General features: G+C 42.6%; 2 protein-coding genes and 2 pseudogenes across 3 annotated transcripts in view; 1 reads left to right on the top strand and 3 right to left on the bottom strand.

Moving 5' to 3' along the window:
* LOC102171786 (GTPase IMAP family member 7-like) overlaps positions 1-8,244 on the bottom strand; it is an 80,567-nt gene extending 72,323 nt beyond the window's left edge. For both annotated transcript variants that reach the window (XM_018046728.1, XM_018046730.1), the window contains exon 1: positions 8,180-8,244. The gene's annotated coding sequence lies outside the window, so the exon portion shown is untranslated. The remainder of the gene's footprint in view (positions 1-8,179) is intronic.
* LOC102185821 lies at positions 20,760-24,092 on the bottom strand (annotated as a pseudogene).
* On the top strand, positions 27,347-35,154 carry LOC108635820 (annotated as a pseudogene).
* On the bottom strand, positions 61,016-68,071 carry LOC102170866 (GTPase IMAP family member 4). Its single transcript, XM_005701507.3, has 3 exons — positions 67,996-68,071; positions 65,242-65,295; positions 61,016-62,737 (listed from the first exon to the last, which is right to left on the bottom strand). Exons 2-3 carry the CDS (start codon positions 65,291-65,293, stop codon positions 61,818-61,820), a joined length of 972 nt encoding a protein of 323 aa, XP_005701564.2. The 5' UTR covers positions 65,294-65,295; positions 67,996-68,071; the 3' UTR covers positions 61,016-61,817.

Here is a 72,089-nt window from a genome sequence, read left to right as displayed (position 1 = left end):
TGTTTGTTTCCAAAGCAAACCATTCAATATCACAGTAATCCAAGTCTATGCCCCAACCAATAATGCTGAAGAAGGTGAAGTTGAATGGTTCTATGAAGACCTACAAGACCCTCTAGAACTAACACCAAAAAAAGATGTCCTTTTCATTATAGAGGACTGGAATGCAAAAGTAGGAAGTCAAGAAACACCTGGAGTAACAGGAAAATTTGGCCTTGGAGTACAGTATGAAGCAGGGCAAAAGCTAGTAAAGTTTTGCCAAAAGAACACACTGGTCATAGCAAACATCCTCTTCCAATAACACAAGAGAAAACTCTACACATGGACATCACCAGATGATCAATACCAAAATCAGATTGCTTATATTCTTTGCAGCCAAAGATGGAGAAGCTCTATACAGTCAACAAAAACAAGACCAGGAGCTGACTGTGGCTCAGATCATGAACTCCTTATTGCCAAATTCAGACTTAAATTGAAGAAAGTAGAGAAAAGCATTAGACCATTCAGGTATGACCTAAATCAAATCCCTTGTGATTATACAGTCGAAGTGACAAATAGATTCAAGGAATTAGATCTGATAAACAGAGTGCCTGAAGAACTATGGATGGAGGTTCATGACATTTTATAGGAGACAGGTATCAAGACTATCGCCAAGAAAAAGAAATTCAAAAAAACAAAATGGTTGTCTGAGGGGGCCTTACAAATAGCTGTGAAAAAGAAGAGAAGTGAAAAGCAAAGGAGGAAAGGAAAGATATCCCATTTGAATGCAGAGTTCCTAAGAATAGCAAGAAGAGATTTAAAAAAAAAAAAAAAAGCCTTCTTCAGTGATCAGCGCAAAGAAATAGAGGAAAACAACAGAATGGGAAAGACTAGAGATCTCTTCAAGAAAATTGGGGATACCAAGGGAACATTTCATGCAAAGATGGGCTCAATAAAGGACAGAAATGGTATGGACCTAACAGAAGCAGAAGATATTAAGAAGAGGTGGCAAGAATACACAGAAGAACTGTACAAAAAAGATCTTCATGACCCAGATAATCACAATGGTGTAATCAGTCACCTAGAGCCAGACATCCTGGAATGTGAAGTCAAGTGGGCCTTAGAAAGCATCACTATGAACAAAGCTAGTGGAGGTGATGGAATTTCAGTTGAGTTCTTTCAAATCCTGAAGGATGATGCTGTGAAAGTGCTGCACTCGATATGCCAGCAAATTTGGAAAACTCAGCAGTGGCCACAGGACTGGAAAAGGTCAGTTTTCATTCCAGTTCCAAAGAAAGGCAATGCCAAAGAATGCTCAAACTACCACACAATTGCACTCATCTCACATGCTAGCAAAGTTATGCTCAAAATTCTTCAAGCCATGCTTCAATAGTACATGAACCATGAACTTCTAGATGTTCAAGCTGGATTTAGAAAAGGCAGAGGAACCAGAGATCAAATTACAAACATCTGCTGGATCACAGATAAAGCAAGAGAGTTCCAGAAAAATATCTATTTCTGCTTTATTGACTATGCCAAAGCCTTTGACTGTGTGGATCACAACATACTGTGGACAATTCTTCAAGAGATGGGAATGCCAGACCACCTGACCTGCCTCTTGAGAAATCTGTATGCAGGTCAGGAAGCAGCAATTAGAACTGGACTTGAAACAACAAACTCTTTCCAGATTGGGAAAGGAATATGTGAGGGCTATATATTGTCACCCTGCTCACTTAACTTTTATGCAGAATACATCATGAGAAACACTGTCTGGATGGAACACAGGCTGGAATCAAGGTTGCTGGGAGAAATATCGATAACCTCAGGTATGGAGATGGCACCACCCTATGGCAGAAAGTGAAGAACTAAAAAGCCTCTTGATGAAAGTGAAAGAAGAGAGTGAAAAAGTTGACTTAAAACTCATCATTCAGAAGACTAAGATCATGGCATCTGGTCCCATCGCTTCATGGCAAATAGATTGGGAAACAGTGGAAACAGTGAGAGACTGTATTTTGGGGGGCTCTGAAATTATTGCAGATGGTGATTGCAGTCATGAAATTAAAAGACAGTAACTCCTTGGAAGAAAAGTTATGACCAACCTAGATGGCATATTGAAAAGCAGAAACATTACTTTGCCAAAAATGTTCCGTCTAGTCAAGGCTATGGTTTTTCCAGTAGTTATGTATGGATGTGAGAGCTGAACCATAATGAAGGCTTAGCACCGAAGAATTGATGCTTTTGAACTGTAGTGTTGGAGAAGACTCTTCAGAGTCCCTTGGACAGCAAGGAGATCCAACCAGTCCATCCTGAAAGAAATCAGTCCTGAATATTCATTGGAAAGCCTGATGTTGAAGCTGAAACTCCAATACGTTGGCCACCTGATTCAAAGAGCTGACTCATTTGTAAAGACCCTGATTCTGGGAAAGATTGAAGGTGGGAGAAGAAGTGGGTGACAGAGGATGAGATGGTTGGATGGCATCACCGACTCAATGGACATGAGTTTTCATAATCTCTGGGAGTTGGTGATGGACAGGGAAGCCTGGCATGCTGCAATCCATGGGGTCGCAAAGAGATGGACACCACTGAGCGACTGAACTGAACAAAACTGAACTCACTTGGAGGAAGAAAAATATACGACTACAGTCAGCTCTAAGCCATTCACATAGGAAAAGGGAAATGCCCACTTCCAGTCCACTCGAACTTTCCTGTCCCACCTGGGGTGGGGGAGAAAAACACTTGTGAAGCTCACAGTCCAGAGGCAAAGTCTCACTAGAACAGAGATGTGCTCGTAGTACAAAAGACTATGTCCCCTCCCCAACCCTGTCACCACATTACTAAAGTCTTCTTACAGCAGTAGTTCTGTTTATCCAGTACATCATGTCCAGCTAATGAGAAAAACGAACAGACATACTAAAGAGCAAAAAAATAACAATAATAATTTGAGAAGACAAAGCAAGCATTAGAACCAGACATGGTAGGCATCGACTCAACAAAAACGTACAACCTAAAAGTTGAGAAAATATGTTGTATTTGAGGAATTACTGAGAACTAGTCGCTTGGGAGACACTCTCTCAGATGACTCTGAGGAACTGTTCCAAAGGGGTGCTGGAGGAGACAGGATATACAGGAGTCTTTTTGAAAACAAAACAAGAAAATAAAATGCATGGTCAAACATCAAAATATCACCTCTCATCACAGAAAAAAAAAAACAAAAAAACAGACACTCAAGTTAATGATTGTAGTGCTTTTGTACATATGGGAAGATGCAAGAGTCTGGGCTCATTGCAACTACTCCTTTGATATGCATGTTAGCTACCTTTTTTCCATTAGTATCCTTTTTTCCATTCTGAATTCCCCTCAGGGCACACTATCAGAGGCTGCAATGCTGATGACCTGATGGTGGGCAACATTCATTGCTTATTGAAATGGCAGGCAAGATTTCTTTGTCCACAAAGGGATCTTCGAATGATTAGATCAGGAATTTAAAACAACTAAGATGAATATTGTCCCACATGGCTGAGTGACTTCACTTTCACTTTTTGGAGAAGGAAATGGCAACCAACTCCAGTACCCTTGCCTGGAAAATCTCATGGACAGAACGGCCTGGTAGGCTACAGTCCGTGCGGTCACGAAGAGCCCGATACGACTGAGTGACTTCACTTTCAAGATGAATATTCTAGGGCTCAAATGTAAGAACAGATGGGCCATATAGGCAGAGACAAGAAATCCTAAGAAAAACACAAAAATAAATGCTTGCAATTAAAAGTAATATAACAGGAAAGAAGAATACCTTTGATGTTCTAGTTAGACCAGTCCAGATTATAGTCTTCAGGACCAGTTACTGCTGAAAAAAACAAGCCAAAATGACTGGTTGAAGAAATGACTGATTCAAAGTCTGAGGCAGGAAATACATAAAGTGACCTAGGGTCATCTTATTCAACTTTTATTTGCATCTTGATGCAAACAAGCTAAACTGTAAATAAATCATGAGATAACCCATGAAATTTAATGAAAGGATAGTTGACAAAATAAAATATTTATACTACCTTTGAATTTGTAGTTATATTTTTAAATCTTTTTGTTTTAAATATGCATCCTAAAATATTTACAGGTAAAATGATACAATATCTATTATTTACCTCAAAATAACCCAGGGTTGGAATGGGAAGTATGTTGAAATAAACATGAAACATGAATGGTCAGGAGTTGATAACTGTCAAAGCTTGATGATGGATATATGGGGGGTTTTATACTATGCTTTTGTAAATGTCTGAAATGTTCTTCAGTAAAAGATTTAACATGTATGTATGCCTTTGTAACTACTATTAATATATATTATATTCCAGATACTCTGTTATGCATTTTTCACAGGAATATTTATTCCTTATAAATACTCTATAATGAAGGTACTATTATTCTGATGTTATAAGCAAGGAAACTGTGGTTCAAATACTGAGAAACATGCCCAAGGTCATTGTATTGGGCCAAACAGTGATGCAGTTCAAAGTACGTCTGACTACCATGCTCATTCTTAACCACTCCAACACTAAAGCCTCTCCTAGGTTCCTTCTCAGCCCTACCCATTCTGTAGTTTATACCAGGTCAAAGGTAGATGAGGGGAAAATAGTTTACTCTCTTTCCCAAATGGTGGATGAGTAGCAGGCCTGCAATTAGGGAAGGCAAGGAGGATGGTTTCAGATTTCACAGATCTTTTTTAGTCTCTGTCCAATATCGGGAAGCCAAACATGGGAGACATAGTTGGGGAAAAAAATCATTAAAAAAAGTTTCTCCAGTAGTTTTAAGATGTCAAGCACTCCCAGCTGAAAGAAAAGCTGTAAAGTGAAAAAACCCAGTGCTTCAGAAAAGAAGTGACTTACGCCATGAACCCAGATCCACCACTTCTAGAAAATTCCTTCAGCTCCCCAAGGTTCAGTTCCCTTTTCAATGAAAAGGAACAATAATACCAACCTTGCAGGCTTGTCATGAGGCTTTTGTAGAATGATTTCTACAAAGATCTCTAGGGAATGGCAGCCACTCAATAAGCAGGCAGTGCTGCTAAATGCATTGAAATATTGATACAAGAAAACTGTGGACTGAAACCTAACAGTGACAGATTAGAAAACATTGTAGTTTAATGATCCAGCTGCAGTTACAGGTTATACTCTTTCTTCAGAGTAGCTCATCTGCTCCCTTTAGCCACACCTCCTTCATCCCATACCATGCGCCTTGAGGGATACAGCATTTCTTGTGAAGTGTTGGGTGAATCGAAACACGAAGTCAGTAGGGAAGGTTCTAATCCTTTCTTGTCAACCTCTATGAGCCTTGGAGAGTCAGTTGTTCTCTGGAATTTGGTTATTTTTCAGTGTAAAGGGAGTTAGAATAGGTTTAATGGAATGTTGTTTAAATTGTCTTCCAGTTCTGGGGGTCTGCTGTGGGGTCACTAACATGTCTTAAAGGAAAACAACAGGTTTTTAGGTAACGTTATCACAACAGACACTGGCTAGAAAGTTCACTGTTAAGACAAGGTCAGCCCCTCCTAACAAAAAAAGTAAGGGTTCAGTACATTACCCATCCCCCAGCCTCTGCCAACCACCATTCCACTCACTGATTCTGTGACTTTGCCTATTTTGTATATAAGTGGAATCATACAGTATTTGTATTTCTGTGACTGGTTTATTCAACTAAAGAATAATGGTCTCACATTTCATCCATATTGTCTCATAATGGCATGATTTTCTTCTTTTTTTAAGGCTGAATAATACTCCACAGCCTGTCAATACCACACTTTAATCCACTCATCTGTCAATGGACATTCAGGTTGTTTCCACCTATTGGCTAGTATTGGCTAGTTCTTGGCTAGTATTCCAAGCCACCACTTGAAATAGTGCTGCAATGAACATGTAAGTGCTAATATTTCTTTAAGATCCTGGCTTCAATTTTTTTGATAAATGCCCAGGAGTGGAACTGTTTTATCATATAGTACTTCTAATTTTAAGTTTTTGAGGCACCTCCAGACTATTTTGTGGTTAGATCTCATCTTGAGTATTGTTACCATAATAAAATAAAATTTAAAAAAATTTAAAACCTTGATGGTTTATATAGTAGTTATAGGAATGACTATAAAACCATAGGTCTATGAGACAAACAGATCACAATACTATGTAATATTGGGTTGGCAAAGAAGTTTGTTTGGGTTTTTCTGTAAGTATGGAAACCCTCCAATGAACTCTTTGGCTAATAGAAAACAGAAAGTTATCATGATGAAAAAAAAAAATCCCAATGCATCAACTGGGCAAACGCCACTCAAAAAATGAAAAAGGAAGAAAGAAGTTAAGCAAAATGTATGTGTACACCTACACACGTGTACACATGCATCTCTCTACACATACATGTATATGATACATAAAATGGAACCAAATCACAGAGGCCATAACCAAAAGTAGAGAACACTTCCATAGTGTTTTAGACTTTGAAACATTATAATAAGAACACAAACTCAAAAACACAAAGTTCCAAGAGGAGATGGTAGAACAAAGAATGAGAAGAAACTACAAACCTGAAGAAACAAAGTGAAGGCAAAAGGTATTATCATTACAGGATCCATCAAAGAGTTAGAAAAAAAGGGGTCAGAAAACATATAAGTCAAAAATAGATGCCTTATTAATAGGAAAAGCTTAATAAGAAACACAAGAGATACAAATCTGAAAGACTAGAAGATACAACAGTTAGAGGAAAACTAAAACATGAGTAGAACCGACCATAAATTCTACTTAAAAAGGACTGGAGTTGCCGGAATAAAAAAATCAATAAATACAACCAGGAAGCATAATCTAATAACTTCTCTGAAACGGGAAAAATATCCCAAACTAAAGTCTAACTCTTGAAAAAAAGAGCACATTTCATTCCTGGGAAACTTGATACAGAATATTCAATACTGAATTCTCTTTCTCATTGGAACATATCACATTCCAAGCACAAAGAAGAATTTCTTAAGTTATCCAAGAAAATTGCAAATGAGGAACTGTGGAAGGGGGTCAAGCTAGCTTCACAATTTTCTATAATCAACATAGAAACAGTAGCACTGGTGGTTTCACAATAGAATGTTAATATTCCACACCTGGAAAAAGTAAAAATAATACTTAGCAAAAAGTGGGAGGTTGGAGAGAGGAGATGGAAAAATATCTGCAGCTTTTTATTTGTCTAACTCCTAAACAGAAACCACTTAGTGTTTTGCATAAATTCTTAATCTTTGAAACTTCTTTCTGGAATAAATAAATCATCAACTTACCAAGGACCAAGGTCTGGCTCTGAATATAAACGTGTGTGTGGTACAAACTAAGGATGAGCTGTAGCTTGCCCTGTTGCTTTTGAGTTACATTTGCTTCCAGAATATGCATGTGAAACTGAACATATTTTCAAGAAAAAGTTGATTATCACTTAGTATAAATCATTTATTAGAGTTGCATTTATTACTCTTAAACAGGAGTTGGCAAATTTGAAAAGGGCCAGCAGTTAGACTTTTGCAGTCACAGCCTCTCAGCCCCGGTTGGAACACAAAAGCAACTTCAGATCACAGTAAACTAGTAAATGGATTAGATAACTGTGTTACACTGAAACAGGTGGCAGGCTGTATAGGACCCATGGAAGGTAGGTAGTTTGTGCACTCTTGCTCCAGAGGAGAATTTTGTGTGTATTGTGCCATCAAAAAAAAAGAAAAAAAATTTAAGTGTTAAATGTTCTAAAAACACAACCTTTTGTCTACATTTTGTGATAAATGTTCATCGCGAAAACAGGGGCATATTGTTGAAAGTAACATAGAGACCAGTTTGTGACGAGAATAAAAATTATATATAGGTCCACCCGCAAATTAGAGGCTATTTTACATGAAAATCTTTCCTTCTTTTTGTGTGTCTTGTTTTTCCAGTGGTAACATATTAATAATTTTATTTCTTGACTCTTATACCTAATATCATATCATAGAGAATACTGAGAACAACTAAAACTTTTATAAGCATGAAAAAAGCCTGTCCTGTTAAATATGAGATGTATGAGATGTATGGGCATCACAAGAATAAATCCCTCCTACAACCTTTCCACTCTCATGCGGGCCACCCCGTCTATTCCTCTTCCCTCTGCCCCCTCCTGTAGCCCCCTCCCATAGCCCTCTCACAAGCTCCATTGCCCTCGTCTTGGCCAGTCTCACCTTCTCTTGCAGAACTGGTGAGATCTCAGCTCCTCTCCAGGAAAGCTACCGGATCTGGTATTTGCTTTATTTGAAGAAAACTGTGTTTTCTACTCCTGTAGTCTCTGACCACAGGAAGCTGAGGCTGGGTGGAGTGAAGACTACATTTTGTGGTTAAATAGAAACAGAAAGCATTTCCCAGTAATTTGCTTGGTTGCTGGGGGCCAGCATGAGGAGCTCTGCCCATGGCAAAGGTCATGAGGAAGGAGGCTTTGGCATACGCAAAGGCGGGATCAAGCCTCAGGAAACCCCTTGTTCCCAAGCATCTACCCCTAAAACCAGAGTCTGTTTTATGCTCTCACCTATACCTCTGACTTTACGGGGGCTCTCCCCCATAACCATTTCTCTCGGAGAAGGAGTTAACTTGCAGCTCCAGTTAATAAAAATTCCTGGGTGTGACAAGAGTGTTTCAGCTTACAAACTCCTCTGAAGGTCCTCTAGCCTGCCTGATCAGGTTCATCTGGCCACATGTGATTGTTTACAGCCTCCCAGCTGTGAAAGGCACGAGATGCTTTAAAACTTTCTAAATACAGACTCTTTTGAGAAGTTAGAAGATTATTAGTATAGTATAGTGTGTTGATTGGAAATTATATTGGTGAAGGGTTTTTTCATTTGTTGTGCCAATAATTACTGCTAATTCCCTGCCCTGGGTGTGACAAGGGTGTCTCAGGTCAAACCTCTCTGCTGACAGACTAGCTTGTGTGACAACTTCTCAGCCATAAATAGCACAGAGAATTTGGAGTATTTGGAAAGTCTTAATTAGCATAGGGCTTTTCTCATTGTTGAGTCAATGATTGCCACCAGGCCTCCATATCCTTAGGCACCTGGGAATATATTAATCAATGTATTTGGAATATAGAAAAGGAAATATAGTAGTTTTTAAGGTTAGCAATACTAGACTTTTTGAGTTAATGAATTTTCTCTTTTGTTATAGATCACTGTACTTTGTTATAAATCACTGTGTCCTTACTATGTAAAAATGTAACTTTATCACTATCTTAAGACTAAATAGATCTTAAGGGGAATACTGGTGAAGGGTTTTCATTTGTTGAGCCAATATTTGCTGCTAAATCTCCATATTCCCTGCCCTTATAATGAATATAACTAGCATATAGGAAAAATAAGTATTAACCTTTAAGATTAATCATGTTAAACCTTAGGTTAAATGAATTCCTTTCTTGATTGTAACTCACTACACCCTCACCCTATAGCAATGCAACTTTATTTGGAGGGTGGCACTTGGTTTAAGAAAAAATCACCCCTGGAAAAAATAAGTTTTCTGGTTGAGTGACTGTTATCAGAAAGGGCCATAAAATGTCAGCAGGCCTCATGGCCAGAAGATGATGTAAAACCCATAAGACCTTTGTATAATTTTATATGAAGCACCTGATTGTGACAAGGGTCAGGTCTGCTGTCTGCTGACCACCGCGTGACTCTGTATTCATCCCTATGTATAACAAAAAGTATATAAGCAAACCTGAAAAATAAAGAAATGGATCCGTTTCTGGAAAGACTGATTCCCCCGTGTCGTTCTTTCTTGTTCTCCGTTTTTCTGGCTGAATTCCCATCTGGAGCGTGGGTACTCACCAAGCCTGCTAATTTTACCTGGGCTTCTGAGATAGGACTGCGGAGGCCTCAGTGCCTCCTCTCCTTCGGGAAAACGGAAAGACGCCTGTGGCCTAAATAGGTGGTGATTGGTATTCCACGTAAACCAAGTTATTCAGCCTCTTTTTCTCCACTATATTTCCTACTACACTATCCTTTTCTAATCTCTATATCTGTAATTAAATAAGTTTTTTCCTAGGACGCCTACTCCGTCTCCCCTTCGAATTACCCTGGATCCACCGGGGCTGGACCCAGGCACTTGGTGCTTCAATGTTGCTCTCTGAAACCTTTACCCCCATGCACCTGCTGAACCACTAAGATTCCAAAATCTTAGCCATTGCTTTGGATTATAGCACTGGCTCCAGAAAGCCCTGGGAAACGGTCCCAATTTTTTTTTTATCACAATTAGCATTGATTTATAATTTTTGTTACTTTCAGGTGTACAACAAATTTATATATATATATATATATGTATTATATATGTATATATATATATGGCTTCCAAGATGGTTGGATGGCATCACTGGCTCAATGGCCATGAGTTTCAGCAAGCTCTAGGAGTTGGTGATGGACAAGAAAGCCATGGCGTGCTGCACGCATGGAGTCGCAAAGAGTCGGACATGATTGAGCAACTGAACTGAACTGGTGACTCAGGGATAAAGAATCTACCTGCCAATGCAGGAGACATGGACTCAATCCCTGGGTTGGGAAGATCCTCTGGAGAAGAAATTAAAACCCACTCCAGTGGTAAAGAAACTGCCTGCCAGTGCAGGAGACGTAAGGGATGTGGGTTTGATCCCTGCGTTGGGAAGATACACTGGAGGAGGGCACTGCAACCCACTGCAGTATTCTTGCCTGGAGAATCCCATGGACAGAAGAGTCTGGAGGGCTACAGTCCATAGGGTTGCACAGAGTTAAATATGACTTAGCAGATAAACAACAGAATATATATATATATATATTCAGATTCTTTTCCATTATAGGTTATTATAAAATATTGAATGTAGTTTATTGTACTATAGAGTAGGTCCTTGCTGTTTATCTATTTCATATACAATAGCTTGTATCTGCTAATCCCAAAGTCATTTTATCCCTCCTCACTTCCTCTCCCCTTTAGTAACCATAAGTTTGTTTTCTATGTTTGTGAGTCTATTTATGTTTTGTAAGTTCATTTGTATTTTAGATTTCACATATAAGTGATACTGGTTAACATTCATTTTTCTCTGACTTACTTCACTTCATATGATAATTTCTAGCTCCATCCATGTTTCTGCAAATGGCATTATTCTTTTCTACTGCTGAGTAATATTCCATTGTGTGTGTGTGCATATATATATATATATATATATATATATATACCACATTTTCTTTAACCATTCATCTGTTGATGAACATTTAGGTTGCTTCCATGTCTTGTCTATTGTAAATAATGCTGCTATGACCATAGGGATGCATGTGTCTTTTTGATTTAACATTTTTATCTTTTCCAGATGTATGCCCAGGAGTGGGATTGCTGGATCACATGACACATCTATTTTTAGTTTTCTGAGGAACCTCCATACTATTTTCCATTGCGGCTGTACCAATTTACATTCCCAACAACAGTGTAGGGTTCCCTTTGCTCCACACTCTCTCCAGCATTTGTCATTTGTAGACTTTTTGAAGATAGTGAAATGGCCCAAATTTTGCTCAGTATAGTATCTGCTGTGGTCTGCCACTGAGCTCCACCTCCACCACAGTTTCAGGACTGAAGCCTCCAATCTTCGTGCTGACAGGAGTGTTCAGTTCAGTCGCTCTTTGCCTTTTCATACTGTTCATGGGATTCTCAAGGCAAAAATACTGAAGTGGTTTGCCATTCCCTTCTCCAGTGGACCATTTTTTGTCAGAACTCTCCACAATGACCAGTCCTTCTTGGATGGCCCTACACAGCATGGCTCATAGTTTCATTGAGTTAGACAAGGCTGCGATTCATGTGATAAGCTTGGTTAGTTTTCTGTGACTGTGGTTTTCATTCTGTCTGCCCTCTGATGGAGACAGCTAAGGGGCTTGTAGAAGTGCCCTGATGGGAGAGACTGACTGTGGGGCAATCTGGGTCTTTTTCTTATGGGCCTGCAGACACCCTCCCACAGCCTTATGGCATCCCCTCAGGGTTATTCTCAGCTGAAGAGATTCCTCTTTTACGAGATGGTCCCCCCCCACAACTCCCAGGGCACTCACATCTTAGGACTGGTCCCTGCGGAGGCACAAGGACCCCAGCTGGGACAAGTCTGCCCCGTCCTCCAAGCTCCAGCACCAGGTGATGCAGCTGCGGCTTCGTTGTGACTCATCACAGCCCAGTGTCTCCTTCCGCCCCGTCCTATGTCCTTCAGGGTCTCACAGGTTTCCATCCCAAGAGCTCTCCTAAAGAAAATTCATGCCTGCAGCATTTTTATCTCAGAATCTGCTCCTGGTGGACTCAGCTAGTGACACCTAGCCAAGCACACGGTGTGATCTTCCTCCCCAAGTTGAGCAGGAAGCGGGGAAGAACTGGGAAGGTGGGGCCTGGCTTAACATCCTGCAGACCCTATTGTGGACTCTGTGGTGGAACTAGGGCTTGGGGCATTTTCTGGTGACTGCATCCTTTGACATTATTTTAGTACTTCTGAAAGCTGGCCTATAAGTGTACTTCAGAACCAATGTCCCTATCTAGTATAAAAAACCAAAGTTACAGGGGACTTAAAAAAAAAATCAGCACTGAATTAAATGCATTAGTATACCAGGAAGGTGTACCAATAGTTTCATGATAGTTTTCTTTCCAGGAATTTTTTTTTTTTTTTTTTGGTTCTGGGCTCATGTGTGTTCATCAGTCACTTTCTCCTTTTTGTTTTTAATCTTAAGTTGTTTGTGAAATATAGTATCAATAGAGGAAAGGGCTCATATAAGTTTACAGCACACTAAATTTTCAGTTGTCACAAACTGAACACACCCAAGTATCGAGCACTTAACTCAAGACACGGAATGTTGTTGGCAAACCAAAACCCCTTATGCCCTCTATAGGTGACCTCTCACTGAACTTGTGACAGCATAGATTAACTTTAGCTGTTTTACTACTTTATAGCAATGAAATCATGCGTGAGGTATTCTGTTGTATCTGGCTTTTTTTTTTTTTTTTTTTTTTTTTTTGCTTACCACTGTATTTAGAGATGTATCCATATTGTTATATGTAGGAATAGTCTGTGTATTTTCACAAAGAATGTTCAAATTACTGCACAATTGCACTCATCTCACATGCTAGTAAAGTAATGCTCAAAATTCTCCAAGCCAGGCTTCAGCAATACATGAACCGTGAACTTCCAGATGTTCAAGCTGGTTTTAGAAAAGGCAGAGGAACCAGAGATCAAATTGCCAACATCTGCTGGATCATCACAAAAGCAAGAGAGTTCCAGAAAAACATCTATTTCTGCTTTATTGACTATGCCAAAGCCTTTGTGTAGATCGCAATAAACTGTGGAAAATTCTGAGAGAGATGGGAATACCAGACCACCTGACCTGCCTCTTGAGAAACCTATATGCAGGTCAGGAAGCAACAGTGAGAACTGGACATGGAACAACAGACTAGTTCCAAATAGGAAAAGGAGTTTGTCAAGGCTGTATATTGTCATCCTGCTTATTTAACTTATATGCAGAGTACATCATGAGAAACGCTGGGCTGGAAGAAGCACAAGTTGGAATCAAGATTGCCGGGAGAGATATCAATAACCTCAGATATGCAGATGGCACCACCCTTATGGCAGAAAGGGAAGAGGAACTAAAAAGCCTTTTGATGAAAGTGAAAGAGGAGAGTGAACAAGTTGGCTTAAAGCTCAACATTCAGAAAACGAAGATCATGGCATCCGGTCCCATCACTTCACAGGAAATAGATGGGGAAACAGTGGAAACAGTGTCAGAATTTATTTTGGGGGGGCTCCAAAATCACTGCAGATGGTGACTGCAGCCATGAAATTAAAAGATGCTTACTCCTTGGAAGAAAAGTTATGACCAACCTAGATAGCATATTCAAAAGCAGAGACATTACTTTGCCAACAAAGGTCCATCTAGTCAAGGCTATGGTTTTTCCAGTGGTCATGTAAGGATGTGAGAGTTGGACTGTGAAGAAAACTGAGTGCCGAAGTGTTGATGCTTTTGAGCTGTGGTGTTGGAGAAGACTCTTGAGAGTCACTTGGACTGCAAGGAGATCCAACCAGTCCATTCTAAAGGAGATCAGCCCTAGGTGTTCTTTGGAAGGACTGATGCTAAAGCTGAAACTCCAGTACTTGGGCAGCTCATGTGAAGAGCTGACTCATTGGAAAAGACTCTGATGTTGGGAGGGATTGGGGGCAGGAGGAGAAGGGGTCAACAGAGGATGAGATGGCTGGATGGCATCACCGACATGATGGACGTGAGTTTGGGTGAACTCTGGGAGATGGTGATGGACAGGGAGGCTTGGCGTGCTGTGATTCACGGGGTCGCAAAGAGTCGGACACGACTGAGCGACTGAACTGAACTGAACTGAACTGAATACTATTTCATTGTATGACTATAACCCAACATATTTAATTTGTAATATGAAGATGTTTATATTGTTAACCCATTTATTTGGACCATACAGTTTTGCTTTTTCATTTAAAAAATCAACTTTTTTCCCCAGATGTTTTACTTCTCAGGTTTTATTGAGGGAAACTTGGCAAACTATAATTGTATATCTTTAACTTATACACAATTTGATGGTTTGATGTGTGCATTGTGAAATAGTCACCACAAGCTAATTAACATATCTATCACCTCACCTAGTTACCATTTTCCTTCTTTCCTTTCTTTTCTTGTGGTGAGAGCATTAACACTATGTCCAGTGGTTTGCTATTTTGGGTATCCTGCTATAAATACTGTGGACATTACTGTTGGTTGACAAGCACACATTTCTTTTGGCTATGCATCTTGTGGTAGAATGGTGAACGTGGACTGTGTGTAATATTCAGGTTTCTGAGATACTCCACAGTGTTTTCCAAAGTGGTTCCATTAATACTTATTGTTGTTTAGTCCCTCGGTTGTGTCTGACTCTTTGCGACCCATGGACTGCAGCACACCAGGCTTCCCTGTCCATCACCAACTCCCAGAGCTTGCTCAAACTCATGTCCATTGAGTCAGTGATGCCAGCCAACCATCTCATTTTCTGTTGTCCCCTTCTCCTGCTGCCTTCAATCTTTCTCAGCATCACGGTCTTTTCCAATGAGTCAGTTCTATTCATCAGGTGGCCAAAGCATTAAAGCTTCAGCTTCAGCATCAGTCCTTCTAATGAATATTCAGGGTTGATTTCCTTTAGGATGGACTGGTTGGATCTCCTTGCTGCCCAAGGGACTGTCAAGCATCTTATCCAACACCACAGTTCAAAAGCATCAACTCTTTGGCGCTCAGCCTTCTTTATGGTCCAGCTCTCACATCCATACATGACTACTGGAAAAACCATAGCTTTCACTAGATGACCTTTGTTGGCAAAGTAATATCTCTGCTTTTTATTATACTGTCTAGGTTTGTCAAAGCTTTTCTTCCAAGGAGCAGACATCTTTTATTTTATTTTTTTGTGTAATAAAGTTCTATTAAAGTATAAAGGAGATAGAGAAAGCTTCTGACACAGGCATCAGAAGGGGGCAGAAAGAGTACCAGCTTGTTCATGTTAGAAATGGAGTTATACACTCTCCAATGAATCCAAAGAATGTCTGGAGGTTGTAAAGACCGCACCAGACCTACTCCCATAATATACATTTTAAGATAACAGAATTAGCCAGAAGGTTTAACCCAGGGACTGTCCTCAGACAGGATACATTATGTTATATAATCCTAAGGAATGTAGAGGGGAAAAAAAAGTTTGTCCTTTCTTCCTCCTTGAGAATTCCAGACCCTTCTCTCTTTGGAGACCCCTAGACTTCTTATCAACCTGCCTAGGAAATGACTCTCTCATTCCCCCTGCCCCCCCCTTTTTTTAGGAGAATTATGTTGCCAAGGGAAAGGGACATCTTTTTCATTCCATAACTACTTCCTGCTGTTTAGGGGCATAGTCCCTAAATTGCTGAGGCAACATATTCTCCTAACCCACATACATGTTGAGGGTCTATGATCCAGGGGCCCCAAGTAATAGTTGGAGGAGGTGGTGACACTCATAGGAGCTTGGACAATCATTTGTAACTTAAAAGCTTTTAGACAGTTAGAAAACCCCATTGTGCAGTTACAGACGTAAGGTAAAATAGTCATTAAACCAAGTTAAAATCAAAATGAAAAGTCACATTATGTCCATAGTTACATTAGTCCATCATAAGGTTGTTAGATGTCATCAGTTTAAGAAGAGGCATCACATGCGATTGTTGTTGAAGGTATTTGCAGACTTGGAGAAAGTCTTTTCCTTGAAGTGGAGATGTCCACCATGGGAAGATTTCCACTGACGAAGAGGGGAGCACTCCACAGACCCAGCAGTTAGACTGATTGTGGAATTCAGCGTAGGAGTGAGGCCAGGACAGGAGGGCATTGTCTTGAGGATCAAACGGCAGACTCAGGATTTTTGGAGTCAGCAGAAGTAGGCTCATATAGGTTATCAGGCCCATCTTTTGGCTCATCCAGACAGTCCCATTGTGGAAGCAGATCAGGAAGAGGGTGGGCCAGGGGCTTCAGTAAGCACAGAGTAGGTTGCCCCAGTATCTAAAAGGAAATCAACACATTGGCCCCCCACAGTTATTGATACCTGGGGTTCCTCAGGTGTAATTAGGACAAGAGCTTGTGTGGGCCCCCCCACCCCCCCGGCACCTTCAGTCCTGATTGTCTTGAGAGTCCGAGTCCTGAAACCTATGGCTCTAGGGGCAGTCTCTCTTGCAGTGTGGTCCTTTGCAGACCATGGAGCCGGGGGTGGCTTAGATGTTTGAGGGCAATTCTGCTTGAGATGCCCCTCCTTTCCACAATAATAGCAAACCCATCCCTTTTCACCTGGGTCCCTGTGGGCATTTTTCTCAGGCTGTTTAAGAATACTTCTCATAGCCATTGCGAGGGCTTCCACCTGTTCCTTTGTCTTTTTCTGCCTTTCTTTCTTTTCCTCATATTCCCTACCATAATATACTGTCTGAGCCTGTTGTAAGAGTATCTAAAGACTGATTTGGTCCATACGCCCACTCTAATAGCTTACGGTGGATATCTGGAGTCGACTGAGTGAGAAATCTATCCTTTAACATCATCTTTCCCTCCTCACTTTCGGGATCAATCTCAGTGAATCTGTGAAGGGCTTCTCTCAGTCTATCTAGGACTTTACCAGGAGCTTCCTTCTCCTCCTGTTCTGTGTTTGCCAATTTGTCATAGTTTACAGGCTTAGCACATGCCTGCCTGAGTCCTTCAAGAACACATCTGACATGGAAGCAACCTAGATGTCCATGAGCAGATGAATGGATAAGAAAGCTGTGGTACATATACACAATGGAGTATTACTCAGCCATTAAAAAGAATACATTTGAATCGGTTCTAATGAGGTGGATGAAACTGGAGCCTATTATACAGAGTAAAGTAAGCCAGAAGGAAAAACACCAATACAGTATACTAAGGCATATATATGGAATTTAGAAAGATGGTAATGATAACCCTGTATGCGAGAAAGCAAAAGAGACACAGATGTATAAAACAGTGTTTTGGACTCTGTGGGAGAGGGAGAGGGATGATTTGGGAGAATGGCATTGAAGCATGTATATTATCATATGTGAAACGAATCACCAGGTTTGATGCATGATACAGGATGCTCAGGGATGGTGCACTGGGATGACCCAGAGGGATTTTATGGGGAGGGAAATGGGAGGGCAGTTCAGGGTGGGGGAAAAAAGAAAAGAATACATCTGACAAAATGACTCTGATCCCGTTTTCCTTTAGCTGTGTTATAGTCCCAGTCTGGTTCTGTAATTGGGACCACCTGATTCCCAGTGGGGAGGGCAGTTATCTCATCCTCCCTCTTCTCTACTGATTCATTATCAAACCATTCATCTCCATAAGCAATCACTTTTCCCAAAACACGAGTTTTTGAGTTGGGAGTTAGTGTTTGTCCCAAGATATACATCACATCCTTCCAAGTAAGGTCATAAAGCAGAGAAAGCTCTAATATATTTTTCTGGGTCATCTAAAGAGTCTCCAAGATCCTTCTTGATTCTTCGTATTTCTTGATTTAAAAAAGGCTTATTAACTCTAATGGACTGATTATTTCTCCTGGTGGGTGCTTCATGAAGAGGCAACAGCTTGTGTGGCTGTTCCTCATTCTTTCTGGCTGCTCTGCGCATAGGATCCCAGGGATAGATTGGAGAAACCTGCTTTTCTTCATCTCTTTGTCTCCTGTCCTCCATCTCATCTAGCAAAGTAGGAGGACAAGGGGGAGCTGAAGGAGTCACACCCAAATCCATACCCTTAGGACATAGGTCTGGCATATTTTGCAGAGAAAAAGGGCAACATATATGCTACTTCTACCCGTTTCCCTTGTTTTCTACAGAACTGGTCTAATTGTAAAACAGTATTATACTTAAGAGACCCTCCAACCAGCCACCGTTTGCCATCCTCCAATGGATACCATGGCCATGCAGTATCACATAGGAAGACCAGGTGTGTCTTCTATAAACCCTGGGGATCAAATCTATCCCAGTTTTTCAGGATACAGTTCAAAGAGAGAAAAAAAAAATGATCAGTGCCATCTTTCTACCGGAGGCATCCTTCCCTGCCCTAGATAGGGGTGTAGACAGATTTTACACCAAAGCTTTCCTTCCCCGGTTGGACTTAGTCTGTCCCTTACTGATGCAGGCAACCTACTCGCCCCTCCCAGTTCTACCACCGAGATGGGGTGGAGATGCACCAGGGGTAGACCTGATGGCATCCCTGACTGACGTCCAGCTCCTCACCATTAAAACCTTGCTTGCCTCTGATGCCACCCGGGGTGCAATCAGAGTAACCTTCTGGAATGCTTCCCAGGCTAAGACCGCTGGGGAAAACATTCATCACCTGAGTGTCTGTGCACAACCCTGAGTATATTCCTGACCACAATAAGACCGATACAAACATAAAACTGAGATGTTTCTTCCAAGGGTCACCACACCAGTATAAGAGCCTCCTCTGGTCCACTAAGAGCCAGCGTTTCCAAAGGGCAGGGGGGAGGGGGGGACATTGTAGTTCCAATCTGAGTAACCTTTAACCTCAGAAATGCTCTTGTAGCTAAAGCTCCATCTAACTTCTGAATGTTTGATCCTAGTGAGGCTAGGCGCTTCCTGACTACCAATCCAAGTTTGGGACCTAAGTCACAGGACACAATAACAGCACAGATCACAAGTCCCTTGAAAGTCTATGATCTGATAGATTAGGTTAGTACTTCTAATTTCCAAGGAGTTATGAAATGGTCAAAGAGACTGAAAAGTTTGACCGAAAAAGGAGAGTTCAGTCCACATGCTTTGCCCATTTCTGCTCGGGCCAAAGGAGACATCGGGTGCCTCTTGGCATTGGCAGGTCGGTATAAACCCCGTACAGATTTTTGCCATAAGCTGTATGCGGTCACCACGGAACTGCAGAGCAGGGCTCCTCACTTGCTTCATGCAGGGCATTTCATTCATTCACCCAAGCACACCATAGAGTTAGTAAAGTACAGCAGAAAAGGTGTTCACTAGGAAAACAAAGAACTAGAGCTCCAAGCATCCTGACTTTGTCTTGCAGAATCCCGGACGAGCCCGCAAGATGAAAGGTTGTTGCAGAACCATGCAAAGACGCTGGGATCTTGGCCTCTGGAGGAGAAGAATTCAATCCGGGGCCAGAGATGAGGCTTGATCACTCAGAGCTCTTGTGTAATAAAGTTTTATAAGAGAAATAGATGGGGAAACAGTGGAAACAGTGTCAGACTTTATTTTGGGGGGCTCCAAAATCACTGCAGACGGTGACTGCAGCCATGAAATTAAAAGACACTTACTCCTTGGAAGAAAAGTTATGACCAACCTAGATAGCATATTCAAAAGCAGAGACATTACTTTGCCAACAAAGATCCGTCTAGTCAAGGCTATGGTTTTTCCAGTAGTCATGTATGGATGTGAGAGTTGGATTGTGAAGACAGCTGAGCACTGAAGAATTGATGCTTTTAAACTGTGGTGTTGGAGAGTACTCTTGAGAGTCCCTTGGACTGCAAGGAGATCCAACCAGTCCATTCTGAAGGAGATCAGCCCTGGGATTTCTTTGGAAGGAATGATGCTGAAGCTGAAACTCCAGTACTTTGGCCACCTCATGCGAAGAGTTGACTCATTGGAAAACACTCTGATGTTGGGAGGGATTGGAGGCAGGAGAAGAAGGGGACGACAGAGGATGAGATGGCTGGATGGCATCACTGACTTGATGGACATGAGTCTGAGTGAACTCTGGGAGTTGGTGATGGACAGGGAGGCCTGGCGTGCTGCGATTCATGGGGTCACAAAGAGTTGGACACGACTGAGTGACTGGACTGAACTGCAAGTATAAAAGAGACAGAGAAAGCCTCTGACATAGGTATCAGAAGGGGACAGAAAGAGAACCCAGGCATCTTTTAATTTCATGGCTGCAGTCATCATCTGCAGGGCTTTTGGAGCCCAAGAAAAGAAAGTCTGTCACTGTTTCCATGGTTTCCCCATCTATTTGCCATGAAGTGATGGGACCAGATGTCATGATCTTCACTTTTTGAATGTTGAGGTTTAAGTCAGCTTTTTCACTCTCCTCTTTCACTTTCATCAAGAAGCTCTTTATCTCCTCTTCGCTTACTGCCTTGAGTGTGGTATCATCTGTATATCTGAGTTTACTAATATTTCTAGCAGCAATCTTTTTTTTTTTTGAACTGAAAGCAGCAGAGTATTTTATTTTATTTTTTTTTAAATCATCATTCAGTAAATGTTGTTACACTATGAAACATCTAGTTTTCAACTGAAAGATTTTCTAAGGAGATGATTTGGAGCCTTCCACATTTATCATATGCCTTTTCATTATTCTTTTCCAATTTTGCAATTCTGGATCCAAATTGCATGGCCCACTTTGGCAGAAGAAGAGAGGCTGTTTTTGACCAAGTTCCACTGCTGCAAGATGTAAAATTAATTTTTCACCAATTCCACAGGGTGAAGTCAAGTTTGCCTTTTCCCAGACTGGTAGGGAATTTAGAAAGGAGACAACATTTTCATCCAGGAAAGGAAATCTTGCTTCTTTTCCATGATCACTAATACCTCTATCATCCTGACCAAGATTTCTAGAAGAAATTTGACCCAGTTCCATTTCAATTTCCTTATTCAGTCCTTCCAGCCCATGTGTCAGGAAGTGGGCACAATGACAAGAATAACCTGCAAGCTGCTCATCAGCATTAATTCCAGTAAGAACTACCTTTGCACTGCTCTGATACGGTTTTGCTCCATCTTAGGTCACTAACCAACCAGCTCCTCTGGAAGCAAACGAGACTGCACAGCCAATGCTATCATCCAGGACTGTATCCAAGGGCTGGATTAAGTGTGATATTCAGTTCAGTTCAGTTCAGTCGCTCAGTCGTGTCTGACTCTGCGACCCCGTGAATTACAGCACAGCAGGCCTCCCTGTCCACCACCAACTCCTGGAGTTCACTCAGATTCACATCCATCAAGTCAGTGATGCCATCCAGCCGTCTCATCCTTTGTCGTCCCCTTCTCCTTCTGCCCCCAATTCCTCCCAGCATCAGAGTCTTTTCCAATGAGTCAATCCTTCACATGAGGTGGCCAAAATACTGGAGTTTCAGCTTTAGCATCATTCCTTCCAAAGAACACCCAGGGCTGATCTTCAGAATGGACTGGTTGGATCTCCTTGCAGTCCAAGGGACTCTCAAGAGTCTTCTCCAACACCACAATTCAAAAGCATCAATTCTTCAGTGCTCAGCCTTCTTCACAGTCCAACTCTCACATCCATACATGACTATTGGAAAAACCACAGCCTTGACTAGACAGAACTTTGTTGGCAAAGTAATGTCTCTGCTTTTCAATATGTTATCTAGGTTGGTCATAACTTTTCTTCCAAGGAGTAAGTGTCTTTTAATTTCATGGCTGCAGTCACCATCTGCAGTGATTTTGGAGCCCCCCAAAATAAAGTCTGACACTGTTTCCACTGTTTCTCCATCTATTTCCCATGAAGGGATGGGACCAGATGCCATGATCTTCGTTTCCTGAGTTGAGCTTGAAGCCAACTTTTTAACTCTCCTCTTTCACTTTCATCAAGAGGCTTTTTAGTTCCTCTTCACTTTCTGCCATAAGGGTGGTGTCATCTGCGTATCTGAGGTTATTGATATTTCTCCCGACAAGCTTGATTCCAGCTTGTGTTTCTTCCAGTCCAGCGTTTCTCATGATGTACTCTGCATAGAAGTTAAATAAGCAGGGTGACAATATACGGCCTTGACGTACTCCTTTTCCTATTTGGAACTAGTCTGTCGTTCCATGTCCAGTTCTAACTGTTGCTTCCTGGCTTGCATACAGATTTCTCAAAAGGCAGGTCAGGTGGTCTGGTATTCCCATCTCTTGAAGAATTGTCCACAGTTTATTGTGATCTACACAATCAAAGGCTTTGGCATAGTCAATAAAGCAGAAATATATGTTTTTCTGGAACTCTCTTGCTTTTTCCATGATCCAGCAGATGTTTACAATTTGATCTCTGGTTCCTCTGCCTTTTCTAAAACCAGCTTGAACATCTGGATGTTCATCGCTCATGTATTGCTGAAGCCTGGCTTGGAGAATTTTGAGCATTACTTTACTAGCATGTGAGATGAGTGCAGGGAAGCCTGGCATGCTGTGATTCATGGGGTTACAAAGAGTCGGTCACGACTGAGCGACTGAACTGAACTGAGCTGAACTGAGATGAGTGCAATTGTGCGGTACTTTGAGCATTCTTTCGCATTGCCTTTTTTGGGGATTGGAATGAAAACTAACCTTTTCCAGTCCTGTGGCCACTTGAGTTCTTAATCTTTGCAGTTCTTCTAGAGAAACATTAATTTCAACACAATTCCACATCCAGGAAGGGTTGGCAGCTTGCAGTTCCTTCTGTCCCGCTCTTCCTGTGACTTGATCTGGTACATTGAACTGTTCACCAGGGCTAGCAGCAGCACCAGCAACACTTTTGGATGAATTCTTCAGAGGGTATTTCACAATAATTTTTCTGTTTTCTTCCTGTTTTGTTAAAATTAACTGGTATGATCTTTTCTTTAGTCGTGAAAGCCACATTGAGAAGATCAATTGGTTCATCTAAAGGAATATGATAGTCAACAAAGGCTGCAATGACCATGGAATCAATCTCTCCAGAAAACAGAATTGCAACATTTGCTTTCCTATTACTAGTTTTCAAAACTTGGCTTGGTGTCAGGTTTTCATCTCTAGGTAAACATAAGACACATCTCTTGACTGTAATACTCAGGACACCAATGAACTACTTCTTTCATGTGTCCATCAGTAAGAAAGACCTGAAGGGTCTCTTGTCAGTGGACTCCTGGAAATGCTGCTGCAGTGGGTCTCAAATGCCACTTGTGGCAACAGCATATTTAAAGGGACAACCAGTTCTTTAAGATACAGTTTGGCTTCATTTGCTGCCACCAAGAGAAATGTTGGCAAGTCTGCTGAAATCTCAGTCAGGCTATTAACACATTCTCTGAAATCATCCCCCCACCCCCACCCCCAGAATTGTATTTCCCAGGATACAACTATAAAATGACAGATTTGGAAATGGAAACAGACTTGAGATCAATTCTGAAAATTCTAGATGCTGGAACTTCCTGCCATTGATCAGCCACTCCAGATGTTTGGGCACCAACTGAAGAGAGGCAGAAACTCTTGCCCAAGTTACTAAAATGCCAAAGCAAGCTACGACGACCAAAAAAGTCCCTACCAAACCATAAAGAATGGCTAGATGCTTGATAATATATAAAAGACCAAGGACCTTGGACTTTTGAGAAGAGTGACAAAATATCAGATTCATTCTTACAAGAGAAAAGATAATGAAACATGATTTCAGTATCATTCTCTTTGGCTTGGACCTTGATCCCACTAAAGACTTGTCTATTCCACAGGAATACATTGCCTCTTCCATCTTCCACAGGCTGGGGAGTCAACACATCTCTTAAGTGAAGGACACAGCCAGAGAATAAACACTGGTAGTTAACATTGGACCTTAACAACTGTTTACTACTACATTTGGGGCCCCGTCATTTAAGATTACACAGTAAATCCTCTTTCAAATCTTTGCAAGACATTTTGAAGGAGATCAGCCCTGGGATTTCTTTGGAAGGGATGATGTTAAAGCTGAGATTCCAATACTTTGGCCACCTCATGTGAAGAGTTGACTCATTGGAAAAGACTCTGATGCTGGGAGGGATTGGGGGCAGGAGGAGAAGGGGATGACAGAGAATGAGATGGCTGGATGGCATCACTGACTTGATGGACGTGAGTCTGAGTGAACTCTGGGAGTTGGTGATGGACAGGGAGGCCTGGCCTGCTGTGATTCATGGGGTCGCAAAGAGTCGGACACAACTGAGCAACTGAACTGACTGAACTGACAACAGAAAATCTTACTGCACAACAAATGCCACACACTGCCATGTAAAATCAAGTTGGCTATTTCTTGATTTTGGTCTTCTCTGAGTTTTCTATTTCTTGATATTCTTTCCTTAGCTCATTGAATATATTTTTGCTTTCAAAAAGCATTTCTGATCAGTCTACAAGAAAGAATATGTTGCTGTTCTGTTGCTGCCTATATACTTTCCTGTTCTTCTTCAGGTTAGAAAGTTCATCCACAACGACTTTTTGTTCTTTAATCTTTGTTGAACGCTTCCTTGGGCAAGGTTGAGCTCTCAGCAGGGGCCAGCCCAGTGAGGTCCTCAGGTCGCTCACCCTGGCTGGGCATCTCTGGGGAGAACCAAATACTTTCCCAGCAATCTTGATTCCAGCTTGTGCTACCTCCAGCCTGGCATTTCACATGATGTTCTCTGAAAATAAGTTATATAAGCAAGGTGACAATATACAGCCTTGACATAATCCTTTCCCAATTTGGAACCAATCTGTTGTTTCATGTCCGATTCTAACTGTTGCTTCTTGACCTGCATACTAATTTCTCAGGTGGCAGGTAAGGTGGTCTGGTATCCCCATCTCTTTAAGAATTTCCCATAGTTTGTTGTAATCCACACAACAATCAAAGGCTTTAGCATAGTCAATGAAGCAGAAGTAGATGTTTTTCTGGAATTCTCTTGCTTTTTCTGTGATACAACAGATGTTGGCAATTTGATCTCTGGTTCCACTGCCTTTTCTAAATCCAGTTTGAACATTTGAAAGTTCTCTAGTTAATGTATATTTTCACTAAACATGGAAGAGTTCAGTTTGCTTCATAGTCTCAAAAGTTTCTCAGAGTTTTCTCTATTATATTTTTAACACAATATTAAAATTATTCTTGGGCTTTTAATTTTATTTTGTATTGCAGTTGTTTTAAAAATCACAAGTTATGTGTACTTGCTACTGTTTGTAAGACAATTTTTATGATTTTTAAAAAATTTTGCATCCATTAGTTTACTAAATTCTATTGTTTGCATAGTTTATTAGTTTATTCTCTTGATTTTTCCTAGATATACAATCAGCACAGCATGTCAGGCCTCCCTGTCCATCACCAACTCCCGGAGTTCACTCAGACTCACATCCATCAAGTCAGTGGTGCCATCCAGCCATCTCATCCTCTGTCATCCCCTTCTCCTCCTGCCCCCAATCCCTCCAAGCATCAGGGCCTTTTCCAATGAGTCAGCTCTTCGCATGAGGTGGTCAAAGTACTGGAGTTTCAGCTTTAGCATCATTCCTTCCTAAGAAATCCCAGGGTTGATCTCCTTCAGGATGGACTGGTTGGATCTCCTTGCAGTCCAAGGGACTCTCAAGAGTCTTCTCCAACACCGCAGTTCGAAGCATCAATTCTTTGGCACTCAGCTTTCTTCACAGTCCAACTCTCACATCCATACGTGACCACAAAGCATCTACAAATAATGATAATTTCACATCCTTCTCTACATTTTTATACATGCAGCTTCTTTGTCTTTTATGGTTTCAGTATATATTTCCTCTTAAAGAAAGTTTGAAATAGTGTTAATAGTGAACATATGAATCCTCCAAAACACCACTACACCTCCAAAATCTTTACTGAAATATTTTTATTAATAGAATACACTCCCTGAAAAATCTATTAGTACCAGCAGTTCTTTGCAGCAGTTCCAGAGAATAAAGGTGGGAATGAAGCATTCAAGTAACCAAAGATGTTCTTGAAGGCCAGAGCATCAAAGAAAATAAAATCTTAGGATAAAATAAGGTGGAAAAAGTCAGAAGTGACCAGACATGGCCAGTAACACTTAAAGGGGAAAAGAGGAGGAAAAGCAAAACAAAACAAAACACTGTGACACCCACAGCTCAGGAACACAGACCCACTGAGAGAGTAAGACTCAGCCCCTAAGTAATGCTTCCCTCCTCACTCCTCCCCACATCACAGGACACAGGATGAAAACAGTGAATAAAGACGAGTGAACAGCAAGATACAAGTTCTATTTAAGCAGGGGTTTTAGGGAAACCCACAGACAACTGGGGAGACAAACAAGGGCACCAGAGGAGAATGAAGCTCCAGCAAACGTTAAACACAGCCCAGCTCCCAGCCAGGTCAACATAAAATCTCACACCACAGGCCTGTTCACCTTAATTCCTCGTATCTGATATTATCATGTCCGACTTTCAGCAACATTACAGGATGTGTTAAAGGCAGGAGAAAACACAGAAAGCAAACCTTAGACCCAGACTCTGATGTGACACAGATCTTGGAATGTTCAGGCACAGAATGTGTGTGGATATACCCAAGCATAGAGAGACACTTATTGTAAAGCATTGACCGGTGAGGCTCATGGGGTTATGGAGGTGACAAGTCTCAAGATCTAGGGTCAGCAAACTGGTGACCCTGGAGCCAATGGAGCAGCTGAAGGAGGAGCTGGGGGAGGAAGAGAGTCAGGGAGTATACATCATGATGGAGAAGACAGAGGATGTCTGCAGGAAGGGGAATTCTCAAAAAGGGAGGAAATCAGTAAAAAAGCACTCTGCTGGCCGGATGTTTTCTAAAAGATCTGCTGCTTTGGTTTAAGCCTCTGAGTTCCACTTGTCCTAATTCAGGATAAAAGTAATAACAACATTCGTGTTCCTGTTTCCCCTGTTGATGTTACCAGTGAAGTCACTTAGTCATGTCCCACTCTCTGCGACCCCATGGACTGCAGCCTGCTAGGCTCCTCTGTCCATGGGGTTTTCCAGGTGAAAACACTGGAGGGAGTTGCCACCAAGGCCGCAGACAAGTGCAGCCTGCAGAGCATTCTGCCTGGGGGACCTTGCTGGAGAGCTCCCCCACTTCCTCTTCCCTCTTCTCACGGCTGATGGCTGCACTCTCAAGGGCAGTTCTTGAGATGAGCTTCCGGACCATGTATTACTGAAAAAAATATCCACCATGTCCTCTATGTGTGTGTACGTCTGGGGAACTGTCACTGATCTCCATTCAGCCTACAGTGTGTTAGCTCTCAAAGGAGAAACAGAGAGTTTAGGAGAGCACACGGCCCCAGGAGACACAAGACACGGGCATTCCTTGTGCCCCACAGAGAGCAGGGCAGTAAGTCCAAGGCCGTGGTGACCCTGCCTGTGTGTGAGTCTGTGTGTGTGTGTATTATGCTTGACAATGTGTTGTGGGGATGCTGTGCATAGTATGTTTGTTTGTATATGTGTATGAATATGTGTGTGTGTTATGTTTGTGTGTATGTGAGTGTTGTTTGTGTCTATTTGTGTATAGATGAATATATGTGTGTTTTCTGTGTGTTATGTTTGTGTTGTATGTATGTTTATACATGTTTGTATGTTTGTAAGCATATGCATGAATGGTGTGTGTTGTGTTTCTATGTATGGGTTGTTGTGAATATGTGTGTGTGAGTGGTCTCTGTGTCTTATGTTTGTGTTTGTGTGCTGTGTATGTATGTTCATATGTTTGTGAGTAAATGTGTGTTCATGTGTGTTGTATGTGTGTGCTATGTTTGTACTTTTGTACGTGTATGTGTGTAAGTAGTGTATGTGCTGTGTTTGTGTGTATCTTTTGTTTGTATGTTTGTGAGTGTGTGTTTGTGAGAGTGTCTGTGTGTGCGCCTGTTTCAGGAGCAATGGGAGGAGCCAGGGGAATCAGGAGGACCTTGCAGCCTTTGGGCTGTGCCTGGTGCTCCCCGCTTACCCTTGGGCAGGACACTCTGTGAGTCTCACTTCTCCTGAGAAACCTCACAAGGTGACAGATCTGCTCCATGTTGGAGGCAAACACTGGCACGTGGCCCACGTGTGGTGATGCCCCATCGGGCAGGGTCTGGGGTGAGGCGGCTGGGGGCTGGGCAGACAGCTCTCTTGGCTTGAGAGTGGATGACAGAAGTTCCTGGTGGGCAACCATGCCCTCCTTGGCAAAGAGGACTGGGAATTGCTCTAGAAAACATTGTAAAATATCCTGGAAACTTCCGGGGGACAAGATCTCAAGAATGTGTAGTTTGGGCTCAGCATCCACATCTCCAGGGACACAGAGGCCCTGGCAGCGTGACCACCCGAGTTGGTGGCCTGAAGCTGAGCACGAGGACCCGGGGCTCCCGGCAGGACTGGACCCCATGTGGAGAGGGAATCTGTGGGTGTATGTCATCCTCCTCACCACCCAGCGCTTGGCCTCTGCGGCCCTCACTGCCAGGCTCACCCCACAGATCGTTCTGGCCCCATGAGCCCCTCACCAGCCTCTCCAGCAATGTCCTGCTCACGTCACCCGGCACACTGGCCACTGCTCCCGAGACAGTGTCTGTCAGGACACGTCTCTGGTCATTTCTCCCCATCACAGAATCCCCCTGTTCCCCAAGTGGAGCACAAGTGCAGGGGAAGAAGGGGGAAACAGGGTCCCTAAAGGAGATAGAGGGGGATATCTCAGACACCCCCTACCCAGTCCCATGCCAACAAACTGATGCAAACAGCTTCCATGGGCAAGAGAAAGGCAAAAGTCAGGAGCCCCTGAAAGCTTGGAGGAAACATCAGTAAGACACATTATGGTTTTTTTCTAGATGGAGGAAGAAGAATTCAAAATCCTTTTCCTGGAGGAACCTGAAGAAGGTGCATCTCAGGATCCTTCTCCAGACGGGTCAGGAGGTAAAACAACTTTCTAGCAGACATGAACTTGAGAGAGGTGGGGCCGGGGCCTGAGGGGCAGGTGACGTGCTGGGAGGGGCAGCGGGAGTCCCCCCTGTCAGAGATTCGCCTACCAGGGTGGCCATCACTGGGCATTTGGGTTGGGCCACCCTTCACTGCAGCCAGACAGAAGGAGAGGGCCCCTGATGGTGCCATGGGTCAAAGGGGGTGACAGACCACAGCCACTGCCCCTTCACTGAGTGTCAGGAAGGATGTGTTCGTGGGTGTGACAGACGACTCGCCCCAGGCTCCTGGTGGGTGTCGCGCTGGCTCTGCTGTGAGACTCTCAGGACCACGGGGGCTGCAAAGCACTAGTGAACACATAGGATGCAATCAAGGGCCCTCAGGTTTGGGCTCTGTCTTCCTAAGGGGCTCCCTCCCACCAAAAGCTGTTTCATCAGGGTCAGGGGCTTCACTTTCATGGGCTCAACTTTCCATCTAACCCGAGGAGACGGAACTTAGGAATTTAGGAATGCTGGAAATCCATCACTTTCCTGGACAAAGGAATTGATTGGCAATTTATTATGCAGTTCCATGCACCTATGTTTTTATTAGAAGAACTTCAGTGGCCTGAACCATTGGGGAAAACCCATAATATTAAGCTGCATAGGAAAGTGACAGTCTCAGTGTTCACACCTGATTTACCCTTTTTGCAGCAATTGGGGTTAAGTATTACTTTAAAATTCCTCTTCCATGCTCAATGTATTTGGCTTTTAAGTCCAAAGGCATGGCATGAGTGTCTCCAAGCCTGCCCAGACGGGGTACCACTGTCTTCCTCGAGCTTTGCATCTGAGAGTACAGATGGATGTTGCCCTTCCCTGCTTGTATGGAACTCCCAGTCATTCACTCAGGTCACCTGCAGAAGCTGGAGGGTGCCCATATCTTCCAGTCAGAGTTGGTGGGTGGGTCAGCCTACCAAGGCAGAAAGGCAGGAGAAACACACCCCTGCTGGGGAGAGCTGGAAGAAGACTGTGCCAGTCCTGGCCTCAAGAGGCTGAGGGCTCTGCACTGAGACACAGCAGTGTCTTCCCTGGGAACAGGCTGGAAACTAGCTAGGGTTTGGTGCTTCTCTATGTGCTGTGGGTCCTGGGACCTGCAAGGCCAGGAGAAGGGAATTCCCTTTGTGCCCTCCAGCCTCAGTCATTTCTAAAATGTGGACGTGGGGTGGAAAGGTTGTTGTTGAATCACGCAAAGACGCCAAGATTCTTGGCCCCTGGAGGAGAAGAATTCAATCCAGGGCCAGAGACGAGATTTGATCACTCAGAGCTTTTGTGTAATAAAGTTTTATTAAAGTATAAAGGAGATATAGAAAGCTTCTGATATAGGCATCAGAGGGAGGCAGAAAGAATACCCCCTGCTAGTCTTCAGCTAGGTGTTATATAGTCACTAGCAGTCTGTTCATGAAAGAAAGTTCAGTTCAGTTCAGTTCAGTCGCACAGTCGTGTCGGACTCTTTGTGAGCCCATGAATCACAGCATGCCAGGCCTCCCTGTCCACCACCAACTCCCGGAGTTCACTCAGACTCATGCCCATCGAGTCAGTGATGCCATCCAGCCATCTCATCCTCAGTCGTCCCCTTCTCCTCCTGCCCCCAATCCCTCCCAGCATCAGAGTCTTTTCCAATCAGTCAACTCTTCTCATGAGGTGGCCAAAGTACTGGAGCTTCAGCTTTAGCATCATTCCGTCCAAAGAAATCCCAGCGCTGATCTCCTTCAGAATGGACTGGTTGGATCTCCTTGCAGTCCAAGGGACTCTCAAGAGTCTTCTCCAACACCACATTTCAAAACATCAATTCTTCAGCGCTCAGCCTTCTTCACAGTCCAACTCTCACATCCTTAGATGACTACTGGAAAAACCACAGCCTTGATTAGACAGAACTTAGTCGGCAAAATAATGTCTGTGCTTTTGAATATGCTATCTAGGTTGGTCATAAATTTTCTTCCAGGGAGTAAGCGTCTTTTAATTTCATGGCTGCAGTCACCATCTGCAGTGATTTTGGAGCCCCAAAAGATAACTGTTTCCACTGTTTCCCCATCTGTTTCCCATGAAGGGATGGGACCGGATGCCATAATCTTCGCTTTCTGAATGTTGAGCTTTAAGCCAACTTTTTCACTCTCCTCTTTCATTTTCATCAAGAGGTTTTTTAGTTCCTCTTCACTTTCTGCCATGAAGGTGGTGTCATCTGCATATCTGAGGTTATTGATATTTCTCTCAACAAGCTTGATTCCAGCTTGTGTTTCTTCCAGTCCAGCGTTTCTCATGATATACTCTGCATATAAGTTAAATAAGCAGGATGACAATATACAGCCTTGACGTACTCCTTTTCCTATTTGGAATCAGTCTGTTGTTCCATGTCCAGTTCTAACTGTTGCTTCCTGACCTGCACATAGGTTTCTCAAGAGGCAGGTCAGGTGGTCTTGTATTCCCACCTCTTTCAGAATTTTCCACAGTTTATTGTGATCCACACTCTCAAAGGCTTTGGCATAGTCCATAAAGCAGAAATAGATGTTTTTCTGGAACTCTCTTGCTTTTTCCATGATCCAGTGGATGTTGGCAATTTAATCTCTGGTTCCTCTGCCTTTTCTAAAACCAGCTTGAACATCAAGGAGTTCACGGTTCATGTATTGCTGAAGCCGGGCTTGGAGAATTTTGAGCATAACTTTACTAGCATGTGAGATGAGTGCCGTTGTGCGGTAGTTTGAGCATTCTTTGGCATTGCCTTTCTTTGGGGTTGGAATGAAAACTGACCTTTTCCAGTCCTGTGGCCACTGCTGAGTTTTCCAAATTTGCTGGCATATTGAGTGCAGCACTTTCACAGCATCGTCTTTCAGGATTTGAAATAGCTCAATGGGAATTCCATCACCTCCACTAGCTTTGTTCATAGTGATGATTTCTAAGGCCCACTTGACTTCACATTCCAGGATGTCTGGCTCTAGGTGACTGATTACACCATCGTGATTATCTGGGTTGTGAAGATCTTTTTTGTACAGTTCTTCTGTGTATTCTTGCCACCTCTTCTTAATATCTTCTGCTTCTGTTAGGTCATAACATTTCTGTCCTTTATCAAGCCCATCTTTGCATGAAATGTTCCCTTGGTATCTCTCATTTTCTTGAAGAGATCTCTAGTCTTTCCCATTCTGTTATTTTCCTCTATTTTTTACACTGATAGCTGAGGAAGGCTTTCTTATCTCTTCTTGCTATTCTTTTGGAACTCTGCATTCAGATGCTTATATGTTTCCTTTTCTCCTTTGCTTTTCGCTTCTCTTCTTTTCACAGCTATTTGTAAGGCTTCCCCAGGCAGCCATTTTGCTTTTTTCCATTTCTTTTCCATGGGGATGGTCTTGATCGCTGTCTCCTGTACAGTGTCATGAACCTCATTCCATAGTTCATCAGGCACTCTATCTATCAGATCTAGGCCCTTAAATCTATTTATCACTTCCACTGTAGAATCATAAGCGATTTGATTTAGGTCATACCTGAATGGTCTAGCCGTTTTCCCTACTTTCTTCAATTTCAGTCTGCATTTGGCAATAAGGAGTTCATGATCTGAGCCACAGTCAGCTCCTGGTCTTGTTTTTGTTGACTGTATAGAGCTTCTCCATCTTTGGCTGCAAATAATATAATCAATCTGATTTGAATGTCTCAAAACTCAGAATGGCACCAGGCCCCTCACCTATAAGATGCATTTTGGGATAATCTTGGCACTAAATGGTTCATCCTGGGCCAAAAATTATTAATTTGAATCTTGAAGAGGGGCAGATCACCATACAAATAGTTTCATTTACATAGATTCAAGGAACAATATCTGAGCATAACATACTGGTTTGTCAAGTAGGTTCTGAGCCAAAAGGCGGAACCAACTTGAAGACAGAGTTTGGGGTGAATGCATAGTACATTAGCATAGCTTAAGATGAACATTTCCATAAGAAAAAGGCATTGGTTATCTCTAGGTTTGAGAATAGTTAACTTTAGGGGAAAGGAGGTGTCATTATGGTAACACAGTATTTTAAGAGAAACCTCCTTTTAAATTTGTATAGAGAAGGAAAAAATATCGCTAGTTTGTTTCCTCCTGCCGCTTAAGAGAGATAAAAATGTCTGACACTTGCAGGCTATTTCCTTCGTTTGGAGACCCTTGGCCTTCCTGCCTGTTACCCTCTCAGGGTCCTCAGTATTAGATGGGCATGAAACACCTACTTGCAGCTGATGGTTCTGATATTCTCCTGGGTGAGGGTTTCCAGCCCAAACTTCACCGGTGGAGCTTAGGACTGTGACCTGAGTGTGAGCAGTGCTGTGGAGCTGGGGGTCTGGCTGAAAGGACCCCATCCTCACAACACTCCTTGTTGGGAAAAGTGAAGGTAATGTGGCGTGTTCCATCACAGCAGGGAGACAACAGACACAGAGGCTGTGTGCTTCCAACTTCACCATCTTCCTGGAGAGGGTCTTCAACCAGAGGTGCTTGAGGAAGCTCAGGCTCCCAGTTCATGAGGGAATGATCCCACCTGGTGGGAATAGGTGGCCCAAGAAGAAGCTTCAAAACAGAAGCATAAAATGTGGCGATCTACCATATGATCCCACAATTCCACTTCTGGGAAACATACCCCATAGAGTTGAAACAGATGGTGAATATATGTTCACTGAGGTGCATGGCAGCACTATTCACAATAGCAAAAAGTGGAAACAACCCCCCAACTCCATATACATCTGAATATGGATTCATATATATACCTACATTCATATATACACCTACACATACAGTGGAATATTATTCAGCCTTAAAAAGGAAGGCAATTCTGACACTTGCTCCAACATGAATGAAACTTGAACACATTATGCAAAGTGAATAAGCCAGACACAGCAGGGAAAAAATTGCCTGATTCCAGTAATGTGAGGTCCTTAAACAGTCTTCCATGGAGACAGAAAGAGCAGTGGACGTCAGGTGGTGGGGAGGAAGGATGGGGAGTTAGTGTTTAATGGGGACAGGGTGTCATTCGGGAAGATAGAAAGTTCTTGAGATGCTCAAGTGACTACTGCCCAGCAATGCGAAAGTACCAAAGGCTACACCTAAATATGGTGCAAACAGTACATTTTATGTTATGTGTTTTCTCTTATTTCCCCCCAAAAAAATTTCAGAAAAAAGAAAAGGAAGGAAAGCATGTGAACCTAGGGCATATCTCAGATGCAGACGCTGGGCTTCCTTTGTCCTGCCCACACCTGGACCATCTGGCCCCAGGGAGGCTAAAGCGGGGGATGGGCTCTAACAGCGGCCCCCCACCTTCTCTTGATGCTTCCAGGGCTGCGGGGCATGAAGGGACCCCACAGACGCTGAGGCTCATCCTGGTGGGAAAATCCGGGAGTGGGAAAAGCGCCACAGGAAACAGCATCCTCCGGAGGAGAGCGTTCGAGTGCAAGCTCAGCGCTCGCCCGGTGACCCAGGCCTTCCAGCAGGAGCGCTGCGCGTAGGAGGGGAGGGAGCTGCAGGTCATCAACACCCCCGACATCCTGTCCCGCTGGGCGGCGCCCCAGGGGACCGCTCGGGTCGGCAGCGAGGCCGGCGCCCACTCCCCACCGGGGCCACACGCGGTGCTCCTGGTGACACAGCTCGGCCGCTTCACCGAGGAGGACCAGCTGGTGGCTAGGCGCCTCAAGGAGGTGTGTGGGGGCCGGTGTCCTGGCCCACACAGTCCTGGTGTTCACGCTGAACGAGGACCTGGACAGCAGCTCTCTGGAGACGTACCTGCGGGAGACCCAACCGGGCGCTGGCCGAGCTGGACGTGGTCTGCTCAAGGCGACACTGCGGCTTCAACAACAAGGGGGACGGAGCCGAGCAGGAGGCCCAGCTGAGGGAGCTCATGCGGCACGTCGAAGGGGTCCTGTGGGAGCACGAGGGCCACGCCTACAGCCCCCCGGCCGCCCCCCAGCCCCGCGCCGCGCCCCGTGAGAGCTGGGGCCTCTGGCTGCCTGGCGCCGAGGAGGGTCGCGGGGACCAGGCCTGGCTGCGGGCCTTTGCTGCATCCTGAAGGAGCCCGAGCAAGCTGGACGCCAGCTCCCGCCCAGTGCGCCCATCTGAGGCACAGGCCTCCGTGGCTTCCTGCCTGCCTCCCTGGGCCAGAGTCTGGCTCCCAGACTCCTCACTTGGCCGCTCCATCCCAGGGTCCCTGTCCCCTCCTGTCTCCAGGGCAGCCTCTGGTCAGGCGAGAGGAGGTGGGTGGGCTCCTGAGTTCTCAGGTCCTTCATCACACCTTCCAGAATACAGGGGCCCTCCTGCTCTTCACCCCCAGCCATTCCTCGCGTGTCGCTGGCGTTCCCTCTCTGCAACAGAACTCTGAGAGAAGCCAAGCCTCCTGATACGGGCTGTGCTCCCTTCTGCCTTGGAACCCGGCAGCATCCGGGCCACTGGAGTCTCGGCTTAAAACTTGATGCAGCAGGTCAGCATGGAACGTGGACCAGGCGACTCTGCATCTCTTGGGCTGTGTCCTTGCCCCTTAAGAGGGCAGGCACGATGGCTTTTAAAGCCCTGTGTCAGTGGGGCAGGCCAGGCTCTGGGCTGGGGAGAAGAGGGCAACTAGAAACGGGGGAGGGCCACAAGGAGCTGCTCTTGATTCGCTCTTGAAAGAGGCCATCACCCGCAGCAAAGGGGCCCCATGGGAAGGAGCGGAGCAGGGCAGGCCTATCCAGGGGCCAGGTCTGCTCAGGAAATGGGGCATAGACCTGGCTGCAGGACACACGACCCCCGGAGGTCCAAGTGGACTTGGATAGCGGAGGAGCTCTTCCCAGGGAGGCTTGGACAAGGGAGGTCACACACCTGTGACCACCCCTCGTGATGCCCACCCTTCTGCATGGAGAGCAGAGGAGACTTCCAGCCCTGCCTCTGCCTGACCTGCAGCCCAGTCCCTTTTCTCACTGAGAGAGGGGAGAAAGCGAGGGGTGTTTGGGCGTGTAAGCAGGTTCCCCAGCCAGGTGTTTGGGGGTGTAGAGTGGAGGGAGGAAGGAAGAAAGGGAAGCTGCAAAGAAAGAAGCAGGAGACCATGTGAACATCCTCAGGAGCAGCCTATAGGTCTCGGAGAGTCCTGCAACTCAGGGTGTCATCTCGTCCTCACCCAGAGGACCCCTGAGAAAGCTGGAGCAGGTCTTTAGCTAAAAGGGTCTGGAGTCAGAACAGAGACACATTGGAGTATGCTTAAGATTGCCTTTGTGCCAGACCATTTACTAAGTAGGTGATCATCTCCTGCTGAACTGAAACAGTAGTTATCCTATGGTGAATTTTCATATTCCCTTATGATTTCTGTGAGAATTTTTGCCTCTCTTCTTGTCTTCTATCTTCTCAACTCTTATATGAATAAAATATTGACTTGATTCCTGTGGCTTTGATTGTAATGTGAACTCTCCTTCCCCACCCCAGATTTCCTCCCCAGTCACCAGTTTTGTATTTCTTTTCTTATTTTCAGGCATTTCTTTTTCTGTGTGAGAATTACAATTACTTGTTGGATTTTATAAAAAGAACATTGTTGTTATTCCAGTTAGAGTTGTCTTATGTTTATGTATTGAATTTGGGAGAATTAGAAGCAAGATAAGTTAGACAAAGAAGGACAAGTACTGTGTAATATGTGGAATCTAAAAAGTCAAACCTGTTTAAAAAAGGAAGAGAATGGTGGTTACCAAGAAGTGGAGGCACAGGGGATAAGATTGATGGTGTTCCAGGCGCAAACTTGTCACAAGTACTAAAAAGCCACAGAGGTCTATAGTACAGTAGATTGAATGTAGACAATAATATTTTAGTATAAGTATGTGATGTGCTAAAAATTGTTAAAATGACAACCAACTATGATACACCAGTCTACCAAAGTAACACTCAGCACCCCTTAAATTTACACAATAAAAAAAGAAAAAATTTAAAGTCACATTAAATATCTGAAACATTAAAAAAGAAACAAACTGGGAGAATCTGTAAATTCTTCAAGGATAAGTGAAATAAAGTCACTTTGTTTCTAAGTGAATAGCCCCATTACTTCATAGCCACTAAACTAACAGCTAAAGTCATTTGCATTTCTTTTAAGATAAGAAGATAAATATCTTTAACTTAGGTATTTTCATTTTAACCCTGTTGGCTTAATGGATCTCATCCTAAAAAATACAAGTATTGACCAAATGACAGGCACTGTCACTCATAAAATGTCAAGTCACTAAATGGCAAATGGCAAGTCACTCAAAACACATCATTCATTAAAAATTCTAAAGGAATTTCTTAAAATTTTATGGAATATGGGGTTTTCTCTTCTTTATTACTAAAAATCAAGGAAAATCCCTCCCACAACATTTCAGAAGGAAGGGGAGCTGTTGCTTCACACCATCACTCCCTGAGCATCAGAGAACAAGGAAGGCATGGTCCATTTATTCTGGAAATCCCATGGTCTGTGTACCAGAAAGAAAGAGGTGCTGAGGATGAGGTCATGGGTAGGGAGAGAAGAGGGGGTTGTCTTGGCCAAAGCTGTGAAAATAGTGACCTTTGGAATTCATTATTCTCAAAAAAAACCCTACACTGGAGCAAAGCATGAAAGAGAGAGATCTGGAGAGTCTGAAGTGACCATTGAGTCCACGGGCTGCTTCCTTCTTGGTGGGTCAAAGCAGTGGCTAAAAATCTCAGGGAAGTTTTCCAGCTCTGAATTTTCCTGTAATAACTTTCATATGCTCTGTAGAAAATTCAAAGTAATGAGAGTTTTTAAACAACTATTGGAGGACACTGAGAATGACCAAGTACAGGGAGAGGCTATGAGGAACTTGACACAAAGGCATCGTCAGTAATTTAAGTGCCTGCTGGAGCAAACCCAGGATCCTTCAGAAGAGCATAATAATATCCCGAGTCTCTACAACATGCTATGGACAATATCCTGTAAACTACTAGAAGTTCTTATTTTCTAACAGGAAAGTAGAAAGTTATAAAACTTCCCTCTACACATGTTTATCTGCATCTTATAATGCTTTGTGTGTTCTCTTTTCACTATCACTCACTTTAGGATATTTTGCAAATTCTTTGTGATATCTTTTATCATTCATGGATTATTAAGGAGAATGTATTTAATTTCCAAATATTTGAGTATTTTCTAGAAATTGCAATATCCAGTATGGTAGACACTAGCCATATGTGGTTACTGGGTATTTGAAATATAGCTATACCTGGGAAACTGAACTTTTATTTCATGATAATTTGTTTTAAACACTGAAGCACCGTAAAATTTTTTACTATTCAACACAGTTCTGTTGTTTGGGCAGAAATACACTTCACTCTGTTGTATCACATATGATTGTTGTATTGCAATGTACACCTTGGGCACATTTACCATTTCTAGTGTCAGAACATAATAAGTACATCATCACCAATTTAGTCGATGTCTGAAGACTGTTTCCCTTTGAACAATCTTCCTAATAAGTGTTGTGGTACTTTTATGAACACTTTGTGTAGACAACATGGGTTACAGTGATACAGAGCTACATTTAGTTGGTTATTAAATTTAAATCCTGATGATTATTTTACTTATAATAGATTCCAATTAAGTTTTAGTTAAAAGTAAGCATGGAGAAAATTTAAGCTTCAAAATGAAGGCATGATAGAATGAATGGAGATGACAAAGCAGGTACTAAACTGGAACAGGAGAGAGAAAAAGAGCCGGGAAGATGTTTTACAACATTCACGATGAATGGTAATTGCAGTGTGCTGCAGTGAAGTGAAACCAAGAAAAAAGAAACAAAAAAAAGGTGTTAGAGATCTTTTCAGTAAATATATACAGGGTTTGATAAAAGGTTTCCTCTTAGCCATCAAAAACAGACTTGACAAAACTAGTAACGGAAGCCAGAATTGAATGGCCAACAAAAAACATTCTGGACTGCTTTTAACAGACTCAGGACTTGGAACTTGGGCCAGCTATAAAACAGCTTGGATTATTGGGCGAATAAAAAAGAATTTCAATTGGAGAGATGATGAAAAATATTATTACTTTGGTTATGCAAAGTTTTCTTGCAAATGTTTAAAGAAAAAACTAAAAATGCTAATGTATACAAAACATGAAAGACCTTTTACCAAATAATTGCCCAGAGAAGACCTTTACAATAATATCAAAGATCAATGGAGTTAAAGTTTTAAAAATTGCAAGTCTTTTTCTTTAGAGCTACATGAGAAGTGTGACTTTAGACAAGATCGATGTAACACTTTGTGTGTGTCTTGATTTTTTAAGCCTTTCTCCTCTTTATTTTAGCAATGGATGGAAATGTGTGATTTTCTCTTGACTTGAAAATATTTTCAATGCACGGTGATCTTGCCTGATGGGTTTAGTATTTTCTGCTTAACTGATACAGGAACTCCTATACAACTCTCCTTCATCCTGCTTTAAAAGTCAGAAAAAAGCAGCAAACTGGGAGGGAAATAGCTTATCCCCAGAGTAGTAATGTTTGAAGGCTTTCAAAGTACGTTGGTTTTCCCCTCCTTCCAACTGCGTGTCTCCATTTTCTTCTTACAGCTCACAAAATGTAAGGGTCTTATTGTTGTTATCAGTCGTTCTTCGTAGGTTTTTTTTTTCTTTTTTTCTCTCTCCAGATGAAAGTCCTGTCTCTCCTTTGTTTGCTTCTCTATGCAGTATTTGACTTGCTCAGTTCTTGCCTGATTGCATCAACAAGCTCTTCTTTTAGGTGTGCTTAGTCGCACAGCATTTCACATGATGTACCCTGCATATAAGTTAAATAAGCAGGGTGACAATATACAGCCTTGACGTACTCCTTTCCAAATTTGGAATAAGTCTGTTGTTCCATATCCAGTTCTAACTGTTGCTTCAAGATTGCCGGGAGAAATATCAATAACCTCAGATATGCAGATGACTCCACCCTTAGAGCAGAAAGTGAAGAGAAACTAAAGAGCCTCTTGATGAAAGTAAAAGAAAGTGAAAAAACTGGTTTAAACTCAACATTCAAAAAACGAAGATCATGGTACCCAGTCCCATCACTTCATGGAAAATAGATGGGGAAACAGCGAGATACTTTTATTTTTCTGGGCTCCAAAATTACTGCAGATGGTGCCTGAAGCCATGAAATTAAAAGACGCTTGGGCCTTGGAAGAAAAGCTATAACCAACCTCAGTTCAGTTCAGTTCAGTTCAGTCGCTCAGTCGTGTCCAACTCTTTGCGACCCCATGAATCGCAGCACGCCAGGCCTCCCTGTCCATCACCAACTCCCAGAGTTCACTCAGATTCACGTCCATCGAGTCAGTGATGCCATCCAGCCATCTCATCCTCTGTCGTTCCCTTCTCCTCCTGCCCCCAATCACTCCCAGCATCAAAATCTTTTTCAATGAGTCAACTCTTCACATGAGGTGGCCAAAGTACTGGAGCTTCAGTTTTAGCATCATTCCTTCCAAAGAAATCCCAGGGCTGATCTCCTTCAGAATGGACTGGTTGGATCTCCTTGCAGTCCAAGGGACTCTCAAGAGTCTTCTCCAACAACACAGTTGAAAACCATCAATTCTTCGGCACTCAGCCTTCTTCACAGTCCAACTCTCACGTCCATACATGACCACTGGAAAAACCATAGCCTTGACTAGATGGACCTTAGTCGGCAAAGTAACCTAGACAGCATATTAAAAAGCAGAGATATTACTTTGCTGACAAAGGTCCATTGCCGGGGGCCAGCGTGAGGAATTCCGCCCATGGCAAAGGTCATGAGGAAGGAGGCTTGGCATACGCAAAGGCGTGATCAAGCCTCAGGAAACCCCCTGTTCCCGAGCATCTAACCCCAAAGCCAGAGTCTGTTTTATGCTCTCACCTACACCTCTGACTTTACGGGGGGCTCTCCCCCATAACCGTTTCTCCCGGAGAAGGAGTAAAAGTGCAGCTCCAAGGCAATAAAAATTCTTGGGCGTGACAAGAGTGTTTCAGCTTACGGACTCCTCTGAAGGTTATCTAGCCCACCTGTAAAGGTTTGTCTGGCTACATGTGATTGTTTACAGCCTCCCAATCTGAGAGGCACGAGATGTTTTAGACTTATTAAAGGCAAATTCTTTTGGGGAGTTAGAAATTATTAGTATAGTGGGTTGCTTAGGAATTATATTGGTGATGGGTTCTTCATTTGTTGTGTCAATAATTGCTACTAATTCCCTGCTCTGGGTGGGACAAGGATGTTTCAGGTCAAACCTCTCTGCTGACAGACTAGCTTGTGTGACAGGATTATCCATACTGCTGCCACTAGGCACATGATTGTTTACTACCTCTCAACTGTAAACAGCACAGAGAGTTTTGGAGTATTTTGAGAGTCTTAATTAGCATAGGACTTTTTCTTGTTGTTGAGTCATTGATTGCCACCAGGCCTCTATATCCTTAGGCACCTGGGAATATATTAATCAATGTATTTGGAATATAGCAAAGGAAATATAGTAGTTTTTGATGTTAGCAATACTAGACTTTTTGAGTTAATGGATTTTCTCTTTTGTAATAGATCACTGTACTTTGTTATAAATCACTGTGTCCTTGCTATGTAAGAATGTAACTTTATCATATCTTAAGACTAAATAGATCTTAAGGGGAGCATTGGTGAAAGGATTTTCATTTGTTGGGCTGATGTTTGCTGCTAAATCTCCATGTCCCCTACCCTTATAATGAATATAACTAACATATAGGAGAAATAAGTATTAACCTTTAAGCATATAGGAGAAATAAGTATTAACCTTTAAGACTAATCATGTTAACCTTGGGTTAAATAAATTCCTTTCTTGATTGTAACTCACTACACCCTCATCCTATAGGAATGTAACTTTATTTGGAGGGTGGTGCTTGGTTTAAGAAAAAACACCCTTGGAAGAAATAAGTTTTTTGGTTATCAGAAAGAAAGGATCATAAAATGTCAGCAGGTCTCACTCATGGCCAGAAGATGATGTAATATCCCTAAGACCTTTTTTATACATTTATGTGAAGCACCTGATTTTGATAAAGGTCAGGACTGCTGACCCCCACGTGACTCTGTATTCATCCCTATGTGTAACAAAAGGTATATAAGCAAACCCAAAAATAAAGAAATCGGATCAGTTTCCGGAAAGACTGATTCCCCCATGTCGCTTCTTTCTTGCTCCCGTTTTTCTGGCTGAATTCCCCTGCAGCATGGATGCTATTCCACGTAATCCAAGTTATTCAGCCTCCTTTTCTCCACTAATCTTCCTACTACACTATCCATTTCTAATCTCTCTATATCTGTGATTAAATATGTATTTTTCCAAAGACGCCGACTCCGTCCCCACCTTCGAATCACCCTGGATCCACCGGGGCTGGTCCCCGGCAGTCCATCTAGTCAAAGCTACGGTTTATCCAGTAGTCATGTATGGATGTGAGAGTTGGACTATAAAGAAAGCTGAGTGCTAAAGAATTGATGCTTTTGAACTGTGATGTTGGAGAAGACTCTTGAGAGTCACTTGGACTGCAAGGAGATCCAGTCAATCCTAAAGGAAATCAGTCCTGAATATTCATTGGAAGGACTGATGCTGAAGCAGACACTCTAATACTTTGGCCACCTGATGGGAAGAACTGACTCATTGGAAAAGACCCTGATACTGGGAAAGGTTTAAGGCCGGAGGAGAAGTGGATGACAGAGGATGAGATGGTTGGATGGCATCCCTGACTCAATGGACATGAACTTGAGCAAGCTCTGGGTGTTGGTGATGGACAGGGATACCTGGTGTGCTACAGTCCATGGGGTTGCAAAGAGTTGGACACAACTGAGCAAATGAACAAAATTGGACTGGGCTCTCTTCCATTTCCAGGAGAAGGAGGCCTCCTAACTGTGGTTTCTGTTATGTCTCCACTTCAACTTTACTAGGGAGTCCTAGGATATTGGTAACAATATGGTGTTTTGCTTTATTAGATTCAATTCTTTGTGTGCATACTTTTCCTTCAGAATCCTAAAGAGGAGAAGGGTCTTTGGCACCCTGGATCTAGCTGGTAATACTTGGAGCAGAGGAAATGCTTTGAAAAAAATTGAAGCCACTATCCCTTTCTTGATCAAACACGAGGTATTTGCTCCAGTGTAATCACTCTCAAATCACTGTTGAGAACCAGCCACATTGGCAATACCAGGGAACTGTTCAGTTCAGTTCAGTTCAGTCACTCAGTTGTGTCCGACTCTTTGCGACCCCATGAATCACAGTGCGCCAGGCCTCCCTGTCCATCACCATCTCCCGGAGTTCACTCAAATTCACATCCAACTGTTTGGAGTGCAAATTGTCAGGTCTGCTCACTCAGTAACTTTGTATGTTAACAAGTATTCCAGGTGACTCAGTTGCATGCTAATGCTTCACAAAATATGGAAAAATCTGAATGATCAGATTGCAATATTTTAAAAAATATTAATAAATTTTTTTCAAAAGATGACAGCCTTGTCAACCAATGGATTGTCCATATCCTATCACTTCTCCAATTTTCCAAAAAAGTTTTAGTCACTAGACACTAACATTTTACACAGTAGAAGTCCAGGTAATTAGAGTTGAGAACAGTCACTCCTCTTCTAGGGGAAAGGAAAGAGGAAGGCAGAGGAATAAAGCAATCACATATGGTCCTCAACTTTTCTCTCCAGCTTCAGGAAACAAGAGGTATATATATTAGATAGCAAAGTTCTGGTCACTTCTTGCATTGTGCTCTGGGTAGTGCCGTCTGGAAAAAATTTTTCAGACATGGATGTCCCTTATGTGGTCCTTGTTTCAAGGATGAAAATACTTTCCCTTTCTATTTACTTTGGTGGCTCTTCAGTACTTTCTAGTACTTGTTCTTTGTTCACTTCAGTTGATTTCAGTTCAGTCGCTCAGTCATGTCTGACTCTTTATGACCCCATGGACTGCAGCTTGCCAGGCCTCCATGTTCATCACCAACTCCCAGAGTTTACCCAAACTCATGTCCACTGAGTTGGTGATGCCATCCAACCATCTCATCCTCTGTCATCCCCTTTTCCTCCTGCCCTCAATCTTTCCCAGCCTCAGGGTCTTTTCAAATGATTCAGCTCTTCACAGCAGATGGCCAAAGTATTGGACTTTCAGCTTCAACATCAGTGCTTCTAGTGAACACCCAGGACTGATTCCTTTAGGATGGACTGGTTGGATCTTCTTGCAATCCAAGGGACTCAAGAGTCTCCTCCAACACTACAGTTCAAAAGCATCAATTCTTCTGTGCTCAGCTTTCTTTACAGTCCAATTCTCACATCAATGCATGAGTACTGGAAAAACCATAACCTTGACTAGATGGACCTTTGTCGGCAAAGTAATGTCTCTGCTTTTGAATATGCTGTCTAGGTTGGTCATAACTTTCCTTCCAAAGAGCAAGTATCTTTTAATTTCATGGCTGCAGTCACCATCTGCAGTTTTTTTTGAGCCCAGAAAAATAAAGTCTGACACTGTTTCCACTGTTTCTCCATCTATTTCCCATGAAATGATGGGGCTAGATGCCATGATCTTAGTTTTCTGAATGTTGAGCTTTAAGCCAACTTTTTCACTCTCCTCTTTCACTTTCATCAAGAGGCTTTTGAGTTCCTCTTCACTTTCTGCCATAAGGGTGGTGTCATCCGCATATCTGAGGTTATTGATATTTCTCCCGACAAGCTTGATTCCAGCTTATGCTTCATCTAGCCCAGCATTTCTTTTGATGTACTCTGCATATAAGTTAAATAAGCAGGATGACAATATACAGCCTTGACAAACTCCTTTTCCTATTTGGAACTAGTCTGTTGTTCCATGTCCAGTTCTCACTGTTGCTTCCTGACCTGCATATAGGTTTCTCAAGAGGCAGGTCAGGTGGTCTGGTATTCCCATCTCTCTCAGAATTTTCCACAGTTTTTGTGATCCACACAGTCAAAGGCTTTGGCATAGTCAATAAAGCAGAAATAGATGTTTTTCTGGAACTCTCTTGCTTTTTCGATGATCCAGCAGATGTTGGCAATTTGATCCCTGGTTCCTGTGCCTGGAGTGGGAAATCAACTCACTTGGTGCCTTTACACCAGCTTGTGGACTTTCTTGTTGGGGACCAGCAGGCCTTCAGAGGCTTGACAGACATGAGGCATCACCCAGCAAGTATGGGAGACAGAGGCTGAGGCTGGAGACCCCATATGTATGTGCATGTGTGTGTGTTGAGTTGTGTCCGACTCTTTGTGATTCTATGGACTGTAGCCCTCCGTCCATGGAATTTCCCAGACAAGAGTACTGAAGTGGGTTTCCATTTCCTTCTCCAGGGGATCTTCCCAACCCAGGGAGTGAATTTGTATCTCCTGCATTGACAGGCAGATTCTTTACCACTGGCACCACCTGGGAAGCCTGGAGAATTCCATCTTTCTCCACAAACCGGTGTCATGTAAGGCATCTGAAGTCCATGGAAGAAATAAATACAATGGTTGCAGAAAGTGTCTGAGTCACCTACATGGAGACTGAACACTATCTAAAGGGGCCATTTCTCTTTTTTTCCCCCTAAGTTTTTACTGAATTTGTTACAGTATTGTTTCTCTTCTATGTTTTGGTTTTTTGGCTGCAAGGCATGTGGGATCTTTAGTTTCCCAGCCAGGGATCAAATCCCCACCACCTGCATTGGAAAGCAAGGTCTTAACCACTGGACTACTAGGGAAGTCCCTAAAGGGGCTCGTCTACACATCAGGTTGGACTGGTTTTTACACGAGAGCAGACATTTAATTCTGTGTTTTCTCTGGAAATAATGGATAGGACCTAGGAAAGACAATGAAATTATAGACAATGTGAACATGTACCTTTTCTCTGTATTCCCTAAATGTAGTATATGTTTAATTTTGCCACAGAGGCCGTTTCCAGTGGATTTTAAGTGGTTCAAAGGGAGTGACTGACTTATAGTCTCAGAGGACTCCTTTCCGTACACTTGTTCAAAACTTTAGGTCTGTAAAGGTAACTATTACCTCAAGAGGAATTAAATATAAACAACATTTTCCCATCTCATTACCCTTTCTCACAAATCCTATACCTACAATACAAACCTTAAGAAAAGTTCAGTTCAAATCAGTTGCTCAGGCATGTCTGATTTTTGTGACCCCATGGACTATAGCACACCAGGCTTCCCTGTCCATTACCAACTCTTGAAGTTTGCTCAAACTCGTGTCCATCAAGTTGGTGATGCCATCCAACCATCTCACCCTCTGTCATCTCCTTCTCCTCCTGCCTTCAGTCTTTCCCAGCAACAGGGTCTTTACCAATGAGTCAGTTCTTCACATCAACTCCAAAGTATTGGAGTTTCAGCTTCAGCATCAGGCCTTCCAATGAATATTCAGGACTGATTTCCTTTAGGATTGACTGGCTTGATCTCCTTGCAATCCAAGTGACTCTCAAGAGTCTTCTCCAACACCACAGTTCAATACCATCAATTCTTCTACGCTCAGCTTTCTTTATAGTCCAAATCTCACATATGTATATGACTACTGGAAAAACCGTACCTTTGACTAGATGGACCTTTGTTGGCAAAATAATGTCTCTGCTTTTTAATATGCTGTCTAGGTTGATTATAACTTTTCTTCCAAGGAGCCAGCATCTTTCAATTTCATGGCTGCAGTCACCATCTGCAGTGATTTTGAAGCCCCCTAAAATAATGTCTATCACTCTTTCCATTGTTTCCTCATCTATTTGCCTTGAAGTAATGGGACCAGATGCCATGATCTCAATTTTCCCATTATTTTTTTTGGTCCTCATATTCTTTTTTAAAAATTTATTTATTTTAATTGGAGGATAATTACTTTACAATATTGTGGTGGTTTTTGCCATACATTGACATGAATCAGCCATAGGTGTACATATGTTCCTCATCCTGAACCCCCCTCCCACTTCCCTCCCCATCCCATCCCTCAGGGTCATCCCAGTGCACCAGCCCTGAGCACCCTGTCTCATGCATCAAACCTGGACTGGTGATCTGTTTCACATATGATAATATACATGCTTCAGTGCTATTCTCTCAAATCATCCCACCCTTGCCTTCTCCCACAGAGTCAAAAAGGTCGTTCTATACATCTGTGTTTCTTTTGCTGTCTCACATATAGGGTTATCGTTACCATTTCTAAATTCCTATATATGTGTTAGTATACTGTATTGGTGTTTTTATTTCTGACTTACTTCACTCTGCATAATAGGCTCCAGTTTCCTCCACCTCAGTAGAAGTGATTCAAATGTATTCTTTTTAATGGCTGAGTAATATTCCATTGTGTATATGTACCACTGCTTTCTTATCCACCAGTGAACATCTAGATTGCTTCCATGTCCTGGCTATTATATACAGTGCTGTGATGAACATTGGGGTACACGTGTCTCTTTCAGTTCTTCTTTCCTTGGTGTGTATGCCCAGCAGTGGGACTGCTGGGTCATATGGCAGTTCTATTTCCAGTTTTTTAAGGAATCTTCACGCTGGTCCCCATGGTGGCTGTACTATACATTCCCACCAACAGTGTAAGAGGGTTCCCGTTTCTCCACACCTTCTGTTAAGTTTTAAGCCAAGTTTTTCACTCTCCTCTTTCACTTGCATCAAGACGCTATTTAGTTCCTCTTTGCTTTCTGCCATAAGGGTGGTGTCATCTGCATATCTGAGGTTATTGAGATTTCTCCCAGAAATCAAGAAAGTAGCATTGTGTTTTTCAAGGAAAATCTACAAAAAGATAAGGGGATATGGATTAACTGTCCTAAAAAATATGACTTTAATATACCATTGTCGGAAAAGACAAATCAAGTATACAAAAAATAAAGTAAGGAGACAGAAGAATAAATATAATGAAGAAAGTAGCTCTCTTGAATTTACAGAGAATACATTCTTTTTTGCATAATAGTGGAGATAACACCTTTTGGAGATAGATGCACATAGAACATTAACAAATATTGATCATATATTAATAAATATCAGCAAACATCAGTGAGTTTCATAAAGTAAAAAATATGATAAACAATATTTTCTGATCATAATGAGATAAAACCAGAAATTACTTCTGGGAAAACGTGCTTCCATCTGGAAACTGAAACGCATTGTATTAAACAACTCTTGTTAAAAACAAAAATACAAACCAAGCCTTTAGAATTTCTTAAAGATCACACTAATGAAAACATTAAATATCAGAAGCTGTAGGCTTCATTGGAGGAAGTGATCAGAGTAAAATGCATTGCACTAAAAACGTTTTCAATAAAATATAGAAGAAAGAAAGGGCTTCCCTGGTGGCTCAGCTAGGAAAGGATCTGCCTACAATGTGATAGACCTGGGTTCAATCCCTGGGTTGAGAAGATGCCCTGGAGAAGGAAAAGGCTACCCACTTCAATAATCTGGCCTGAACAATTCCAGGGACAATACAGTCCATTGGGTTGCAAAGAGTCGGACACAAGTGAGCTACTTTCACTTTCAAAAGAAAGAAAATAAATTCTCACTTAAAAAAAAAAAACTGAAAAAGTGAAGTAAGGTAAATTAAAAATAAGTAGAAGTACAAAAGACAAAACTTAATGTATAAGCAAATAGGTGCCAACACCACCATTAAGAATGTGATACCTCATGACCAAGAAGGATAGAAAACAAAGAGGCTGGTTGAATATTGGGAAATCTGTTAATGTCATTCACTCAATTATTTTCACAGATAATTTTTTAAGTCTTTAATAAAATTCAATAGCCATTCATGATAAAAAAACCCCAAGAAAATAGTGATTGGGGGATACTTGCTTAATTTGATTACACACACACACACACAAATACTTGTAATACCCTGCTGTAGTTGAGCCACTATCTCACTTGCTCAATTGGGAAACACTCACAGTGGGTTCAATTCCTGGGTCTGGAAGATCCTTTGGAGTAGGAAATGATAACCCACCCAAGTGTGCTTGCCTGGAAAATTCCATGGACAGAGGGGCCTGGTGGGCTGCAGTCCATAGGGTTTCAAGAGTCTGACTCAACTGAGCAGACATGCATGCATGCACAAATGAAGACATTTCCAGGAAGAAAGCAAGTGTTTCCACCCACAACTATTCAACGGTATAATGGAGGTTTTAGCAAACAAAGAGCAATCAATTAGGGGCATAAGAATACATGGAGGCATGCATGGCCCTGTGGGGTTCCTGGGCACAAGGCCTTTGTGTCCCCTCTTTCTCTGATCACAGGAAACAGCCTTCACTCAGCCTCCATGACCTTCCCTGAGCTCCAAAGGGCAGATTCATCCAATTGTTAATTAGGGAAGGAAGGAATTGGGAAACCAGAGAAACAGTCAAGAGGAGCCTTGGGGTAAGGTCTTGCTTCCCCATCAAAGGATACACACAATAATGCCTTTATGCTTGTTTACAGATACTGAAACCCCTCCTCGTGGCAGAAGTTAATGATTAACCATGGTATGCTGCCCACAGCGTGTAGATCCTAGATCAGTTGGACCTGAAGGACAATGATGCTGACTCCTGCTTACCTCACCACCAGCCCATCAGAAGATTGTCCAAGAGCTGATCACGCCCTCTTTGGACAATAACTCTTCTCACTGTCTTCCCCAAATGGGGATAGAGGGCTTTGAGGGCATGAGCCCACTGTGTCCCCTTTTGCCTGGCAAAGCAATGAAACTCCCCTTTTTTACCCAAAACTCTGTCTCCAAGATTTGACTCAGCATTGGTGGACAGAGAAGTTGAGCTTTCTCTGGTGACCCAAGGACAACAGAGCAGATAAAACCAAGGCGGGTCTTGGAATGCAGGAACAGAAAAACCAGACCTTTATCATCCTTCTTTCTCCCATGTTTTAACTATTAATGGATTTCGGATCCCCCTGAGCAGTATAACCTGTCTCCCCTTCTACCCCGTAGGGAGAAGGCGTTGGCCTTACTTTTCCCCCAAACCCAGTATATGTGATTCATCCAGTCAGCAAATGACCCGCAAGACCGCTATCCCACTTCTTGCACTCTGGGTATAAAAGTAGACTTCACTTCACTTCAGTTCAGTCACTCAGTCGTGTCCGACTCTGTGACCCCATGAATTGCAGCATGCCAGGCCTCCCTGTCCATCATCAACTCCCAGAGTTCACTCAAATTCATGTCCATTGAGTCAGTGATGCCATCCAGCCATCTCATCCTCTGTCGTCCCCTTTTCCACCTGCCCCCAATCCCTCCCAGCATCAGAGTCTTTTCCAATGAGTTAACTCTTCTCATGAGGTGGCCAAAGTACTGGAGTTTCAGCTTTAGCATCATTCCTTCCAAAGAAATCCCAGGGCTGATCTCCTTTAGGGTGAACTGGTTGGATCTCCTTGCAGTCCAAGGGACTCTCAAGAGTCTTCTCCAACACCACAGTTCAAAAGCATCAATTCTTCGGTGCTCAGCTTTCTTCATAGTCCAACTTTCACATCCATACACAACCACAGAAAAAACCATAGCCTTGACTAGACAGATCTTTGTTGGCAAAGGAATGTCTCTGCTTTTCAATACACTCTCTAGGTTGGTCATAACTTTCCTTCCAAGGAGTAAGGGTTTTTTTTAATTTCATGGCTGCAACCACCATCTGCAGTGATTTTGGAGCCCCAAAAAATAAAGTCTGACACTATTTCCACTGTTTCCCCATCTATTTCCCATGAAGTGTTAGGACCAGATGCCATGATCTTCATTTTCTGAATATTGAGCTTCAAGCCAACTTTTTCACTCTCCTCTTTTACTTTCATCAAGAGGCTTTTTAGCTCCTCTTAACTTTCTGCCATAAGGGTGGTGTCATCTGCATATCTGAGGTTTTGATACTTCTCCTGGCAATCTTGATTCCACCTTGTGCTTCTACCAGCTCAGCATTTCTCATGATGTACTCTGCATATAAGTTAAATAAGCAGAGTGACAATATACAGCCTTGACTTACTCCTTTTCCTATTTGGAACCAGTCTGTTGTTCCATGTCCAGTTCTAACTGGTGCTTCCTGGCTTGCATACAGATTTCTCAAGAGGCAGGTCAGGTGGTCTGGTATTCCCAGCTCTCTCAGAATTTTCCACAGTTGATTGTGATCCACACAGTCAAAGGCTTTAGTGTAGTCAATAAAGCAGAATAGATGTTTTTCTGGAACTCTCTTGCTTTTTCCATGATCCAGCAGATGTTGGCAATTTGATCTCTGGTTCCTCTGCCTTTTCTAAAACCAGCTTGAACATCTGGAAGTTCATAGTCCATGTATTGCTGAAGCCTGGCTTGGAGAATTTTGAGCATTATTTACTGGTGTGTGAGATGAGTGCAATTGTGTGCTAGTTTGAGTATTCTTTGGCATTGCCTTTGTTTGGTATTGGAATGAAAACACCTTTTCCAGTCCTGTGGGCACTGCTGAGTTTTCCAAATTTGCTGGCATATTGAGTGCAGCACTTTCACATCATCATCTTTTAGGATTTGAAATAGCTCAACGGGAATTCCATCACCTCTATAGCTTTGTTCATAGTGATGCTTACTAAGGCCCACTTGACTTAACATTCCAGAATGTTTGGCTCTCGGTGAGTGATCAAACCACCGTGATTATCTGGGTTGTGACGATCTTTTTTGTATAGTTCTTCTGTGTATTCTTGCCACCTCTTCTTAATATCTTCTGCTTCTGTTAGGTCCATAACATCTCTGTCCTTTATTGAGCCCATCTTTACATGAAATGTTCCCTTGGTATCTCTCATTTTCTTGAAGAGATCTCTAGTCTTTCCCATTCTGTTGTTTTCCTCTATTTCTTTGCGTTGATCACTGAGGAAGGCTTTCTTATCTCTTCTTGCTATTCTTTGGAACTCTGCATTCAGATGCTTATATCTTTCCTTTTCTCCTTTGCTTTTCGCTTCTCTTCTTTTCACAGCTATTTGTAAGGCCTCCGCAGACAGCCATTTTGCTTTTTTCCATTTCTTTTCTATGGGCATGGTCTTGATCCCTGTCTCCTTTACAATATCACAAACCTTAGTCCATAGTTCATCAGGCACTCTATGTATCAGATCTAGGCCCTTAAATCTATTTCTCACTTCCACTGTATAATCATAAGGGGTTTGATTTAGGTCATACCTGAATGGTCTAGAAGTTTTTCCTACTTTCTTCAATTTCAGTCTGCATTTGGCAATAAGGAGTTCATGATCTGAGCCACAGTCAACTCCTGGTCTTGTTTTTGCTGATCTAGAGCTTCTCCATCTTTGGCTGCAAAGAATATAATCAGTCTGATTTTGGTGTTGACCATCTGCTGATGTCCATGTGTAGAGTCTTCCGCTGTGTTGTTGGAAAAGAGTGTTTGCTATGACCACTGCGTTCTATTGACCAAACTCTATTAGCTTTTGCCCTGCTTTATTCTGTATTCCAAGGCCTAATTTGCCTGTTACTCCAGGTGTTTCTTGACTTCCTACTTTTGAATTCCAGTCCCCTATAATGAAAAGGACATCTTTTTGGGGTGTTAGTTCTAAAAGGTCTTGTAGGTCTTCAGAGAACCGTCCAACCTCCACTTCTTCAGCATTACTGGTTGAACATTGACTTGGATTACTGTGATATTGAATGGTTTACCTTGGAAACGAACAGAGATCATTCTGTCATTTTTGAGACTGCAACCGAGTACTGCATTTCAGACTCAATTTTGACCATGATGGCTACTCCATTTCTTGTAAGGGATTGCTGCCCACAGTAGTAGATATAATGGTCTTCTGAGTTAATTTCACCCATTCCAGTCCATTTTAGTTCACTGATTCCTAGAATGTCGACATTCACTCTTGCCATCTCCTGTTTGACCACTTCCAATTTGCCTTGATTCATGGACCTAACATTCCAGGTTCCTATGCAATATTGCTCTTTACAGCATCAGACTTTGCTTCTATCACCAGTCACATCCACAGCAGGATATTGTTTTTGCTTTGGCTCCATCCCTTCATTCTTCCTGGAGTTATTTCTCCACTGATCTCCAGTAGCATATTGGGCACCTACTGACCTGGGGAGTTCCTCTTTCATTATCCTATCATTTTGCCTTTTCATACTGTTCATGGGGTTCTCAAGGCAAGAATACTGAAGTGGTTTCCATTCCCTTCTCCAGTGGACCACATTCTATCAGACCTGTCCATCATGACCCGCCCGTCTTGGGTGGTCCCACAGGGCATGGCTTAGCTTCATTGAGTTAGACAAGGCTGTGGTCCTAGTGTGATTAGATTGACTAGTTTTCTGTGGTTATGGTTTCAGTATGTCTGCCCTCTGATGCCCTCTTGCAATACCTATCATCTTACTTGGGTTTCTCTTACCTTAGACGACTAAGGACCCCTGCTTAGCATCAGTTCTCCCTCGAGCTGGCCCACTGTTCTATCAGCATCTCCCACTCTAATAAACTTTACTTCCTTCTCATTCTGTTTCATGTCTGGAAATTCTTTTCCAACCCGTGCCTGGACCATGGCACCTTCTGCATCATAAGTGAAGGAGAAGTGAGAAGCTGGGATACATCCATAAGATGGAACACTATGCAGCAATAAAGGGGAACAAGCTCTTGGCACATACAACTTGATTGATTCTCCAAATCATTATGCTAAGTGAATGAAGTCAGCCTCCAAAGGGACTTGGTTTCCCTTATCTCTAGATTTTCAGTGTCTAGTATGAAACCTACCAGCCAGTGCAAACAATCAATTAATGTTAATAAACAGATGAATATGCACAAACTTCCAAAACTCTTGAGAGAAGGAAATAAGCTTCATTCTTCTATTGTATTAATCACAGTGCATAGTATTAATCTGTCTGCCTTTTACCCTGGGAAGCAATGGGCAATACTGCTGTCAGGGGCTTCCCGGGTGGCTCAGAGGGTAAAGGGTCTGCTTGCGTTGCAGGAGACCTGGGTTCGATCCCTGGGTAGGGAAGATCCCCTGGAGAAGGAAATGGCAACCCACTCCAGTGTTCTTGCCTGGAAAATCCCATGGACGGAGAATCCTGGTAGGCTACAGTCCATAGGGTCGCAAAGAGTTGGACACGACTGAGCGACTTCACTTCACTTTGCTCTCAGGATATGTCGCATGGGCTCCTCTTCTCCGTGATGATCAAGAGCAGAACCAGTTTTCTTAGAAGAAATTTAAGAATTGGAATTTAAGGATTTTGGAGGCAGTTCTTCCTGGGTTACTAGATCATTTTGCAAAATTTTCTAATTGTCTTATCTTGGGCAAGCTATTTAAGCTTACTATGTTTTTATATTCCCCTTAATAATAGAAGATAGACTATCATAAATAATTTCTGGAAAGTTGGGAGAATTAGAAAAGGGACTTAAAGTACTCAGGACAGTGTCGGGCATACAGGAAGCACCTGGAAGTTGTTAGCTGTGATGATCACCAGTTCATTTTACAGAGGAGGGAGCAGAAATCCAGATGTGGTTAAGGACTTGCCAGAGGTTACAGTAAGAGTGGCAAAACCAACCATGCTTGTGCAAGTCACGACTGCTTTAAGCCTCTGTGTCATTTGAGCTGCAAAATAGGGGATTAGACAATATCTCTAGAGAGCTTCCAGTTGAACAGTTCTCATTCTACTAATTGGTACCCTGGGACTTAAAGAACTAATCTATGTGCCTGAATGGTCTAGTGGTTTCCCCTACTTTCTTCAATTTGAACCTGAATTTGGCAATAAGGAGTTCATGATCTGAGCCAGAGTCAGCTCCTGGTCTTGCTTTTGCTGACTGTATGCAGTTTTGCCATCTTCGGCTGCAAAGAATATAATCAATCTGGTTTCAGTATTGACCATCTGGTGATGTCCATGTGTAGAGTCTTCTCTTGTGTTGTTGGAAGAGGGTGTTTGTTATGACCAGTGTGTACATTGGAAAGACTCTGTTAGCCTTTGACCTGCTTCGTTTTGTACACCAAGGCCAAATTTGCCTGTTACTCCAGGTATCTTTTGACTTCCTACTTTTGCATTCCAGTCCCCTATAATGAAAAGGACATTTTGGGGGGTGTTATTCTAAAAGGTCTTGTAGGTCTTCATAAACTGTTCAACTTCAGCTTCTTCAGTGTTCCTGGTCAGGGCATAGACTTGGATTACTGTGATATTGAATGGTTTGCCTTGGAAACAAACAGAGATCATTCTGTCATTTTTGAAATGGCATCCAAGTACTGCCTTTCGGACTCTTTTTTTTTACTATGATGGCTACTCCGTTTCTTCTAACGGACTCTTGCCCAGAATAGTAGATATAATGGTCATCTGAGTTAAATTCACCTATTCCAGTTCATTTTAGTTCACTGATTCGTAAAATGTCAATGTTCACTGCTGCTATCTCCTGTTTGACCACTTCTAATTTGCCTCGATTCATGGATCTAACATTCCACCTTCTCATGCAATATTACTCTTTACAGCATCAGACTTTACTTCCATCACTAGTCATATCCACAATTGCCTGTTTTTGCTTTGGAGACGATGGGATTCCAGTTGAGCTATTTCAAATCCTAAAAGATGATGCTTTGAAAGTACTGCACTCAATATGCCAGCAAATTTTGAAAACTCAGTATTGGGTACAGGACTGGAAAATGTCAATTTTCATCCCAATCCCAAAGAGTTAGTTAGTTAGTTAGTTCAGTCGCTCAGTCGTGTCCAACTCTGCAACACCATGAATTGCAGCACTCCAGGACTCCCTGTCCATTACCAATTCCCAGAGTTCACTCAAACCCACATCCATCAAGGCAGTGATGCCTCCAGCCATCTCATCCTCTGTCATCCCCTCTCCTCCTGCCCACAATCCCTCCAAGCATTAGGGTCTTTTCCAATGAGTTGACTCCTTGCATGTGGTGGCCAAAGTATTGGAGTTTCAACTTTAGCATCAGTCCTTCCAATGAACACCCAGGACTGATCTCCTTTAGGATGGACTGGCTGGACCTCCTTGCAGTCCAAGGGACTCTCAAGAGTCTTCTCCAACACCGCAGTTCACAAGCATCAATTTTTCAGCGCTCAGCTTTCTTCACAGTCCAACTCTCACATCCTTACTGGAAAAATCATAGCCTTGACTAGACGGACCTTTGTTGGCAAAGTAATGTCTCTGCTTTTGAATATGCTATCTAGGTTGGTCATAACTTTCCTTCCAAGGAGTAGGCATCTTTTAATTTCATGGCTGCAATCACCATCTGTAGTGATTTTGGAACCCAAAAAAATAGTCTGACACAGTTTCCAGTTTCCCCATCTATCTGCCATGAAGTGATGGGATCAGATGCCATGATCTTAGTTTTCTGAATGTTGAGCTTTAAACCAACTTTTCACTCTCCTCTTTCACTTTCATCAAGAGGCTTTTTTGTTCCTCTTCACTCTCTGCCATAAAGGTGGTGTCATCTGCATATCTGAGGTTATTGATATTTCTCCCAGCAATCTTGATTCCAGCTTGTGCTTCTTCCAGTCCAGAGTTTCTCATGATGTACTCTGTATATGAGGGAGGCAATGCCAAAGAATGTTCAGACTACTGAACAATTGCACTCATCTCACATGCTAGTAAAGTAATGCTCAAAATCTTCCAAGCCAGGCTTCCACGGTATGTGAACCGTGAAGTTCCAGATGTTCAAGCTGGTTTTAGAAAAGGCAGAGTAAGCAGAAATCGAATTACCAACATCCATCAGATATCAAAAAAGCAAGAGAGTTCCAGAAAAACATCTACTTCTACCCTACTGACTATGCCAAAGCCTTTGACTGTGTGGGTCACAATAAACTGTGGAAAATTCTTCAAGAGATAGGAATACCAGAGCACTGGACCTGCTTCTTGAGAAATCTGTATGCAGGTCAGGAAACAACAGTTAGAACTGGACATGGAACAACAGACTGGTTCCAAAGAGGAAAAGGAGTACATTAAGGCTGTATATTGTCACCCTGCTTATTTAACTTGTATGCAGAGTACATCATGAGAAATGCTGGGCTGGATGAAGTACAAGCTGGAATCAAGATTGCTGGAAGAATATCAATAACCTTAGATATGCAGATGACACCGCCCTTATGGCAGAAAGTGAAGAAGAAGTAAGGAGCCTCTTGATGAAATGAAAGAGGAGTGAAAAAGTTGGCCTAAAACTTAACATTCAGAAAACTAATATCCTGGCATATGGTTCCATCACTTCATGGCAAATAGATGGGAAAACAGTGGAAACAGTGAGAGACTTCATTATTCTGGGCTCCAAAATCACTACAGATGGTGACTGCAGCCAGGAAATTAAGAGATGCTTGTTCCTTGGAAGAAAAGCTATGACCAACCTGGACAGCATATTAAAAAGCAGAGACATTACTTTGCTGACTAGGTCCATCTAGTCAAAGCTATGGTTTTCCCTGTAGTCATGAATGGATGTGAGAGATGGACTGTAAAGAAAGCTAAGTGCTGAAGAATTGATGCTTTTTAACTGTGGTGTTGGAGAAGATTCTTGAGAGTCCCTTGGACTGCAAGGAGATCCAAACAGTCCATTCTAAAAGGTATCAGTCCTGAATATTCATTGGGAGGCCTGATGTTGAAGCTGAAACTCCAATAATTTGGCCACCTGATACAAAGAACTGACTCATTGGAAAAGACTCTGTTGCTGCAAAAGATTGAAGGCAGGAGGAGAAGGAGACGACAGAGGATGAGATGGTTGGATGGCATCATCGACTCGATGGACATGAGTTTGAGCAAACTTCAGAAGTTGGTGATAGACAGGGAAGCCTGATATGCTGTAGTCCATGGGATCACAAAGAGTTGGAGACAACTGAGCAACTGAACTGAACTTACCAGGCTGAATTCCTTCTTTATAGTCTGGAAATGACTGACTACACAGCCCCAGTAAATTGGTTTAAAAAAAAAAAAAAAGCCAAACATCAGAGAGGAAGACTCTTATGCAGTATTAATAATACACACACACACATATATACATATATATATGTATGTATATATATATATAGTGTGTGTGTGTTTGTGTATACTGGAGAGGGGCATGGCCACACATTCCAGTATTCTTGCCTGGAGAATCCTCATTGACAAAGGAGCCTGGTGGGCTACAGTCCATGGGGTCACAAAGAGTTGGACATGACTGAGTGACTAAGCACCTATGTGTGCGTGTGTGTGTGTGTGTTCATATATATGTGTACATATATATAGTTGCTCAGTCACTTAGTCATGTCCGACTGTTTGCCACTCCATGGACTGCAGCATGCCAGGTTTCCCTGTCCATCATCAACCTCTGAAGTTTACTCAAACTCGTGTCCATTGAGTCGGTGATGCTATGCAACCATCTCATCCCTTGTTGTTCCCTTCTCCTTCTGCCTTCAATCTTTCACAGCATCAGGGTCTTTTCTAATAAGTCAGTGCTTCACAACTGGTGGCCAAATTATTGGACCTTCAGCTTCAACATCTGTCCTTCCAAGAAATATTCAGTCTGTTTTCATTTATGTTTGACTGATCTCCATGCAGCTCAAGGGTCTCTCAAGAGTCTTCTCCAACACCACAGTTCAAAAGCATCAATTCTTCAGCAATCAGCTTTCTTTATAGTCCAACTCTCACATGACTATTGGAAAACCCATAGCTTTCAATATATAGACCTTTGTTGGCAAAGTGATAGCATTGCTGTTTAATACACTGTCTAGATTTATCATACCTTTCCTTCCATGGAGCAAGCATCTTCTAATTTCATGGCTGCAGTCATCATTCACAGTAACTTTGGAGCCCAAGAAGAGAAAATCTGTCATTGTTTCTCCTTTTTCCCCTTTCTACTTGCGATGAAGTGATGCAACCAGATGCCATGATCTTTGTTTTTTCAATGCTGAGTTTTAAGCCAGCTTTTTCACTCTCCTCTTTTACCCTCATCAAGAAGTTCTTCAGTTCCTCTTTGATTTCTTGAATAAGGGTAGCATCATCTCCATATCTGAGGTGATTGATATTTTCCTGGCAATCTTGATTCCAGCTTGTGCTTCATCCAGCCCAGCATTTCTTATGACGTTCTCTGCATATAAGTTAAGTAAATAGGCTGAGCCTTGTCGTACTCGTTTCCCAATTTTGAGCCAGTATGTTGTTACATGCAAGGTTCTAACTGCTGCTTTTTGACCCACAAACAGTTTTCTCAGGAGACAGATGAAGAGGTCTGATATTGCCATCTCTTGAAGATCACAGTTTGTTGTGATCCACATGGTCAAAGGCTTTAGCTTAGTCAATGAAGCAGAATTAGATGTTTTTCTTGAATTCCCTTGCTTTCTCTATGATCTAATGGATGTTAGCAATTTGATATCTGGTTCCTCTGCTTTTTGTAAACCCAGCATGGAAAATTAAAATATTATTTTATATATATTATATATGTATATATATATATATGTAATGCATATCTTTTTTTAAAGTCATATTCCTTAAGTATCAGGGAAGGGAGCCAAGTCCTTGGTAATTAGTAAAGCTAGGGGAGGTGATGGAATTCTACCTAACCTCTTTAAAATCCTGAAAGATGATGCTGTAAAAGTGCTGCACTCAGTGTGCCAGCAAATCGGGAAAACTAAGCAATTGCCACAGGATTGGGAAAGGTCAGTTTTCATTTCAATCCCAAAGAAAGCCAGTGTCAAAATATGGTGAGTAATTACATTGCTGCTGTTGCTGCTAAGTCGCTTCAGTCGTGGCCAACTCTGTGCAACCCCATAGATGGAATTACATTGAATACATTTCAATCCATTCTTGGATGTGTCTCAGGGACTTTTAAACTGCACATTCTTATAACAAAACAAGTATTCATATACCCATGTTCAGATTATTTGGATGAAATGATTAAAGGAATGAGATGGGAAATAAATAGCAGAACAATTTTCTTTGTCTCATCTTCAGCATTAACCTGGGATGCAAAAATAAGAATAACTGAATGTATTTATACTGAAAATTACCCCTGCAGCTAGCTTTTTTTTTTATCTTCAACCTGAATTTAATTTTATTTAGGGGTATGTGTTGTTCTTTTGTTGAATATTTGCTTGTGGAAAGTTGTAATACAACAGCATGTTAAATTCACACCTAAGAATTTTGACTAAAACACCAATGATTAAAACTATAGAGATCAAGTTCTTCCACATTCTGCAGAGTGAAGTGGAATCTGTCCACTCAGAGTGACCGCCTCTACTGGAGTCCTGTGCTTCTTTGCCAAGTGCTTCTCATATCCTTGAGCCTTTGCTAACTTCCCTGGTGGCTCAGACAGTAAAGTGTCTGCCTACAATGGGGGAGACCTGGGTTCAATACCTGGGTCAAGAAGATCCTCTGGAGAAGGAAATGGCAACCCATTTCAGTACTCTTGCCTGGAAAATCCCATGGACAGACGAGCGTGGTAGGCTGCAGTTCATGGGGTCGCAAAGAGTTGGACATGACTGAGTGACTTCACTTCATTTCAGTGACTGAACAACAACAGCAATAGTTTCTTTCCAATAGTATGTTAGTTTCTACTGTTTAGCAAAGTGAGGCAGCTATAGATAGATAGCAGCAGTGTTAAAGGTACAGTCCTGTGTGTTTGGGGGAAGTCAGGGCAAGGCAAATGTCCTCTTTTGGACAGAATGGGTGAGGGCATGGAGAAGATGATTTTAAGATGATCAAGCAAGGAGAGTTGGCATAGGTCACATGTGACCTCCAGACCATGTTGGAAGAACATGGGAATGTGCTTGGGGAAAGCCTACAATTACTAGGTGAAGAGGACCCATTGGAAGAGGAGAAAAGGGACAGGCATGTCTCTATTTTATCCACAGATTTAAAAGAATCTTTGCAGCAGGAAAGCCACAAAAGTCTCAGAAACCTCGATTACACATTCTACCAATACATAATGGATGAATCCAAGGAGGATGTAGACTTTGACTGACAGAGGGGCTGAGAATGTGGCTCAAACCTTCCGGAGTTGGGGGGAAAGGTGAGGGGAGATGTCTGGAGCGTGGACCAAGTCTACACCAAAATCATCTTGAACTTTTACCAAAAAAAACCTGAAATTCATCCCTGTTCTTAGAAGGAATAGTGGTGCTTTCCAAGAAAAAAAAAAAAAAAAAAAACAGATTCCAATTTGTACAAGTATGAGAGAACAGAAAAGTTTTATTAAAATAACAATAAGCAAACAATTCATCTGCATGCAACAGCTGTTAGTTTCACAGGAAAAGGAGAGAACTGGTTATTCAGCAAACTGGTTGTTGTTGGCCAAAGATTTCCTACAGATACATCTGAATACACCAAGCATTATTCCCTTATCTGTTGAATATCTTTTGTGCCTTTTGGCATTTCAGGTAGTTGAGTTCTGAAAGATCTATTTGTCACAGAACTCTTTGTTCATAATGGTCAGTTGATAAGGAACAATTTGAGGCCTTCAGTAAAATTATAAGTGAACAAATTTCCACTCATCTAGAAAGATTTCTATCAGTATCTCCTTCTGTAAGCTTAACTAATGAAAAGAATCGATCTTTCTAATAAACTATAAGGGTAAGATGATCAGCGCCGTCTAAAGACAAAATAAGTGAGAAAAAGCTATAAGGGAAGATCACCTACCAATCTAGAAAGAATCTAGAGGAGAAATCTTTTCTGGGGATAAAGAGAGAAACCTCGGGATCATCTTCTTTGGTCTCCTGCATTCCCTGTCTTGGTGTCTCTGAGAAAGAATTCACAAATTAGGGAGCATCAATACTTTCTGCTTTGGAGTTTCACAAGTTGAGAATTTATCCCTTTCCTGGTAAATCAATCAAACATATACCAATTATCAATAGTGAACTTACTCTCCTTAGCCCTGAGAGTCTCAGAAAAAGGAGAATGGGCTCTGAGTTACATGGAGCAGGAACACCCGAAAATATGCAGGAAATATAGAAATATTTTCATAAAGTTTAATGCTTAAAGAGAGAGAAGACAAATGAAGCAACCTGTGACAAGGTATGGATGATTTCAAGTATCTTATTCGGACTCAAAACATCTTCTCTGGCTGTTTGCTGCCTTGAAACCCAGTAAGCTTCCCTTTCTGCCAATTGCCTTTCCATTTCCACCTTCCGCTTTTGCTGTTCTAGTTCATCCTTCAGCTTTCTGATTTCCTCTTCGAACTCCTGTTTTATCTGAGCTTTCACTCTCTCAAGCTCTGCTCTGTAACTTTCTTGTAACACTTGGGTTTGTTTCTGAATCTCCTCCTCGGTCTTCTGATACAGGCTATTCGTGTAGTATCTACCATTGCACTTGTTCACCACATCCTGGACCAGGGTCAGCAGCTGCTCCCTCTGGTCCTCCTGCTCAGCTCCTGTGGCCTTGTTGTTGAAAACACAGTAGCTATCTCTGAACTTGCAAATCAGCTCTTGGATGGCTCTAGGAGCTTGCTTCAAGTAATCACGGAAATCCATTCCTTCTAAGTCATCTTTCCGGGTGAATAAGAGAATCATGTGTTCCCTAGCTCTCTCTCCAAACATCGTCAGGATCTTCTCTGTGGCTTTCTGGTCTTCCGGTGTGTAACGGCCCAGTGGGATGACCAGGAGTAGAGCGTGAGGCCCCGGGGAGGTCAGCACCATGCAGCGGGTAATCTCCTTGAGAGTCTCAGCATCTGAGACCTCTGTGTCAAAGAGGCCAGGTGTGTCCACGACGACAACCTCTCTCCCTTTCCAGGTGCTGCTTCCTTTCTTACAGTGCTTGGTGATGGATACAGCTGAAAAGCTAGATGGAAACACTTTCTCTCTGAGGATGCTGTTTCCTGTTGCGCTTTTTCCTGCTCCAGTCTTACCCACCAAAACAAGTCTCAGCTGGGAATCTCCGGAGTTTGCAAGCCCTGGAACATAAGGAAACAGAAGACCCAGTGTTAGAATGAACTTCAGCTGTCTCCCCTGCAAGTCTCCCACCCACTGAATAAATATTCAACTCTGAATATTCATTGGAAGGACTGATGCTGTAGCTGAAGCTCCAATAGTTTGGCCACCTGATGCAAAGAGCAGACTCACTGGAAAATATTCTGATGCTGGGAAAGTTTGAAGGCAAAAGGAGAAGGGGGTGGCAGAGGATAAAATGGCTAGACAGCATCACCAAATCAATGAATTTGAGCAAACTCCAGGAGAGAGTAGAGGACAGAAGAACCTGTCATGCTGCACTCCATGGGCATGACTTAGCAACTGAACAGCAGTAACAACAGATATTTTTCAGGATCCCTTTCAGCTCTTACTCTGACCTTGTGGAAGCAGATAACTCAAAATTGACTGCATATTCGACTTCCTAGGAAAGTTGAAAGTTAATATCAGAGCAGTAGAGCACAGCAATTGAAACCTGAATTTAAACACCAAATCATCTACCAGCTCTTTCTCTGCTTGTATTCAGCAAGTCTCTGCATATCTCTGCAATGTGTCTATAAAGTCAAAGTCCTCTGGATTTGTCAGGCATAGACCCAGGACCAGAGGGAAGGCAATTAACAATCACATGTAAAAGCCTGTTTTCCGAGAAGGCAGACTTTGCCAGTTGGCCCTTGAACTTAAGGGTCTGTTTTCCTGCATGAAGAATTCTATGTTATACCTACCCATTTCTGCTTTGAGACAATGCCTACATTATCCCACGTACAACATTATAGACACTGTTACCAACTCCAGTTTACTTTCAGAGCCATCACCATTCACCAAGGTCCTCAGACTGGAAAGCTAGGAGTCGCCCTTGACTCCCCTCTTTCCCCTACTTTCCAGACCCAACCCATCAGCATGTTCTCTTGGCTCCAAATCTGTTCACCTGTCTCTGTTTTGAAGATCATCATTCCAGCCCAGATTCCATCACCACCCCTGCCTCAGCAGTCTCCTAACAGGTGTTTCCACTTCCACTTTGTCCCTTTCAGTCTATTATGTGAGGTGGGCTAATCTTTAAAAAATATCAATCAAACAGAACCAGGAACTTGCAGAAACCCCTCCTGTGATGTCCATAAAAATCTGTAGTTAATCTCCATCTCCCACACACTTTCTGATGAAGTGTTTGCTGCTTCCTGAATCCCTAAGGCAGAGTTTTCCCCATTTCAGAACCAGAATCCTGGGATAAAAGAAGTAAATTTCCCAATGCTGCAAACACTGAATATGGGATGGCTAAGATTTATCTAAGAAAAAATATACATAAGAATTCAGAGTATTCTTAATAGTTACCCTCACAATAGAAGCTCCAACCTAAGGAGATCCCAGGGCATTGGTTGGCCTTAGAGAGAGGGTGTAGGAAATTCATGGCCTGGCAGTGAAAAGGCACAAAGGCCAGTGCCAACACCACAACCATTGGCCAGTGCTGATAACGAATGGATGGCAACCTCTGAAGATGGCAGCCATAGCCATGAAGGAGTCCATCTCTGCACTCGTGCCTCTTGGGAGGGTGGTCTCAGCTCCTCTCATCAGGATGTTGAGTCTGTTTCTCCAACCCTTCAGTCTGACTGGGCCATGTGACTTGCTTTGGATCATAGGATCATGGAAACATGGTTAAACAGAGAATCCAAAAGCACTGACACATTGTGCTTGGCCTTCTCTTTCTAGTTTTTGGAACCCTGGACTACCCTACTTGATGAGGGACACAAGGCCCTGTTACCCTGTCTGCCTGGCCAACCCAGAGCTTGCTGACCACCAGATATGTCTGTGAGTCTACCCAAGATTATTGTGTTGCATCCTGAACCACCAGCTGAGCACCCACACATGAGTCAGTCTGGCTGAGATTAGCCTGGTGGGTCCAGACCCAAGCACAGCCCAAATGACCCTCAAAATTAAGAGTCAAGTAAATTGTTGCTGTTTTAGGTTCCTAAATTGCAGAGTGATTTGCTGAACCAGCAAAAGCTCAAATGATAGAATCTATTCCTAGGACAAAGGGGTAGAGGGAGGGTTATATGAGAAAGGGAGTGATCAGTCTGTTGAGTTTGTTGCTTAGAGTGAGGCCACTGGGAGCAGGGAAATTAGGGGCCTGAATGAGGCATTGATCACCCCCATGTTCCTCCTTCCCAGTCCTCTTGGGCTGAAGAGAGGGGCAGAGAAACCACCTGGGAGGCCACAACCCCTGATCCAGTGTGACCACCTGGCAGTAAGTAGCAAGTAAGAAACCGCATCAAGCCAGGGAGCAGTCAGGGTATTGGAACTCTCCTCCTGCTCGCTGTTAAGCTACATCACAAGGAAGATGCAGAGAGGGTGGAGAGAATGAGAGAGCAGAGCAAATGAGGGGAAACTGAGAAATGTGGTTGAAGACGTTTTGCTCTGGTACATGTTGGCTGGATGACAGGGCAGGAGAGTCCCAGCCCTCCCCACCAAGCCTGGCTGCCCTTCCCAAGCAGCGTCTCACCGTGGCTGGTCCTGGGATCGCTGAGGTACTGGGCTGCCATTGTGGTTTGCATTCCTGAGAATAAAGAGACAGAACTATGTTATGTCAGGGACATGCAGAACAAACCAGAAACATCAACTTCCTATAAACGACACCTTCTCTTTCCTCATAAACTTGCTACTCGATCTCTCCGCTATTTCTCAATACTTCTTAATTCTGCTCTCAGTCTCATTTTCAGACTGTCAAAATTCTTTACACACATGTTAGTGCTTCAGGTGCTTCCTTGGCACTGGTTCTGGATGCCCTTCCCTCCTCTATTCAATTACTACTCTGAGTGCCATTTATATGTAGTCTGCCGCCTGGACCTTTCCCAGTGTTAAAATCTTTTCTACCCCAGTCAAATTATCCATTTGGCAATTTTGTGGGCATCTCAAATCGATTTGGACAAAATGAAACCCTGACTTTCATCCCCAGCCTGGTTCGAATTCCAGTAAGTGGCATCACAAAATGGCTCATGAAGAACCTTGGGGTCATCTCTAAAACACTTCTTTCTTCACTTGCTCACAGTCCATCACCAAATCCTATAGATTTTAATTCCCCAAATGAAAAATCATCCATTTCTCCCCATCTCCATGTGAATCCAATCCTATCATTTGATTGCAATGTAGTAGGCTCCCAAATGATACTGTATCTTCAACCCCTCCTCTACTCAATAGTCAGATGCCTTTTTAAAATTTATAATCAAAGGATAATTGCTTTACAGCATTGGGTTGGTTTCTACCAAACATCGACATGAATCAGTCATAGGTTTACCATGTTCGCTCCCACTTGAACATCCCTCCCACCTCCCTCCACATCCTGCCCCTCTAGGTTGTTACTGAGCCCCGTTTTCAGGTCCCTGAGTCATACAGCAAATTCCCATTGGCTACCTATTTTATATATGGTAATTATATTTCCATGTTACTCTCTCTATACATAGAGAGATGCCTTTTTGATATTTGGTGTTTTTCTCGTTTAGATTTTCTAATGGATTGCTTTTGTTTTTTATTTCTCAAATATTTGAAAGCCCTTGGAATGATCCCAAAGGCCTTGCACGATCAATTTCTCTCACAAAAAGTTTTCATCATACTGGCCTCCTCAGTGTCCCCTGAATCCTCTAAGCTCCCCCCAGCTCCTAGATCTCTGAGGAGCACTTCCCCCTCCCCGGAGCACTCCCACCCACACCAATGGCCAACTGGTTTCTGTTCAGCACTGAGGCTTCAATGTTTCGTTATTTCTGCAGAGGGGCCTCTCCACCCACATCATCAACCAACAAGACAGATTTGGTGTGGAGTTTGTTCTAACTACACCCAAGAATTTCTATAGAATACACACCATGATAGAAAGTGGTTTGATTTTTTTCTTACTGTCTCCTTGTAGACTGCTAGTTTGTGATGGTGAACTGTCTATGTCTTGCATACCTCCTTATTCCCGGGGGAAAAAGCACAGTATTGGACAAAGCATGGATCTCAAAAAATATTTGTTTAATAAATTAATTGATTTAAAAAATACCCCACTGTTTCTTGCCTCCTCTGTGATTGAGCTTTATATCTTGCTTACATCTGGCTGTGAAAAAACTTATCTTTTCCTTATTAAAAACACATTGCTCTTGAAACATGGCATTACATTTTAGATGCTTTATTTTTTCTCTACCTTCTAAGGTTGGACAATGGAGAAAGCCATGTGAAGAATTCTTAGCAGAGCAGATTTTAACTAGAGCTAGCTGAAAATGCTATTTGCTAAAGATAAAGTCATCTGATAGGAATGCATCAAATACAAATCTGAAACACTTTCTTTTGAAAGTCGATTAGGAATAAGAGTAGGAAACAGCTTCTTATAAACTGGGAACTGAAATCACCGAATTTTAAAGAATAGGTTTGTTCATAAAGCTGATGTTGGTTGTGGGAGTTAGGAGAAGGAGTAACATACCCGAAATAGGAACAGACAAGGTTTGGGTTATTTCTTAAAGTCTGCTGTCCAGTCTGTGGACTCTGTCTTCAGCATTCTTTAATGCTGTTCTGTTTATCCTAGTTCAGATACTAAACCAGGGGACTGACCTTGTCTACACACTGACCTTGTCTACACACTGACACTGGATGGCTGAATTCTCCTACTGTTTAAGGAACAGGCATCAGTTGGTCCCCTGCTCCTCCTGAATGGTAGACAGTAATATGGGTTAGTGTCTCCCTCCTCCTGTCTTCCAGAAGCTTCTCTTCCCCAACTCGGGGTGAGGCCCAGGAAGTTATTGTCCCTGAGGAGGCAAGTCCAAAGGGGCAGCTCTGAGCAGAGAGTTAACTGGGTAACAGACTCACTGGTCCTGCTCTGCATGCTGGTTTTGCAACAGGGGAAGTGCTGAGCTGTGCCTCTTACATCTCTTTGAGCTCTTCTCACCACCAGCTTCCCACAGAATGAATTCTGTCTGCTTGGTCAATGCTAATCCTGAAAACTTCAAGTTTTCTTATAAATTCTATGAATGGTGAGAGGAATCATTTGTTTGCACAAGAATTCTCTGAGCCATCACCATGGAAAGAGGCATCAATTTGTAGGGCTCAGCCTTCAAAACAGATTACAGCCTAAAATCATCAAAAACAGCAAAGAGAAACCCAATGAGAAATATATTCTGAGAGCAAGTTTGCAAGGAGGTTTAAGATATAGATCCGGGGATGAGTCCCCGTCCATCAAGTCACACATTCCCCTCCCTCCCTTTCACCCCCACAAACACACCTCTTTCCTTACCTAGAAAATCTGGGGCTGGCTCCCTTCTCTTACTTTGAAGACAAGGCTGAACCAGGAGGTGATGCAAAGCTATTAAAAGGAGGAGGCAGGAGGAGACAGGAAGTGAGGGTGGAGCCATCCAAACTCTTGCAAAAGACCTGCTGCCCCTGTGATCATCTAGGAGAATTAGAACTCTTTGCAAAGATGAAACTGTTTTGTGTGGCTCCGTAAGGTTGCCCTGAGCTACATGGGTTATTGAGCTCATGAAATGTAAGAAGTGTAATTGAAGAACTGAATTTTGCATTTTATTCCAAATTGTTTAATTGAAAATTACAGTTCAATGGCCACACCTGCCTAGTCACTACCATACTAGGCCATGCAGAGAGTACAAAAGGGAGGGAAACAAGATGGGTCATGCTGTCAAAGTCAAGAAAAAACTACTGTGTCAAAACCAGAGTGCTGACACTCAGAGTGTGGCCAAGATGGCAGGGTAGGAAGACCCTGAGCGCAACCCCTCCTATGGGCATGCCAGAATTATAAGCATCTAGAAAATAACTATGATCTAAGAACTAGTAGGAAAGATTTTCCACAGCTAAAGGTAAAAAGAAGGAACCACAACAAGACAGATAGGAGGGAGTAAGGTCAAGACCCACATCCCTAGGTAGGCGACTTGCAAACGGGAAGATAATCAGAACAACAGAGGTTTTCCCCAAGGAGCAAGGGATTGGGCCCCACTTCAGGCTCCCTGGGGGGTGGGGGGGGGCGGTCCTGCATGAGAAAGGTGAGCCCCTAAAATATCTGACTTTGTTGTGTCATTGCTAAGTTGTGTCTGGCTCTTTGTGACCCATGGACTGTAGCCCGCCAGGCTCCTCTGTCCATGGGGTTCTCCAGGCAAGAATCCTGGAGTGGGTAACCATTCCCTGCTCTGGGGGATCTTCCTGACCCAGGGATCGAATGCACGTGTTCTGCATTGTGGGAAGATTCTTTACAACTGAGCCACCTGTAAAGCCCCAAAACATGCAACTTTGAAGGCTACAGGGCTTACACATGGGAGAGTGAGAAGGCATAGAAAGCAGAGAGCCCACTCTCAAAGGGCATGGACAAAATCTCTCATGCTCTGAGACCCAGTGCAGAAGCAGTGATATGACGGGAGCCTGAGGGAGGCCCACTTGCTGATCTTGGAGAGCCGCCCACAGAGCCAGGAGGCAACTGTATATATATATATATATATATATATATATATATATATATATATATATATATATATGTTCATGGATTGGAAGAATCAATATTGTAAAAATGTCTGTCACGATACTGTCCTATACTAGCCAATATAATCTACAGACTCGACGTAATTTCTATCAAATAACCAATGGCATTTCTCACAGAATTAGAACACAAAATTTTACTATTTGTATGGAACACAAATGACCCTGGATGCCGGGGGCCAGCGTGAGGACCTCCACCCATGGCAAAGGTCATGAGGAAGGAAGCTTGGCATACTCAAAGGTGTGATCAAGCCTCAGGAAACCCCCTGTTCCTGAGCATCTACCCCCAAAACCTGAGTCTCTCTACTATTTCATGCTCTCGCCTACATCTCTGACTTCATGGGGGGCTGTTCCCCACCGGTTCTCTCGGAGAAGGAGTTAACTTGCAGCTCCAAGTCAATAAAAATTCCTGGGCATGACAAGAGTGTTTCAGCTTACTAACTCTGAAGGTTATCTAGCCCACCTGTATAGGTTCGTCTGGCCACATGTGATTGTTTACAGCCTCCCAACCTGAGAGGCACGAGATGTTTTAGACTTACTAAAGGCAAAATCGTCAGTATAGTGGGTTGGTTAGGAATTATATTGGTGAAGGGTTTTTCATTTGCTGTGCCAATAATTACTGCTAATTCCCTGCCCTGGGTGTGACAAGGGTGTCTCAGGTCAAATCTCTCTGCTGACAGACTAGCTTGTGTGACAGGATTATCCATACTCCTGCCACATGATTGTTTACTACCTCTCAACCATAAACAGCATAGAAAGTTTGGAGTATTTTGAGAGTCTTAATTAGCATAGGGCTTTTCTCATTGTTGAGTCAATGATTGCCTCCAGGCCTCCATATCCTTAGGCACCTGGGAATATATTAATTAATGTATTTGGGATATAGAAAAGGAAATATAGTAGTTTTTAAGTTAGCAATACTAGACTTTTTGAGTTAATGAATTTTCTCTTTTGTAATAGATCACTGTACTTTGTTATAAGTCACAGTGTCCTTGCTATATAAAAATGTAACTTTATCACTATCTTAAGAATAAATAGATCTTAAGGGGAACATTGGTAAAAGGATTTTCATTTGTTGGGGTGATGTTTGCTGCTAAATCTCCATATTCCCTGTCCTTATAATGAATATAACTAGCATATAGGAGAAATAAGCATTAACCTTTAAGATTAATCATGTTAACCTTAGGTTAAATAAATTGCTTTCTTGATTGTAACTCACTACACCCTCACCTTATAGGAATGCAACTTTATTTGGAGGGTGGTGCCTGGTTTAAGAAAAAACACCCTTGGAAGAAATAAGTTTTTTGGTCATCAGAAAGAAAGGATCATAAAATGTCAGCAGGTCTCATGGCCAGAAGATGATGTAAAACCCCTAAGACATTTTTTATACATTTATGTGAAGCACCTGATTTTGATAAAGGTCAGGACTGCTGACCCCCGCTTGACTCAGTATTCATCCCTATGTGTAACAAAAGGTATATAAGCAAACCCAAAAATAAAGAAATCGGATCAGTTTCCAGAAAGACTGATTCCCTCATGTCGTTCTTTCCTGCTCCCCGTTTTTCTGGCTGAATTCCCATCTGGAGCGTGGGTGCTCGCCATGTCTGCTTACTTGCCCCGGTTTTCAAGCCCACGCAAGAAGGAGCCCAAGAAGGTGCACCTTCCGATATTCAAGTGGTACCGGTGACCCAACATAGATGGTGCAAATTCCTTGTCTTGGAATTTTATTGGTATCCCACGTAAATCAAGTTATTCAGCCTCCTTTTCTCTCCTATTATTTTCTGGCCAAATTCCCATCTGGTGCATGGGTACCCACCAAGCCTGCTAATTTTGCCTGGGCTTCTAAGATCGGACCATGGAGGCCTCGGTGCCTCCTCTCCTTCAGGAGAATGGGAAGACGCCTGTGGCCTATGTAGGTGGTGATTGATATTCCATGTAAATCAAGTTATTTAGCCTCTTTTTCTCTACTAATTTTCTAATCCCTCTCTATCTGTAATTAAATAAGTTATTTCCAAGGAAATAATTTCCAACTCCATCCCCACCTTTGAATCACCTTGGATCCACCGGGGCTGGACCCTGGCACCTGGATAGCTAAAACAATCTTGCCAATAAAATGAACAACAAGAAAGAAGTGGACAAATTCTTAGAAAAGTACAATCTCCCAACAGTGAACCAGGAAAAAATCAAATATATGAATAGACCAATAATCAGTTCTATAGTCTCCCTATTGGGGAATCTAATGCAGTCTCCCACTTGACAGATGGGGATACTGGTAAAGAATCCACCTGCAATGCAAGAGACCCACGTCGAGGAGATCCCCTGGAAAAGGAAATGGCTACCCACTACAGTATTCTGGCCTGGAGAATTCTATATAGTCCATGGATTCACAAAGACTTGGACACAACCGAGCGACTTTCACTTTCATAATAACTAATCATGAAACTGAATGTGTTATTTAGACCAAGAAACAAAGTCCAGGACCAGATGGCTTCACAAGTGAATTCTACCAAACATTTATGAAAATGTTAACAGCTATCTTTCTCAAATGATTTTTAAAAACTGCAGAGGAAGAAATACTTCCAAACTCATTGTATGAGGCCAGCACCACTCTGATATCAAAATCAGAAAAGATAACACACAAAAGGAAAAGTATAGGCCAATATCACTGATGAACATATATGCAAATGTCCTCAACAAAATATTGACAAACCGTGCTGGGCTTTCACTCTAGAGTCACCTTCTGCACCTCTCAGATGGTGCCTGCGTGCCACTCCCCTGCCCTGGCTGGCTGGGCCCTCCTCTTCCAGGGACAAGGCAATGGGTGGGCAAGGGGTCGATGGATTAAAGGAA

Source organism: Capra hircus, chromosome 4, assembly GCF_001704415.2.
Source record: "Capra hircus breed San Clemente chromosome 4, ASM170441v1, whole genome shotgun sequence".
Lineage (NCBI taxonomy): Eukaryota > Metazoa > Chordata > Mammalia > Artiodactyla > Bovidae > Capra > Capra hircus.
This window is presented reverse-complemented; position numbering and strand designations above follow the sequence as displayed.

Excerpts from the sequence above, each read along its gene's own strand:
- LOC102170866 (XM_005701507.3), bottom strand. The coding sequence starts at position 65,293 with ATGCAAACCACAATGGCAGCCCAGTACCTCAGCGATCCCAGGACCAGC. Across the intron at positions 62,738-65,241 it reads CGATCCCAGGACCAGCCACG|GGCTTGCAAACTCCGGAGAT; the intron begins GTGAGACGCTGC and ends CTTATGTTCCAG.